We start from the raw sequence: 71590 nt of genomic DNA, 5'->3' as shown, positions 1-71590 counted from the left end.
GGCTGGGTCTTCCAACATGACAATGACGAAGCACACAGCCAGGATAACCAAGGAGTGGCTCTGTAAGAAGCATATCAAGGTTCTGGCGTGGCCTAGCCAGTCTCCAGACCTAAACCCAATAGAGAATCTTTGGAGGGAGCTCAAACTCTGTGTTTCTCAGCGACAGGCCAGAAACCTGACTGATCTAGAGAAGATCTGTGTGGAGGAGTGGGCCAAAATCCCTCCTGCAGTGTGTGTAAACCTGGTGAAAAACTACAGGAAACGTTTGACCTCTGTAATTGCAAACAAAGGCTCCTGTACCAAATATTAACATTGACTTTCTCAGGTGTTCAAATACTTATTTGCAGCTGTATCATACAAATAAATAGTTAAAAAATCATATATTGTGATTTCTGGATTTTAATTTTTTAGATTATGTCTCTCACAGTGGACATGCACCTACGATGACAATTTCAGACTCCTCCATGATTTCTAAGTGGGAGAACTTGCAAAATAGCAGCGTGTTCAAATACTTATTTTCCTCACTGTATGTATACGGTACTGTACTGTATTAACATTTTACTTAATTTTATAATTAGCAAATATATATTTATTAATAAATTTCTTAATTTCAACATAAAACTCCATAAAAACTATTCCCTATAAGTGTTTTGGTCTATGGTGCTCTCCACGAGAGACTGGGAAAATCAGCCAAACTAATTAGTTATGCGGCAAATGCGATTCCGTGATAAACCGTTTTATGTTGAAATAATGAATTTGAATAATAAAAATATAATTACTGTATTCAAATGTGTTCTGTGTGTGTATAAAGTGTGTGGGAGGATGATTTACGGCTTAAACAATTCTACAGTTTTTTTGCGATAAATTGAGGATTATTGTATATTTATATATATAAATCCTGCCGTTCATTGCGCCCCAACTGTCATGTCTTTATTCCCCACTAGAGGGCTGCACCCCACACTTTGAGAACCACTGTTCTAGCCAATCACAGGTCAGTATTTAGACTGACCCTGGTGTAGTTATTTTGGATCCATGCTATTTGTGTGATTTTATTCTGAACTATTCGAAGCTCCACTGCTTTTCTGTTCTACATGAATACATACCTCTGTGATGTTGTGATTGGTAAAGGCACTTGTTTCGAAAAAGTCCATTCCATAAGCTTTAGCAAGCTACAGTGAGGGAACAAACACATCTAGAGTTAGTACAGTTACCTCACTTTTGTACACACACACACACACACACACACACACACACACACACACACACACACACACACACACACACACACCTTGTTTCCCTGCTCTGTGGCCACTTGTCTTTTGTGTTCCTCATCAGATTTGTTCCCGATCAGCACCTTCTGCACTTTGTCAGGGGCGTACTTGAGAGATGGAGAAACGTGAGAAAGTTAGAGTCAGGATTCTGACGTGTTTCATCACTTCATCATCACCAGAAGATCTCTGAAGCTTGCACTCCTAACTGATCTACTGATGACATGTACGTCTGCAAAGTTTGGGGTGTGGACGAATAACTGTTTCTCCAGTAAAAGGAAAGTGGAATTAAGATAAAGTGGGGCACATAACATTATTTTAGAAACACTCAAATTTTGTTATAATTGTTTTGTGTCTTCACAAGCGGTCCTGTTAGTGTTCACTGTACCTTGGTAACCACTAGAGGGTGCTATTATCGCTGTTTTATATGTAGATTGTACATGTGTTTGTATGTGTGGAGGAATATAAAATATCGATTTTTCTATTATATATTCACGATTCATTTATCCACCTATTTATCTGTCTATTATCTATCCATCTATTAATCTATTCATCCAAACACATATTTTACAGTATTTATCCGTCTATTATCTATTCATCTATAGATCCATTCATCTGCTTTATTTGTTCATTCATGCATTCATCTATTTATCCATTAATAATTTTTTCTATTTATCCGTGATTTATTTTAGCAACCACCTATTTATCCATCTATTCATCTATCTCTCTATCTATCTATTCTCCATTAATCCATTCATCCATCAATCTATTCTATCTGTCTATCCATAAATTAATTGTTTTACATCCATCCATTTATGTCTCTATTTATCTATGCATCTTTTCATGTAACCACTGATTTACATAGACACCTATTTATCTGTCTATTATCTATCCATCTAATTTATCTGTCTATCTATCTATCTATCTATCTATCTATCTATCTATCTATCTATCTATCTATCTATCTATCTATCTATCTATCTATCTATCTATCTATCTATCTATCTATCTATCTATCTGTTCTTTATCATTTATTCATCTGTTCTTCCAACCACCGGTTTATCAATTCATTCATTCACTTATTTAATCGTCTATTTCTCAGTCTACCTATTAAATATCTATTGATCTGGTTCTTCATCTATTCATCTATACATCAATCATCTGCTCATCCAACCACCCATTTATTCACCTGTTCTTTCATCCACCTATTCAACTGTCTACCTATTTATCTATTCATACATGTAGCATTTCACCCAGTTATTTACTCATCTGTTCATCTATCCTCCTATTTCTCCATCTATACATCTATCCTCCTATTTCTCTATCTATACATCTATCCTCCTGTTTCTCCATCTATACATCTATCCTCCTATTTCTCTATCTATACATCTATCCTCCTGTTTCTCCATCTATACATCTATCCTCCTATTCCTCCATCTATACATCTATCCTCGTATTCCTCCATCTATACATCTATCCTCCTGTTTCTCCATCTATACATCTATCCTTCTATTTCTCCATCTATACATCTATCCTCCTGTTTCTCCATCTATACATCTATCCTCCTGTTTCTCCATCTATACATCTATCCTTCTATTTCTCTATCTATACATCTATCCTCCTATTCCTCCATCTATACATCTATCCTCCTGTTTCTCCATCTATACATCTATCCTCCTATTCCTCCATCTATACATCTATCCTCCTGTTTCTCCATCTATACATCTATCATCCTATTCCTCCATCTATACATCTATCCTCCTGTTTCTCCATCTATACATCTATCTTCCTATTCCTCCATCTATACATGTATCCTCCTATTCCTCCATTTATACATCTATCCTCCTGTTTCTCAATCTATACATCTATCCTCCTGTTCCTCCATCTATACATCTATCATCCTATTCCTCCATCTATACATCTATCCTCCTATTTCTCCATCTATACATCTATCCTCCTATTCCTCCATCTATACATCTATCCTCCTATTTCTCTATCTATACATCTATCCTCCTATTTCTCCATCTATACATCTATCCTCCTGTTTCTCCATCTATACATCTATCTTCCTATTCCTCTATCTATACATCTATCCTCCTATTTCTCCATCTATACATCTATCCTCCTATTCCTCCATCTATACATCTATCCTCCTGTTTCTCCATCTATACATCTATCCTCCTGTTTCTCCATCTATACATCTATCATCCTATTCCTCCATCTATACATCTATCCTCCTGTTTCTCCATCTATACATCTATCTTCCTATTCCTCTATCTATACATCTATCCTCCTGTTTCTCCATCTATACATCTATCCTCCTATTCCTCCATCTATACATCTATCCTCCTATTTCTCCATCTATACATCTATCCTCCTATTTCTCCATCTATACATCTATCCTCCTATTCCTCCATCTATACATCTATCCTCCTATTCCTCCATCTATACATCTATCCTCCTATTCCTCCATCTATACATCTATCCTCCTATTCCTCCATCTATACATCTATCCTTTTATTCCTCCATCTATACATCTATCCTCCTATTCCTCCATCTATACATCTATCCTCCTATTCCTCCATCTATACATCTATCCTCCTGTTTCTCAATCTATACATCTATCCTCCTGTTCCTCCATCTATACATCTATCATCCTATTCCTCCATCTATACATCTATCCTCCTATTTCTCCATCTATACATCTATCCTCCTATTCCTCCATCTATACATCTATCCTCCTATTTCTCTATCTATACATCTATCCTCCTATTTCTCCATCTATACATCTATCCTCCTGTTTCTCCATCTATACATCTATCTTCCTATTCCTCTATCTATACATCTATCCTCCTATTTCTCCATCTATACATCTATCCTCCTATTCCTCCATCTATACATCTATCCTCCTGTTTCTCCATCTATACATCTATCCTCCTGTTTCTCCATCTATACATCTATCATCCTATTCCTCCATCTATACATCTATCCTCCTGTTTCTCCATCTATACATCTATCTTCCTATTCCTCTATCTATACATCTATCCTCCTGTTTCTCCATCTATACATCTATCCTCCTATTCCTCCATCTATACATCTATCCTCCTATTTCTCCATCTATACATCTATCCTCCTATTTCTCCATCTATACATCTATCCTCCTATTCCTCCATCTATACATCTATCCTCCTATTCCTCCATCTATACATCTATCCTCCTATTCCTCCATCTATACATCTATCCTTTTATTCCTCCATCTATACATCTATCCTCCTATTCCTCCATCTATACATCTATCCTCCTATTCCTCCATCTATACATCTATCCTCCTGTTTCTCCATCTATACATCTATCCTCCTGTTTCTCCATCTATACATCTATCATCCTATTCCTCCATCTATACATCTATCCTCCTGTTTCTCCATCTATACATCTATCTTCCTATTCCTCTATCTATACATCTATCCTCCTATTTCTCTATCTATACATCTATCCTCCTATTTCTCCATCTATACATCTATACATCTATCGTCCTATTTCTCCATCTATACATCTATCCTCCTATTCCTCCATCTATACATCTATCCTCCTATTCCTCCATCTATACATCTATCCTCCTATTCCTCCATCTATACATCTATCCTTCTATTCCTCCATCTATACATCTATCCTCCTATTCCTCCATCTATACATCTATCCTCCTGTTTCTCCATCTATACATCTATCATCCTATTCCTCCATCTATACATCTATCCTCCTGTTTCTCCATCTATACATCTATCTTCCTATTCCTCCATCTATACATGTATCCTCCTATTCCTCCATCTATACATCTATCCTCCTGTTTCTCAATCTATACATCTATCCTCCTGTTCCTCCATCTATACATCTATCATCCTATTCCTCCATCTATACATCTATCCTCCTATTTCTCCATCTATACATCTATCCTCCTATTCCTCCATCTATACATCTATCCTCCTGTTTCTCCATCTATACCTCTATCCTCCTGTTTCTCCATCTATACATCTATCATCCTATTCCTCCATCTATACATCTATCCTCCTATTCCTCCATCTATACATCTATCCTCCTATTCCTCCATCTATACATCTATCCTCCTATTTCTCCATCTATACATCTATCCTCCTATTCCTCCATCTATACATCTATCCTCCTGTTTCTCCATCTATACATCTATCCTCCTATTCCTCCATCTATACATCTATCCTCCTACTCCTCCATCTATACATCTATCATCCTATTTCTCCATCTATACATCTATCCTCCTATTCCTCCATCTATACATCTATCCTCCTATTCCTCCATCTATACATCTATCCTCCTTTTCCTCTATCTATACATCTATCCTCCTGTTTCTCCATCTATACATCTATCCTCCTGTTTCTCCATCTATACATCTATCCTCCTATTTCTCCATCTATACATCTATCCTCCTATTCCTCCATCTATACATCTATCCTCCTATTCCTCCATCTAAACATCTATCCTCCTATTCCTCCATCTATACATCTATCCTCCTATTCCTCCATCTATACATCTATCCTCCTGTTTCTCCATCTATACATCTATCCTCCTATTTCTTCATCTATACATCTATCCTCCTATTTCTCCATCTATACATCTATCCTCCTATTCCTCCATCTATACATCTATTCTCCTATTTCTCCATCTATACATCTATCCTCCTATTCCTCCATCTATACATCTATCCTCCTGTTTCTCTATCTATACATCTATCCTCCTATTCCTCCATCTATACATCTATACTCCTATTCCTCCATCTATACATCTATCCTGCTATTTCTCCATCTATACATCTATCATCCTATTCCTCCATCTATACATCTATCCTCCTGTTTCTCCATCTATACCTCTATCCTCCTATTCCTCCATCTATACATCTATCCTCCTGTTTCTCCATCTATACATCTATCCTTTTATTCCTCCAACTATACATCTATCCTCCTATTTCTCCATCTATACATCTATCCTCCTATTCCTCCATCTATACATCTATCCTCCTGTTTCTCCATCTATACATCTATCTCCCTGTTTCTCCATCTATACATCTATCCTCCTATTCCTCCATCTATACATCTATCCTCCTGTTTCTCCATCTATACATCTATCCTCCTGTTTCTCCATCTATACATCTATCATCCTATTCTTCCATCTATACATCTATCCTCCTATTCCTCCATCTATACATCTATCCTCCTGTTTCTCCATCTATACATCTATCTCCCTGTTTCTCCATCTATACATCTATCCTCCTATTCCTCCATCTATACATCTATCCTCCTATTCCTCCATCTATACATCTATCCTCCTGTTTCTCCATCTATACATCTATCCTCCTGTTTCTCCATCTATACATCTATCATCCTATTCCTCCATCTATACATCTATCCTCCTATTCCTCCATCTATACATCTATCCTCCTGTTTCTCCATCTATACATCTATCCTCCTGTTTCTCCATCTATACATCTATCCTCCTGTTTCTCCATCTATACATCTATCATCCTATTCCTCCATCTATACATCTATCCCCCTGTTTCTCCATCTATACATCTATCCTCCTATTCCTCCATCTATACATCTATCCTCCTGTTTCTCCATCTATACATCTATCATCCTATTCCTCCATCTATACATCTATCCTCCTGTTTCTCCATCTATACATCTATCCTTCTATTTCTCCATCTATACATCTATCCTCCTATTTCTCCATCTATACATCTATCCTCCTATTCCTCCATCTATACATCTATCCTCCTGTTTCTCCATCTATACATCTATCCTCCTATTCCTCCATCTATACATCTATCCTCCTGTTTCTCCATCTATACATCTATCCTCCTATTCCTCCATCTATACATCTATCCTCCTATTCCTCCATCTATACATCTATCATCCTATTCCTCCATCTATACATCTATCCTCCTATTCCTCCATCTATACATCTATCCTCCTATTTCTCCATCTATACATCTATCCTCCTATTCCTCCATCTATACATCTATCCTCCTGTTTCTCAATCTATACATCTATCCTCCTGTTTCTCCATCTATACATCTATCATCCTATTCCTCCATCTATACATCTATCCTCCTATTCCTCCATCTATACATCTATCCTCCTATTCCTCCATCTATACATCTATCCTCCTATTTCTCCATCTATACATCTATCCTCCTATTCCTCCATCTATACATCTATCCTCCTGTTTCTCCATCTATACATCTATCCTCCTATTCCTCCATCTATACATCTATCCTCCTATTCCTCCATCTATACATCTATCCTCCTATTCCTCCATCTATACATCTATCCTCCTATTCCTCCATCTATACATTTATCCTCCTATTCCTCTATCTATACATCTATCCTCCTGTTTCTCCATCTATACATCTATCCTCCTGTTTCTCCATCTATACATCTATCCTCCTATTTCTCCATCTATACATCTATCCTCCTATTTCTCCATCTATACATCTATCCTCCTATTCCTCCATCTATACATCTATCCTCCTATTCCTCCATCTATACATCTATCCTCCTATTCCTCCATCTATACATCTATCCTCCTATTCCTCCATCTATACATCTATCCTCCTGTTTCTCCATCTATACATCTATCCTCCTATTTCTTCATCTATACATCTATCCTCTTATTTCTCCATCTATACATCTATCCTCCTATTCCTCCATCTATACATCTATTCTCCTATTTCTCCATCTATACATCTATCCTCCTATTCCTCCATCTATACATCTATCCTCCTGTTTCTCTATCTATACATCTATCCTCCTATTCCTCCATCTATACATCTATCCTCCTATTCCTCCATCTATACATCTATACTCCTATTCCTCCATCTATACATCTATCCTGCTATTTCTCCATCTATACATCTATCATCCTATTCCTCCATCTATACATCTATCCTCCTGTTTCTCCATCTATACCTCTATCCTCCTATTCCTCCATCTATACATCTATCCTCCTGTTTCTCCATCTATACATCTATCCTTTTATTCCTCCATCTATACATCTATCCTCCTATTTCTCCATCTATACATCTATCCTCCTATTCCTCCATCTATACATCTATCCTCCTGTTTCTACATCTATACATCTATCTCCCTGTTTCTCCATCTATACATCTATCCTCCTATTCCTCCATCTATACATCTATCTCCCTGTTTCTCCATCTATACATCTATCCTCCTGTTTCTCCATCTATACATCTATCATCCTATTCCTCCATCTATACATCTATCCTCCTATTCCTCCATCTATACATCTATCCTCCTGTTTCTCCATCTATACATCTATCATCCTATTCCTCCATCTATACATCTATCCTCCTGTTTCTCCATCTATACATCTATCTTCCTATTTCTCCATCTATACATGTATCCTCCTATTCCTCCATCTATACATCTATCCTCCTGTTTCTCAATCTATACATCTATCCTCCTGTTCCTCCATCTATACATCTATCATCCTATTCCTCCATCTATACATCTATCCTCCTATTTCTCCATCTATACATCTATCCTCCTATTCCTCCATCTATACATCTATCCTCCTGTTTCTCAATCTATACATCTATCCTCCTGTTTCTCCATCTATACATCTATCATCCTATTCCTCCATCTATACATCTATCCTCCTATTCCTCCATCTATACATCTATCCTCCTATTCCTCCATCTATACATCTATCCTACTATTTCTTCATCTATAAATCAATCCTCCTATTCCTCCATCTATACATCTATCCTCCTGTTTCTCCATCTATACATCTATCCTCCTATTCCTCCATCTATACATCTATCCTCCTATTCCTCCATCTATACATCTATCCTCCTATTCCTCCATCTATACATCTATCCTCCTATTCCTCTATCTATACATCTATCCTCCTGTTTCTCCATCTATACATCTATCCTCCTGTTTCTCCATCTATACATCTATCCTCCTATTTCTCCATCTATACATCTATCCTCCTATTTCTCCATCTATACATCTATCCTCCTATTCCTCCATATATACATCTATCCTCCTATTCCTCCATCTATACATCTATCCTCCTATTCCTCCATCTATACATCTATCCTCCTGTTTCTCCATCTATACATCTATCCTCCTATTTCTTCATCTATACATCTATCCTCCTATTTCTCCATCTATACATCTATCCTCCTATTCCTCCATCTATACATCTATTCTCCTATTTCTCCATCTATACATCTATCCTCCTATTCCTCCATCTATACATCTATCCTCCTGTTTCTCTATCTATACATCTATCCTCCTATTCCTCCATCTATACATCTATACTCCTATTCCTCCATCTATACATCTATCCTGCTATTTCTCCATCTATACATCTATCATCCTATTCCTCCATCTATACATCTATCCTCCTGTTTCTCCATCTATACCTCTATCCTCCTATTCCTCCATCTATACATCTATCCTCCTGTTTCTCCATCTATACATCTATACTTTTATTCCTCCATCTATACATCTATCCTCCTGTTTCTCCATCTATACATCTATCATCCTATTCCTCCATCTATACATCTATCCTCCTGTTTCTCCATCTATACATCTATCCTCCTATTCCTCCATCTATACATCTATCCTCCTATTTCTCCATCTATACATCTATCCTTCTATTTCTCCATCTATACATCTATCCTCCTATTTCTCCATCTATACATCTATCCTCCTATTCCTCCATCTATACATCTATCCTCCTATTCCTCTATCTATACATCTATCCTCCTGTTTCTCCATCTATACATCTATCCTCCTGTTTCTCCATCTATACATCTATCCTCCTATTTCTCCATCTATACATCTATCCTCCTATTTCTCCATCTATACATCTATCCTCCTATTCCTCCATCTATACATCTATCCTCCTATTCCTCCATCTATACATCTATCCTCCTATTCCTCCATCTATACATCTATCCTCCTATTCCTCCATCTATACATCTATCCTCCTGTTTCTCCATCTATACATCTATCCTCCTATTTCTTCATCTATACATCTATCCTCCTATTTCTCCATCTATACATCTATCCTCCTATTCCTCCATCTATACATCTATTCTCCTATTTCTCCATCTATACATCTATCCTCCTATTCCTCCATCTATACATCTATCCTCCTGTTTCTCTATCTATACATCTATCCTCCTATTCCTCCATCTATACATCTATCCTCCTGTTTCTCCATCTATACATCTATCCTCCTATTCCTCCATCTATACATCTATCCTCCTGTTTCTCCATCTATACATCTATCCTTCTATTTCTCAATCTATACATCTATCCTCCTATTTCTCCATCTATACATCTATCCTCCTATTCCTCCATCTATACATCTATCCTCCTGTTTCTCCATCTATACATCTATCCTCCTATTCCTCCATCTATACATCTATCCTCCTATTCCTCCATCTATACATCTATCCTCCTATTCCTCCATCTATACATCTATCCTCCTATTCCTCTATCTATACATCTATCCTCCTGTTTCTCCATCTATACATCTATCCTCCTGTTTCTCCACCTATACATCTATCCTCCTATTTCTCCATCTATACATCTATCCTCCTATTTCTCCATCTATACATCTATCCTCCTATTCCTCCATCTATACATCTATCCTCCTATTCCTCCATCTATACATCTATCCTCCTATTCCTCCATCTATACATCTATCCTCCTATTCCTCCATCTATACATCTATCCTCCTGTTTCTCCATCTATACATCTATCCTCCTGTTTCTCCATCTATACATCTATCCTTTTATTCCTCCATCTATACATCTATCCTCCTGTTTCTCCATCTATACATCTATCATCCTATTCCTCCATCTATACATCTATCCTCCTGTTTCTCCATCTATACATTTATCCTCCTATTCCTCCATCTATACATCTATCCTCCTATTCCTCCATCTATACATCTATCCTCCTATTCCTCCATCTATACATCTATCCTCCTATTCCTCCATCTATACATCTATCCTCCTGTTTCTCCATCTATACATCTATCCTCCTATTTCTTCATCTATGCATCTATCCTCCTATTTCTCCATCTATACATCTATCCTCCTATTCCTCCATCTATACATCTATTCTCCTATTTCTCCATCTATACATCTATCCTCCTATTCCTCCATCTATACATCTATCCTCCTGTTTCTCTATCTATACATCTATCCTCCTATTCCTCCATCTATACATCTATACTCCTATTCCTCCATCTATACATCTATCCTGCTATTTCTCCATCTATACATCTATCATCCTATTCCTCCATCTATACATCTATCCTCCTATTCCTCCATCTATACATCTATCCTCCTATTCCTCCATCTATACATCTATCCTCCTGTTTCTCCATCTATACCTCTATCCTCCTATTCCTCCCTCTATACATCTATCCTCCTGTTTCTCCATCTATACATCTATCCTTTTATTCCTCCATCTATACATCTATCCTCCTGTTTCTCCATCTATACATCTATCATCCTATTCCTCCATCTATACATCTATCCTCCTGTTTCTCCATCTATACATCTATCCTCCTATTCCTCCATCTATACATCTATCCTCCTGTTTCTCCATCTATACATCTATCCTTCTATTTCTCCATCTATACATCTATCCTCCTATTTCTCCATCTATACATCTATCCTCCTATTCCTCCATCTATACATCTATCCTCCTGTTTCTCCATCTATACATCTATCCTCCTATTCCTCCATCTATACATCTATCCTCCTATTCCTCCATCTATACATCTATCCTCCTGTTTCTCCATCTATACATCTATCCTCCTATTCCTCCATCTATACATCTATCCTCCTGTTTCTCCATCTATACATCTATCCTCCTATTCCTCCATCTATACATCTATCCTCCTGTTTCTCCATCTATACATCTATCCTTCTATTTCTCCATCTATACATCTATCCTCCTATTTCTCCATCTATACATCTATCCTCCTATTCCTCCATCTATACATCTATCCTCCTGTTTCTCCATCTATACATCTATCCTCCTATTCCTCCATCTATACATCTATCCTCCTATTCCTCCATCTATACATCTATCCTCCTGTTTCTCCATCTATACATCTATCCTCCTATTCCTCCATCTATACATCTATCCTCCTGTTTCTCCATCTATACATCTATCCTCCTATTCCTCCATCTATACATCTATCCTCCTGTTTCTCCATCTATACATCTATCCTCCTATTCCTCCATCTATACATCTATCCTCCTGTTTCTCCATCTATACATCTATCCTTCTATTTCTCCATCTATACATCTATCCTCCTATTTCTCCATCTATACATCTATCCTCCTATTCCTCCATCTATACATCTATCCTCCTGTTTCTCCATCTGTTCATTCTTCCATGTTTTAATCCATTCTGTTTAATGCACTTTAGGTGAAAACCGGACTCCTTCTCTTCCTCTTATTATGATGATGATGATAATGATGATGATGATGATGATGATGATGATGATGATGTGAATTGCACCTCGTCTACGTCACTCGCCCACTTCATGATGTGCTGGAAGGAGCGCTCGCTCGTGATGTCATACACCAGAAAGATTCCCTGATGAAGAAAACACAGATTTAATTCACTGCTGCTCAGGTTATTTATTACCACAATTTATTCTCCTTAATATAATCACAGACCGGAACGAGAAACTTGTGTATTAAACATGAAGAAATTTACTTCTCGTCTTCTGACTGCACCAAAGTCCTGATTCAGCATTATTCTTATTCTTATTCTTATTCTTATTCTTCTTCTTCTTCTTCATTCTTATTATTATTATTATTATTATTATTATTATTATTATTATCACCACACTGTGCAATCAATCAGGATATGACTGAATTCTGTCTCATTTACAACATTCTGTTGATTTAAAAACACCGCCTCCCAGTCAGATCTCGTCCCAGTCAGATCTCGTCCCAGTCAGATCTCGTCCCAGTCAGATCTCGTCCCAGTCAGATCTCATCCCAGTCAGATCTCATCCCAGTCAGATCTCGTGCCAGTCAGATCTCATCCCAGTCAGATCTCATCCCAGTCAGATCTCGTGCCAGTCAGATCTCATCCCGCCGGCATTACACAGAAAACTGGTGGGGGTTTTCTTTATTTTATTTTATTTTTTTCCCACACAATGACATTTGATTGGTTGGAAATATTTCACAAATCCTATATAGTCCTTCATTAGATATAATATACACATAAAAGCATAATAAAGCACCTTCCTCTCACATAGAAATATAATCCTGTCATGCAAAAATAATAATAATAATAATAATAATAATAATAATAATAATAATAATAAAAAGAAAGAATGAAAGAAAGAAAGAAAGAAAGAAAGAAAGAAAGAAAGAAAGAAAGAAAGAAAGAAAGAAAGAAAGAAAGAAAGAAAGAAAGAAAGAAAGAAAGATGTGATGTATTGATCTAAAAGTGTGTATCAGATAAAAGTTGGTGTTTGTATCGGTATGTGTGGTTTTGAACATTTATGCTATTTATTTCTGTATAATTATCAGTAAATGTTCTTTACTTTTATTATTTATAAAGTGATCAATATTTGAGATTAATATTTAATATGTAGATGGATTTCTGGTCTCTAAACTGTTTCTCGATCGCGTTCTCTCAGCACCGCTGCTACTACGTGAACATGACACATCACATCACTACGGAGACGGAGGCGTGTCCTGAGAGTCACATAGAATACAGATTAACATGGCAGAGGTAGAGCTGTAACTTCCTGCACACACAACAGGAAAAGAACGTCTGGGTTTATTTGTTGTACTTCAGAGGCGTGTGTGTGATGTTTCTTATGGGAATGGTATCGTTTCGTATCGGTAGCTGCTTCAGATGTTTCTTTAATGTATCGAAATATGGTTTTTCCACACATGCAGGGTTGCCAGTTAGATGAAAAGCCTGTGTGTTACGACCCCAGTGATGATGTGATGTGATGTGATGTGATGTGATGGATGAACTCACCTGCGCTCGTCTGTAGTACTGTTTAGTGATGGTCTGATATCGCTCCTGTCCCGCCGTGTCCCTACAACAGAGGAACGTACTGAAGAGTCAGGACCAGCTCCAACTCCAACACAAACTCCAACAGTGTCCAACACCTCTCGCTTACTCACCAGATCTGTATTCTCACTTTGATTCCATCAATCTCCAAAGTCTTCATTTTGAAATCCACTCCTGATGAGCAAAAGGAGGAAAAGCGCATTGTTATAGACGATAAAAACATCTTATATTATTAATCTACAGCCTGGAAAAAATTTACATTTGTACAAGTGCAATACTTTTCAGCGTTCACATTCATCCCAAAGGTGTTTATTAAGTTGAATAGCAAAAGATTTTCTACTCCAAACCATGGAAAGCTGATCTTCATGAATCTGGCTTTGTGCACAGGAACATTGTCATGCTGGAACAGCGCATCCCTACTGGCTAGAAAGTGCATTGCAGTTAAGTGGATTTACTCTCGACACCTGGACACATGGTAACCTGAGAACCTGAGAAAAGAAAAAAAAAGAAAAGAAAAGAAAGAAAGAAAGAAAGAAAGAAAGAAAGAAAGAAAGAAAGAAAGAAAGAAAGAAAGAAAGAAAGATTCCCTCTGTATTCCCTCTGCCCTCAGTGTCATTATAGTGCATTTAATTATACTTTAAAAAGACTTCCTCCCCTCACCAGCAGGGGGCAGCGTCCAAAAAGTTCCAATCAGCTCCTTACTTCCTGGTATTTCACTACATACACAGTGTTTGTACCTGACCATAAGATTAGTGTATATTTTTTTAACATCCCCTTCTTCTTCAGTCTCCATTTGCTCTTATAATGAGCTCCACTCTTCTGGGAAGATGTTGATTTTGTGGAGATTCATTCAACCACCAGGGTCTCAGTAAAGTCAGATACTGATGTAGATGATGTGAGGAGGACTTGGGTGCAGTCAGCATTCACATTCATCCCAAAGAGCTCTAAAGCAGGAGATCTTTCACTCCAAACCATGGAAAGCTGATCTTCATGGAGCTGGGTTTTTTGTGCATAGGGGTCTTGTCATGCTGGAACAGGTTTGTGTTTCCAGTTTGGGTAAGAACCACATTCAGCTGTGAAGGTCAGGTGTCCCAGTAATTAAAACGCCTTTCACTGACTCACACTTTCTTTGCAAGTCCTTAACACATCAGAACACAGATTGCAGATGTGTGTATAAACAATGTCCCAAATGTCCACCAAACCATTCCATACTTCTGATCTAACGTTTACATTCATGTCCACATGTCAGATACAGCGTACGTCTGATCTAGAACTCCAGACTAATATATCTATATAGTCCTTCATTAGATATAATATACACATAAAAGCATAATAAAGCACCTTTCTCTCACATAGAAATATAATCCTGTCATGCAAAAATAATAATAATAATAATAATAATAATAATAATAATAATAATAATAATAATAATAATAATAATAAAAAAATTAAATAATAATCATAATAATAATATAATAATAATAATAATAATAATAATAATAATAATAAAACTAAAATAATAATAATAATAATAATAATAAAAATTAAATAATAATCATAATAATACTTTTCTTTTCGGCTTCTCCCGTTAGGGGGCGCCACAGCGGATCCTCCGCACGTTTGATTTGGCACATGTTTTACGCTGGATGCCCTTCCTAACGCAACCCTCCCCAATTTATCCGGGCTTGGGACCGGCACTAAGAGTGGCTGGGGATGGTTCCCTGACCGGGAATCGAACCCGGGTCGTAATCATAATAATAATATAATAATAATAATAATAACAATAAATAATAATAATAATAATAATAATAATAATAATAATAATAATGAGGATGACAACAATAATGTAAAATAATAATGACAATAATAATCATCATCATGTAATAAATACATAAATAAATAATTTAAAATAGTAATCATTATAATATGTAAAAAAATAATAATAATGCAAAAATAATAGTAATTACCACTGATAATAATTACAATAATGTCATTAATGTTAATAATTATTATAAAAATTATTTTAAAAAATTGATAATACTAATAATCTTTTTGCATGTGTGTATTTATATATATTTATACAATTTCCATATCTCTTGACATTGTCCAACAGCAACAGAAAATAACAATCAAAACAAAAACAAATCTACAACTATTAACTCTTTATTTCTATTTTATAATTTGCCTATACATTTTGATTAATTAATTTTATTTTTTTAATAAATGTCTGAATATTGTCCACGCTTGACAACAACAAAATAATACGAATATCACAATTAATAATAATAATAGTCACTGATACTTCGCACTTATTATTTTACGCATATTAAAATTTATGCTTATTAAAACATGCATATTATTTCATAGTATTCTTTTTATCAAATATTATTTTATTATTATTTACTATAATTTATTATTCATTTTTTATTTACATATTTATTATTATAATATTATATATTACATTATAATTGATCATAGTGTTATTTTTAAAAATTGTTGTTCATTTTTGGATACATAGATATCCCTGATGCCTGATAAACACGGTTCGTGCCTGACAACAACAATTAACAAACAAACAAACAAACAAACAATAAACAAATAATAATAATAATAATAATAATAATAATAATAATAATTATAATAATAATAATAATAGATATTATTTTATTCTTAGAAATAAAAACCCCACATTAATATACATACAGATCCCCACCATCTCCTCCAGCACAGTGTGTGTGTGTGTGTGTGTGTGTGTGTGTGTGTGTGTGTGTGTGTGTGTGTGTGAGACTCACCGATGGTGGAGATGTGTGAGGGATGAAACGCGTTGTCGGTGAATCTACATAACAGGCAGGTCTTCCCGACTCCAGAGTCTCCGAGCAGCAGCAGCCTGAACAGCACATCATACTGTTTGGCCATGATGTCGGAGAAGAGGAAGAGGAGGGAGATGATGAAGAAGGAGGAGAAGATGAAATGAGGTTAGCTCAGAGACGGATATCCAGCACAGACACACGCCCCGCATCCTGCGCTTCCCGTCCGCCTGCGTCCATCCACAGCGCGGTTCCGCTCGGACCTGGAGAGGAAGAGGAGGAGGAGGAGGAGGAGGAGGAGAAGGACAATGAGGAGAACAAGAAGGAGGAGGAAGTGCGGTGCGAGAGCAGAGATGGAAGGAGAGGATGGGTGCGGTGAGAGATGCGTTCACTTCTAGAAAGGGGCGGGGCCTAACACACACACACACACACACACACACACACACACACACACACACACACACACACACACACACCCTCCCTTACTGTAGTATGTCAGAGATACCATGGTTACCACGTTCCCAATGATTCTCATACATTAGAGTGAGCCTCAAGAGGTCTTCACCTGGAACGGCTTTCCAACAATCTTAAGGAGTTCCCAGAGGTGCTGAGTGCTTGTTGGCTGCTTTTCCTTTTCAATCTCCATTCCAACTCATCCCAAACCATCTCAACTGGTCAGGTGATTGTAGAGGCCGAGGTGATCTGATGCAGCATGTCATTACTGTCCTTCTTGACCACATAATTCTTACAGAACCTAGAGGTGTGTTTTGGGTCATTGTCCTGTTGGAAAACAAATGATGCTCCCACTAAGTACAAACCAGACGAGATGGGATGGGATGTCGCTGTAAAATGCTGTGGTAGCCATGCTGGTTAAATTTGGCCTCGGTTTTAACTAAATTACCAACAACTCACGAGCAAAGCACCATCACACCATCATACCTCCTCCTCCATGCTTCACAGTAGGAACCACACTTTCAGGAACCATTCATTCACCATCTTTACGTCTAAAAAGACACAGAGATTAGAACCAAATCATCAGACCAAAGGACAGTTTTCCACTGATCTAATGTGTCTTGTGTTTTTTGGCCCAAGCAGGTCTCTTCGTCTTGTTGTTCTTTCGAAGTGATGATTTCTTTGCCGCGATTCGACCATAAAGGCCTGACTCACACGGTGTCCTCTCAACAGTAGATGTTAAAATATTTCTTGTAAATCTGAAGTTTCTGAGACTGGTCATTCTAATGCAGCAGAGGTAGCTCTTGAATCTGTCCTTTCTGTCAGAGCCTGTTTTGATGGTTTTGGAGACTGCACTTGGAGATACATTGAATGTTCTTGAGATTTTTCGGATTGACTGACCTTCTTTTATACTGTATGTTAACCAGGTCTTCATATTGCACTTGAATGTGTTCATGAGGAGAAGTGCCTGAAGGAAGAAGCAGTTCTTGTGTCTTGTAGTTCTGGAGCTCGATGATCAGTAGCACCAGTCAGACGGCAGAGAGGTGTTCAGCGAGGTGAGATGTGAGATCCTTGGTAATATTGGATGCTCATTTCCACACTCTGGTGGTGTGCAGTTTGTAAAGAAAGGACATAGGAGCACCAGTAATCTTCTCAGCAGTCTGGACTGTTCTAGGTAGCCTTCTAATGTCTGGTCTGGTGGTGAAACCAGAACTTCATCAGCTGGTGAAGGAAGAATCTGTTGGTGAATGCAGCTGAAAAATCACCAGGAGGAATTGTTTCTGAAGAACTGAAGTTCACGTAATGGCTGTTGTGTAAATGCTGTATGATCATAAGGAATAGCATGAGGCTGAGATTTGACCTACAGCTCATAGGATATGCTTTAGTTATAGTTTTCTACATCACTGAGTCCCACAAAGGGATTTGTGAAGTGTAGATCTGGGATCAGGATCAGAATCTGATTTATTCGCCAAGTATGTCTGAAAATGAACAGAATTAACATACACACAGGCACTGTACAGGAATGCAGGATTTAGAGAAGACATAGACTAAAACAACTTGAACTCGTCTCACCGAGAAGAACCGTGTCTCACACTTCTCACAGACGACCGAGCACAGGTTCTTTAGGAAACGCAGCAATTTAGTTTATTACTTCGTCTTCTTCTTTTTCTTTCAGCTGCTCCCGTTTGGGGTCTTCACAGCGGACCATCCATCTCTGTAGCACTCTGTCCTCTACATCTGCCTCTTTCAAAACAACCATCTGCACATCTTCACTTACCACATCCATAAACCTCCTCCTTGATCGTCGTCTTTTCCTCCTTCCTCTTCACATGATCTTAATCACACCTCTGTGAACATGTCAATCTATTTTATTACTTAATTTCCTTTCATTATCTTTGTGTGTGTGTGTGTGTGCGAGTGTATATGTGTGTGTGTTTGTGAGTGAATGTGTGTGTGTGTGTGAGTATATGTGTGTGTGTGTGTGTGTGTGTGTGTGTGTGTGTTTGTGAGTGTATGTGTGAGTGTATATGTGTGTGTTTGTGAGTGAGTTTGTGTGTGTTTGTGAGTGAGTGTGTGTGTGTTTGTGAGTGAATGTGTGTGTGTGTGTGTGTGTGTTTGTGAGTGTATGTGTGTGTGAGTGTATATATGTGTGTGTGTGTGTGTGTGTTGTGAGTGTATATATGTGTGTGTGAGTGTATATGTGTGTGTGTGTGTGTGTGTTTGTGAGTGAATGTGTGTGTGTGTGTGTGTGTTTGTGAGTACAGTATATGTATGTGTGTGAGTGTGTGTGTGTGAGTGTGTGTGTGTGTGTGTGTGTGTGTGTGTTTGTGAGTGAATGTGTGTGTGTGTGTGTGTGTTTGTGAGTACAGTATATGTATGTGTGTGAGTGTGTGTGTGTGTGTGTGTTTGTGAGTGAATGTGTGTGTGTGTGTGTTTGTGAGTACAGTATATGTATATGTGTGTGTGTGTGTGTGCGCGCGCTCCTGTTTTTTTTATTTTAGTTTGGTCTTAATATATGTATTAAATTAAATTCATAATTTTTTAGTGTATTAATACAATACATTTTAAAATCATATTTAATATATAGACTTATCAATGCGCTTTTTAACTTATATTTTATGTAATAAAATTTTAATATATTACTTTAATACAGCCTTTCAAAAAATCGTCCTTATACCCGAAATGTGTTTTTCTTTTTGTCCTTTCCGACTTGCCGTAGTTCCGTTAGGTTCCACTCCTTCAGTTGTATTATCCTACATCTTTCCCCACGTGCATTACGATAACGCGTTCCGATTGGCTAATAACGTCTAACATCCTGCAAGCCTATTTGTTGTCAGCGGTTAGGATTATCCAATAAGAGAGCGGAATGACGCGCGTGGGCGCTTCGCAGTGACGCGTGGTCTCAGATGCGCGGATCTTCACCGCATCAAATCCCGGAAGTGAGGCGTAGTTTATGAGGTTGAGATCGGAGCTCAAAGACAAGGGAAAGGAAGAAAGCGAGAAAGAGAGGAAAGCCTGACGACCGGAAACGAAAAAAGAGCTAAAGGAGCTACTTCCGGTCGGTAATTGTATCGCTATTAGAAATGGAGCCGTTGCGCTGTTTCGGCGGTTCCCATCACCTGGAGGAGTTTCAGGATGACGGCCTGCAGACCGTGACTTCCGCAGAGCAGGTGAGACACCTGTCTTCAAGTGGTTGCCATTAGCAACAGGGGATAGAAACCAGTACCCTCACCATTACAGCTGCAGATATGTGTGTGTGTGTGTGTGTGTGTGTGTCTCACTTCCGGTGGTCTGGTGAATAAATGATCCATGTTTATAGGGTTTAATAAGTAACCAAGCTCAAAGTGCTGGAGATACACACATGTAGAGTAAAAGTCAGGTGCCAATCCTCCTCCTCCTCCTGTGTTTTCATCTCTTTTTATCTCTTTGTCCAGAGAAAAGTGGAACGCAGCATCAAGGAGGTGCTCAACGTTTACCAGCAAATCCACCCTTCACCCCAGTGAGTAATCAAATCCACCTCTTCTCTAAAGCTTCACACCTGGACACACCTTCTTCTCCTTCAACATTGTGCATTAACACTGAAAGAGCACATCTGGAATGACGTCGTAAACCAAACATTTTGCAGACTTATGGCATTCTCTCATCAGATTCACCTGGAATGGTTTTCAAGAGTTCTTTTCTTGCTGTCTTGATGTGCTTGTGCAGAAGAAAGGCTGATATTAGCTCTATTAGTGCAACCACCGTACACATCCATTTAAAGGAAAGAAAGTTCATCACTACTTTAAGAAATTAAGTGTAATTTAAAGAATTATGTATCTCCAAGTGCAAACGCTAAAAGCAAAAGCTCTCATGAGGACCATCCAAGGAAAGGAAGACCAAGAGCTACCTCTGCTGCAGAAGATAAGTTCATTAGAAGTACATAAATGTTTCTTAGAGTTCAACTGGCAGACATATTTCAACATTTACTGCTCAACTGTGGCATAGAACATTGTTTCAGAAGAACACTGAGCTGAAGAGACCTGTTTAGACCAGGAAACACAGGGAATGGATATTAGATCAGTGGAAAACTGTCCTTTGGTCTTCTGAGTCCCAGTTTGAGTCTCCACTTTGTCTTTGTTGGATGTAGAGAGGGTGAACGGATGGTTCCTATTATGAAGCATAGGGAGGAGGCTGCTTTGTTGGTGACACTGTTGGTCATTTAGTCAAAACCGAGGCCACCACATAACCATCTGATTTGCACTTAGTAGGACCATCATTAGTATTCCAACCTGACAACGTCCCCAAATACACCTCCAGGTTCTGTAAGAACTATTTGTCCAAGAAGGAGAGTGATGACATGCTGCATCACCTGGACTCCATAATCACCTGATCTAAATCCAGGTGAGATGGTTTGGGATTAGTTAGACTGGAGAGTGAAGATAAAGCAGCCAACAAGCACTCAGCACCTCTGGGAAGTCCTTGGAAATAGTTTCCAGGTGACGACCTCATGGGGCTGACTGAGAGAATGCCAAGTGTGTGTGAAGTGTTTATTAAAGTAACTTTGAAGAATGAAAAACATTAACCCTATTGTTTATTTTAACACGTTTTTATTTACTACATAATTCCAGATGTGTTCTTTTATAGTCTGTGTGTCTTAATGCACAATGTTGGGAAATAATAACAACAAAGAAAAAACACTGAAGGAGAAGGTGCATCCAGACTTTTGACTGGTACTGTAGGTCACACACACACACACACACACACACACACACACACACACACACACACACACACACACACACAGTATTTTCAGGTGTCTGGTTTGAAATGAGAAATGTTTGTTCCTCCTGGTTTGTATTGTGTAGATCAGAGGGTTTAGAGGTGAGCGGGTGTGGATATCAGGGCAGTTCCTGCCCCTGCGTGGCGTAAAGCTGCTTGATCCTCATTCGTAATTACAGTGTTTGCCAGGGCTCAGTGGGAAGCGACGGATTTGAACACGTGACTTAATAATAGGTGGCGCTCTCGTAGTGCAGCTCCGCTTCGTTTCCCCTACAATTACACAAGCAGCAGAAGCAGCTCTCTGACCAGCACTGATACACATGTACACCGGCTTACTCAGGTCTCCATAAGAAGTCCAAGTAAAGGTGGCAGTTGGTGAAGAACGTGTAAAGATCAGGCTTCAGAATTTGGGAAAGAACAAAAATCAGACCAGGCTTCAGACCATGCAATGTTGCAGCTCAGATTTCAGACTGTACACCAAATGCCATATTTCAAATCTGTTATTGATACGTTGGATATTTAGACGAGTCCATCATCAGAGCTTTGAACAGGTAAGCTTTTTTAGGCAGGTTTTATTTATTTATTTATAAAGTTTTACATGAACCTTGAAATCAGACCAAGCTTCAGATAAGACCTCAGATTATAGATCAGATCGTAATCCGTACTTGACTTTAAAGTAGCCCAAATTTCAGATGTCAGATCAGATGTTGGTCTTGAAACCAGACCTAGTTCAAAACTCTTTCCCATATTCTTCAGACCTTTACCAGACCTCAGACTTTTTAGGAACTTAGTCTTTACAATTAAAACTAGACTAGAATTCAGTTTTAGGGTTCGGGTAATCCTAACCTATTCTTTGGGGCAGACTGCACATCAGTCTCTGAAACAGACTTCAAACAGTCTTTGGACCAGTCTTTACAACAAACAGACCAGTCTCTGGGCTAGACCGCACACCAGACTCTGAACCAGAGATCACACTAATCTCTGGACCAGACCTCATACGAGTCTCTAGGCCAGATTTCATACAGTTTCTGGACAATTTCTGGACCTGGTCTGGGCCAGACAGACCAGTCTCTAGACCAGTCTCTGGACCAGACTTCCAGTCTCTAGACCAGATTTCACACAGTCTCAGGACCAGTCTTTAGAACAGGAAGACCAGTCTCAGCCAGATTTCACACTATTCTCTGGGACCAGACTCAACACAAGTCTCAATACCAGACTTCCAGTCTCTGGACCAGTTTCTAGATCAGACTTCACATAGTATCAGGACTAATCTCTAGAACAGGCAGACACACTAGTCTTTGGACCTTCAGGTGTTGCCTCTTGGCTCATTTTAGTAGCTAAACTTTTTATCTGAAGTGAGAACAAACTAGCGTTGGCCTTAGAATGAATCATGTTAAACTGAAGTTTGAGCAGTTTTTTTTTTTTTTTTAATAAGCTTTAAAAGAGGAAAGAAAGTAAATGAGTGTGATTTGCTCTGCTCTGTTTTTCAGGCCAACGTTACTACGAGAGCAGCATTACCAATATCTGAAGAAAGGTTTACGCCACCTCTCAGACGCCTATGAGGTAAGCGGTAAATAAAACAAGTCCTGACCTGGATAATGACGAGTTACATGGATCTAAAAGGCTTTGTTTTTCAGTGTTTCACCAGAGGCAAACTGAATAATTAATGAAATCCGCCAGGCTTTATTGTTTGTGTGCATGAATATCACCAGCTTGGCTTAGCACATGCTGGAGGAACCCTGACGATGATGGATTTGATGAATATTTCAGCTGCGTCTTTTTATTTAGCGTTTTCTCCGTATTCTAATCATTTCTTTGATCTATGTTTACCTGAACGTTCAATTTGAGATGAACGATAACCGTTCCAGGTGAGATCACGAAAACATGACTTTCATATGGAAGGAGTCTCCAGTGTCGGCTCCTGATGCCCCATGCCAGAGCAAATATTGGGTTATTTTCACTACACATGAGTTCGAGCAGTTAATTGTCTTAATTTATTCGTTCATTTGAATAATAGGAGATTAGTTTTGGGAGTAACTGCGTGTTAAAGACTGTCTGGTGTAGTAAAGCCTCCTGGCCTCACCCTATTGCCTGCTCCTCTCAGTGTCTGGATGCTAGTCGACCCTGGCTGTGTTACTGGATCCTGCACAGTCTGGAACTTCTGGAGGAAACCGTGCCTGCTTCTGTAGCATCAGAGTGAGTACATCATCACCACAACCCACACACACCATCGTTGTATGGGGATACGGAAGGGATCAGGTCCTGCGTCAAACCCTGACCTTTTCTGTCGCTCAGAGAAGCAGCACACAAACATTTTGGTGTTGGTGGAGAAGCTGAAGGTGACCGTGTGAGCTCTTGCATGTGTTCCTCTGTGTCTACAGAGCCTCCTTTGCTTGTTTTAGTAATTTTTTTGTGCTAATATAGGATTTGCACCTGCTGGACAGGGAGGTTCTGGCTGTGTTTTTAGACCATCGGGATAATAAACCGTTAAGGTATTACATTAGAACATTAAATGGGGGGAAGTGAAGAACACTGATGATTTCTACATCATCACCTGTTAGTGGCTGGATTTATTTATTAGGCAGCAGGTGAACATTTTGTCCTCAAAGTTGATGATCGAAGCAGGAAAAATGGGCGAGCGTAAGGATTTGAGCGACAAATTGTGACGTCTAGACGACTGAGGCAGAGCATCAGATGTACTGCCATCTGTTGGTGTGTTACCAAAATAGTTTTGACACTTTGTGACACTACCATGTATGTAGTTTCTCCATCATTGAACATTTCAGGGCTCAGGCATGGAGAAGTTGGTGTTGAATCTATAATGAGCTCATTTATATGTCGCTCAGGAGCTCCTGGTTCCACAACTTCCAACTATACTGTATTAGACTGTAGAGATGATTGATGTTTGCATTGTGTTGCATTTATAATCACACTCTTGGTGTCACCCAGATGAGGATGAGGTTTGGGTTTTGAGTCCGGTTCCTCTTAAGGTTTCTTCCTCATCCCATCTAAGGGAGTTTTGACACAGTCGCCCCAGGTTCCAGGTTTGCTCATCAGGAGATAAATACACAAATATCAAAATTTTGTCCATTGTGGGAAAAAAAGCACAATAAAAATAAAGTGAAATGAATCGAAAGCTACATCAGATTTCTCACTAGACTTATTAAACTCCTAAGCAATGAATCCTTCTTTGTGTTTCGGGTCACTCAGGTAACAGATACTGTGGATATTAAAAGTAATAAAATGTGGAATAAAAGAAAAAGTGCTTGGAAATGCCAACAGTTGAACATAAGGGAAAGCAGTATGTACACTCGGTACTCTGCATGTATATGATGTGTAATTTGTCTCGCAGCGTGTGCCAGTTCCTGGCCCGGTGCCAGAGCCCGACGGGGGGTTTTGCGGGAGGTCCGGGGCAACACGCTCATCTGGCACCCACGTACGCCGCCGTAAACGCCCTGTGCATCCTGGGAACGGAGGAGGCCTACAACGTGATAAACAGGTCCGTTTCTGACACACCGGCGCTGTACAAACCCGATCACACGAGTATAACCCTGCTCCCCTTCCCCCACCAGAGAGAAGCTCCTGGACTTCCTGTTCTCAGTCAAACAGCCAGATGGCTCCTTTGTGATGCACGTAGGTGGGGAGGTGGACGTCAGGTGAGCTTCCCAAATGGCCTGATTCAAACACTGTTTGCAGGTCATCGCTGTGATGTTTGATCACGTCTGTATTGTACACTGTATTTTCAATCGCGAAATAAATCCCACAACTGACTTATCCGAGCGTGAATGTTGTTCTACAGAAGTGCATACTGCGCAGCGTCAGTGGCCTCTCTGACTAACATCATGACCCCCAAGCTGTTCGAAGGAACTCACAACTGGATCCTCAGGTATCTCTTTAGCTGTCTTTCAGAAGCTACACACTGGACAAAGTGGCGATGGGGGGGTGTAGCTGTTACTGAGTAGATATGAGGTGATGAAATGTTGAAATATTCATTATAACAATGATGCAAGCAATACATTTCTAAAATGTAAAACAGACAAAACAAAGCACTCGGACAAAATTAGCTCAGAATGCATCAGACTCCACTAAACAAAACAATAATATATCTGACAAAACCTTCCACTGAAACATTGTGTTGAAGACTCATCTTATTCAGACAGTAAAGCATGTGATGATCAGATGGAATGCTATTAAAACATAAAGCATCCGATGCAAACACCATTAAAACAATGTTTTGGAGTCGGACAAAACACAATTAAAGCATATTAAAGTACCGGTCAGACGAAACACCATCAAAACAGTGTGTGTGTGTGTGTGTGTGTGTGTGTGTGTGTGTGTGTGTGTGTGTGTGTGTGTGTGTGTGTGTGTGTGTGTGTGTGTGTGTGTGTGTGTGTGTGTGTGTGTGTGTGTGTGTGTGTGTGTGTGTGTGTGTGTGTGTGGTTCCTTCAAGCTGTCAGAATTGGGAAGGTGGTTTAGGAGGAATACCCGGTCTGGAGGCTCACGGCGGCTACACCTTTTGCGGCATGGCAGCTCTGGTCATTCTAGGAAAGGAGCACATGCTGGACCTCAAGTCTTTATTAGTGAGTATTACCCATGATGCCTTGTTGTCTCTCCATTACTAATTCACCATACAAACATATCAGTAACCAGGGAGCGAGAGAGAGAAAGGGAAGGCGAGTATGGAGACGAGCGCGAACGTCACTGGCAGGACTGATAAATCTAAAACCCGATAGCAGTAGAGAAGCAACCGTCTGCTCAGAATAACCAGAGCTGAGGAGTTCCTGGGCGAAAAGCCAGCGTGTGTGACGCTTAAGCCGTTTAAAGCACTTCAGGAAGCGTGGCGTGAGAGAGATGTCTGATATCAGCTGCTTGGTTTATTAGCCACAGGAAGTGTTCATCTCTCCATTACACACTTTTTACATGAATTAAAGAGCTTCTTAGTTTTTGATCTTCTAATGATACTGAGAAACAAGCGAGTGGTACTGGAGACTCCTTCCTTTGAAATCCCTTGACATCATGCATGTACAGATGTTAACAGGTGTTCTCTCCTGTGTGATCTCTTCAGCGCTGGGTGACCAGCAGACAGATGCGATACGAGGGTGGATTTCAGGGCCGCTGTAATAAACTGGTGGACGGATGTTACTCGTTCTGGCAGGCCGGCCTGCTCCCACTGCTGCACAGAGCGCTCTATAAAGACGGTACGTCTATCCTCTACGATCTCCACCTTCTACACAGGAGATGCTCCTACTGTACTACTCGAATTACACGGGTCCTCCCCAAAAAAAGTCAGAGGTACAGTGTATAGAAATTCCGTGGATGTTCGAGAGACTGGAAACGTTCCATGGGAAAATATGGGAATGAACGGGATTTAATGGGGAAAACATTTTGAATAAAGTCTCTAATGATCATCAAGCCTGCAAAGAAATATTTGTGTATATATAGTTGTTCTGTGTACAATGTAACCAGATTTAAAAGTGTCTAAAAATATATTATATGTATAGTATACTTCCTAGTTTCCAACACGGAATATATTCTCAGATGAAGTTCCCATGGAAATGTTCCTGCCCTTTCCGACTCTAATTCTATGAGTATTCAGATATGAATTGGAAATACGACTGAATGAAAAAATCCTCTCTAAAGCTTTATATTAGTGTTTTGTAGTAAATGTTCCTTGCAGATGTTCTCAGTAATGCACAGCGTGATGTATAATGATAGTAGAATCATGTATAAATGGGTGGAAGATCTGTGTAAGGGTGTGTGGTGATGGTGAACAGGTACCTGTGTGATGTGTGTAGGAGATGAGACACTGAGCGTGAGCAGTTGGATGTTTGAGCAGCAAGCGTTACAAGAGTACATCCTGCTCTGCTGCCAAAATCCTGCAGGGGGCCTGCTGGACAAACCGGGCAAGTGAGTAGAGCTCACTCTCTCTCTCACACACACACACACACACACACCCACACCCCAACCATCATCCATCTATTTATCATTATAAATTATCCACCAATTATCAATAATTAATTATCCATACATCTAGTCATGTTCCACTAATTATTCATCCATCCATCAACCAATTATCCATCATCTACTAATCATCCATCAACCAATTATTCATCAATCCATCTATTTATCCATCATTATCCACCCATCCATCATTTTCCACCAATTATCTATCCATGCATGTTCCATCAGTTATCCATCCAACCATTCATTCATCTTTTCATTTTTTAGATCCATCCATCAATCCTTTAATCAATCTGTCTATCTATAATTAGCCACCAATTATCCATCCATCATCAACCGATTTTTTTTCATCCAGTCACCCACTATTAGCCACCAATCATCACAGCACTTTGATTCTCTATCCTGATTGGTCAGCTAAAACGGGTTTATATTAACACGCTCCTTTTAAAACGTTATTGTATCCATAGCGACAGCTTAAACTCTTGCCTTGTATTTTCTGTAAGGAGACGTTAATCACGCATTAAGGAAGTTTATAACTCTTATGTAAGGTCAGGGTTTTATTCTCCTGGAGGAAATAGAGAGAGGCTGGTGAGAGGACTAGTATTTTATGTTGCGTTACGTAAATAGGAGGAGACGCGTTTGCAGCATGTAAATGGATAAAAAGTACAACGTGACATGAACATCATTTGATGGATTAAAAAAAAAAAAAGAGATATATAACCAGGTAAGAAGAACGAAACAGTTCAGGACGTGTCTTACACTAACTACATGTAATCAGTGCATAACATCACGCAAAGTTTTTTATTTCTTACCGAGTGAAATCATTATATAGTGTTTACTGGTACAGAGTTATAGTGTGATTCATAAGTCAACAGGATTAAAGCCTTGTGGTTGCATTTCTTTTCAGCATGCTCAGCTATTATCATGATTGTTTTGTTTTGAGGTCCCGGGATTTTTACCACACGTGCTACTGTTTGAGTGGCCTTTCCATAGCACAGCACTTCGGCAACAAAGATCTCCATCACGAGCTGGTCCTCGGCAGTGACGAGAACAGACTGGTAAAGGGCCTCTGAAATCATCATTACTCACCTGCTTAGTCAAAACTGCACTGATAGATCTGACCCTGGACATTAGTCATAATGTCATGTAGTATAGAGTCATACAGAACATCTTACAGTCAATAATATGAATAATAAATCTCTCCGATCAGCCAAGACTTTTACAGTGTCGAGTTAAAGAAAGTATCATCAGAAGCTTTATTTCTATAGTATTGTCCCTTGAGAAGATAATAAAATGGTTGCTAAAATGTGATGGGGGCACTTTCTCTCTCTCTCTATATATATATATATATATATATATATATATATATATCTCTTCCCTCCATTATTTGTAAATAATCCCCCCCCCCCCAATCCATAGGCTAGTTTGAATACTACACTGCAGTCTTGGCTGATCGTTTACATTAGACACACACTCACACTCCTGTATTCATCCTTTCTGGTCCTTCTCCATCCTTTCTCACGTGTCTCCAGGCCCCGACTCACCCCGTGTACAACATCTGCCCTGAGAACGTTGCCCGAGCCATCCAGTATTTCCACAAGCTGCCTGCACCGGCGCAGAGAGGAGCGTCTCCGAGCACACATGATCACCTGTAGGCTGCTTTGTTTTGTTAAGAGGTTGATGATATTATTGGTGATACCTAAGGCTGTACCTAACTAGAACCTGGTGTATATTAAAAACAAACAAAAAAACCCCCCCCACTGCTACCAGTTTTATTAAAAACCTGAAGCAAAGACGTTTCTTCTCCATCGGTGCTGGCAGGAGGTCCTGAAAGCTTGTTTCTGTCCTCAATCATTTATTTTTATTGGAGGAGAGGTGACTCCTGATTGGTGCTTTGGAAATGAAAGCGGAATCGCTTAAGTTTATATTTACCATGGTTATCTCAACTGGTTTTATCCAGTCAGCTACGACTGCAGTAGGAAAAAAGCGAAATAGATCTCAGAAAGAAGATTTCACACCATGTGCTTTGTGAAGATGGGAAGAAATTGAGGGAAGATGTACTCATTCAGCTACGAGAGGTGTTAAAGTCAGGTACTGATGAAGGTGAGGAGGCCTGAGGTGCAGTCAGTGTTCACGTTCACAGCCATGGAAACCATATCTTCATGAACCAGTCTTTGTTCCTGTGTGCATTTTCATGCTAGAACATATTTGGGTCTCATAGTGAAAGCGTTAAAAGAAGTCTGGTACATGTGTGTGCCTCCAACTTTGCTGTAACAGTTTGGGAAAGAAGCACATATGTGTGGAAAAGCCAAGTGTCCCAATATTTTTGACCACAGTGTATAAACGTTTTAATAAATAAAAATAAAAGCGCCAATCCCTCAACCAAACAGTAGGGGTCACTACCAGGGCTTGGCGAGGTGACGTGATCGATATCGCAATAACATTAAAATAACAAGCAGTTGATTTGATTCGCAAGGTTTTAATTTGTTCAAAATAATAAATAATAGCAATAAACAATAAGGCTACACATCCTGAGACACATCACTCATCATAGAAACGTCGAGAATTTTAGTTTTTTTTAGTTGCATCGTCCAAGAGAGACGCGTGAGTGTAGGGAGAGATGTCTACTACCCCACACGTTGAAATCTCACAATTATAGAAAATAAATCGTGGGGGGAAATCAAAAGTTATATAAAAAATAAAATAGTTTATTTATTTATTTATAGTTTCGTATTTAAAGGTAGGGCTCGGGTTGTGAGACGGGTTCGTCAGCGGCGTGTACGAAATACCGGACGTTTCATGTGGAAGGGGATCTGAGATTTGTTTACGTACGAGCTGTAAGGGGGGGAGGGGTGGGGGGGCAAACACACACACACACACACACACCTGACGTACTAAAAATTGTAAAAGGGGTGGATGGGAGCTACAAAAAAAATCCCTCAGCATTGACATTAGTTTTCCCTGAAAAATCTCTCGATCCTTTCGATTTTTTTCTCAACCTGATAAAAAAAAAAAAAAAAAAACGACAAAAAAAAATGCCCCAATTTTTTCCCCCCCATGAAACGTACAAAACCCAGCACATATATAATATATATTTATTTATATATAGGGCAGAATATAAATTAAAGGTATTCCTTTATATAAAAAACATCCAGCTATCTAAACACACTCACTAATTCAAGCTAAAACACAACGTTCATGTTTGTTTGTTTGTTTTTTTAACCAAATTTGATCAGGTCTGTGTTCTCGCATTCGTGGAAAAGTAATAAAGGAAGATGGACCGTTTGTTGGAACGGTTACGTAAAAAGGGTAAGTACTCATTATTTTTGAACATGTATAACAAAAAATATATATATTGAGCAGTGCCTGGAACTGTGTGCTTCCTACGTCATACAGACGGACGTACGGGAGAAGCGCCAAGTCCGTAAATCATGAAGCTGCCTCGTTATGGGTTTGAGATGCTGCTTGTTACTTCTGAGCCAGCCCCGAGATAGAGAGATAAGAGAGAGAAAGAGAGATAGAGAGAGAGATGTGCTACGAGTCGTTCTCTCCAAGCTCCCTGGACCTGGCTATGGGCCGGCATCTGGGAAGCCTGTAGAGACATGAAACGAGAAGTTGTGGAGTCTCTGATTGAAGAGGGAGCAGAGGAAAGAGAAGCTGGGAGAGCTGGACGGAGTGCCGCTCTTAGCTGTTCTCCTGGTGGAGCTTCTTCCTGGTGGGCGGCTCCTCGGGTTCGGACTCTGAGCTCGAGTCGGAGCCGCCGTCGAAGGCCGACACGGCGCTGCCTTTAGGGTTAGTGTACAGGCTGCTGTCTGAGGAGGAGTAGCCGCCCTGCAGCTGTGTGGTCCCCTTTACCTTCTCCAGCGCTCGAACTGCCACGACACACACACACATCACAGATGTTCACTCAGACACGCCGAACGATTAGACGTACGTGCACTCGTTTAGGAACGTGATGGTTAGAGAGTGTGCATATGGGAGAAACGACCCACATGAACCACGAGTTCAAGAGTGTGTCATTCTGCTTACATCACAACAACCTGGCAACCAACCATTGTCTGTCTGTCTGTCTGTCATTCTCCCACTTTCTTCCCCTCCCCTCCATATCACTCTTTTAATCTCAATCTCTCTCTCTCTCTCTCTCTCTCTCTCTCTCCTTACTCTCCTTTTTGATCATGAATGATATTTTTATCGTATCTCTACACTACTGTAACTGCTGAAAAGATCATAAAGGAACCCCAGGAGTGACTGTTGCTCTTGATATGCACATTGAGACTAAATAATCCAATATTTTATTTGATTGATTGATGTATTATTTAATGCAGTCAGGAAAAGAGCAGGAATGAAAGGTGAGGCTCTGAATTTCTCTAGAAATTCACATTAGAACGTTTCTCATCTGCGCTGAACGCAACACCCCTGACTCTTCCATCTGTCTCAAACATTTAAACAAGTCGAAAGGATAAAAGGATACTTAGTTTATGTGTTTCATTTCTGCTCGTTTCCTGATCAATGATTCGCTGTTATGACCATTAATATCTTATTATGGGCAGACAGAGAGAGGGAGAGGGGAAAGAGAGAATGAGAGAAGGTGAAGAGAATAAAAAAAAAGTGAAAGGAGGCAGAAAGAAAGCGTTTCGGGCAGAGAAGAAGAGAAAATTGGCAAAGAGAAAACGAGAAGAAGCAGAGAAGAGAGAGAGGCAAACAGAATTTAAGAAGGGCAGAGAGAGAGAGAGAGAGAGAGAGAGAGAGAGAGAGAGAGAGAGAGAGAGAGAGAGAGAGAGAGAGAGAGGGGCAAACAGAATTAAAGAAGGGAGAAAGAGAGAGAGAGAGAGAGAGAGAGAGAGAGAGGGCAAACAGAATTAAAGAAGGACAGAGAGAGAGAGAGAGAGAGAGAGAGACATAATTAAAGAAGGGCAGAAAGAAAAAGAGAGAGAGGTCAAACATAATTAAAGAAGGGCAGAGAGAAAGAGAGAGGGGGCAAACAGAATTAAAGAAGAGCAGAGAGAAAGAGAGAGGGGGCAAACAGAATTAAAGAAGAGCAGAGAGAAAGAGAGAGGGGGCAAACAGAATTAAAGAAGAGCAGAGAGAAAGAGAGAGGGGGCAAACAGAATTAAAGAAGGGCAGAAAGGAAAAAAAACAAGAGTGGGCAGAAAAAAAAGACAGTGGGGACAGAAAGAAAGAGACAGAGGCAAGGACAGATATAGAGGCAGATTGGGCAGAAGGAAAGAACAAAAGTGAATCCTCGAAGGGGAAGACAAAGAGAAAGAGAGGTAGCAGAGAGAAGAGGAGGCAGAGAGAAAGTAAGAGGATTCAGAGAGAACGGGAGAGGGGGCAGAGAGAACGAGGGAGAGAGAGAGAGAGAGAGAGAGAGAGAGAGAGAGAGAGAGGAGGCAGAGAGAAAGGAAGAGGGGGCAGAGGAAAAGGGAGAGAGGGGGCAGAGGGAAAGGGAGAGAGGGGGCAGAGGGAAAGGGAGAGAGGGGGCAGAGGGAAAGGAAGAGGGGGCAGAGGGAAAGGGAGAGAGGGGGCAGAGGGAAAGGGAGAGGAGGCAGAGAGAACAAGAGAGAGAGGAGGCAGAGAGAAAGGAAGAGGGGGCAGAGAGAAAGGGAGAGGGGGCAGAGAGAAAGGGAGAGGGGGCAGAGAGAAAGGGAGAGGGGGCAGAGAGAAAGGGAGAGGGGAGGCAGAGAGAACGAGAGAGGGGGGGCAGAGAGAACGAGAGGGGGGGGCAGAGAGAACGAGAGGGGGGGGGGCAGAGAGAACGAGAGGGGGGGGGCAGAGAGAACGAGAGGGGGGGGCAGAGAGAACGAGAGGGGGGGGGCAGAGAGAACGAGAGGGGGGGCAGAGAGAACGAGAGAGGGGGGCAGAGAGAACGAGAGGGGGGGCAGAGAGAACGAGAGAGGGGGGCAGAGAGAACGAGAGAGGGGGGCAGAGAGAACGAGAAGTCACAGAGAGGAGAGGGGGCATTGAGAAAGAGAGGGAGAGAGAGAGAGAGAGAGAAGGGGAGGGGGGGGGGGGCAGAGAGAGAGAGAGAGAGAGAAGGGGAAGGGGGGGGCAGAGAGAGAGAGAAGGGGAAGGGGGGGGCAGAGAGAGAGAAGGGGAAGGGGGGGGCAGAGAGAGAGAGAGAGAGAGAGAGAGAGAGAGAAGGGGAAGGGGGGGGCAGAGAGAGAGAGAGAGAGAGAGAGAGAGAGAGAAGGGGAAGGGGGGGGCAGAGAGAGAGAGAGAGAGAGAGAGAGAAGGGGGGGGGGGGGGGGGCAGAGAGAGAGAGAGAGAAGGGGAAGGGGGGGGAGAGAGAGAGAAGGGGAAGGGGGGGGCAGAGAGAGAGAAGGGGAAGGGGGGGGCAGAGAGAGAGAGAGAGAAGGGGAAGGGGGGGGCAGAGAGAGAGAGAGAGAGAAGGGGAAGGGGGGGGCAGAGAGAGAGAGAGAGAGAGAGAGAGAAGGGGAAGGGGAAGGGGGGGGGGGCAGAGAGAGAGAGAGAGAGAGAGAGAGAGAGAATTTCTGTTACAGCACAGATTCCAGGGTTCGAGCAGAGAGCTGAGTTTTGGCACCGTGTGCTCTGAGCAGATGACTGGTATCTGCGGGGTTGGACGTGGACATGGAGCTTCTCACCTTGCTGTTCCAGCAGAGCGTTCTGTCGCTTCAGGTCGTCAATGTCCTGCTGGTGCGTGTGGTTTTTCCTTCTCATGTACTGGATGTACTCTGTGGCTTTATCTAGGATTTGCGCTCGGGAGGCCTGGTTCATACACACGGTGTAAGAAACACACTTTATACACAAATACCAAGTCAAAAACCATTCACACGTCATTTATTACTGCACTGTTACTCCCATAATGCACTGCAAAACGTTTAAGAAGAGAGAGAGAGAAAGAGAGAGAGATAGAGAGATCGTGGTAATGGCGAGCTCATAACTCTCAGAGGAGGAGGCGTGAGGTACTGCAGTGCACGGTAACGCCAATGTAGAACACGTGGGACGTTTCAGAAAAGCTTGTGTGTGTGTGTGTGTGTGTGTGTGTGTGTGTGTGTGTGTGAGATAAACCGTGACGTGTACTGACCTTCTCCCCCTGTAATGCAGGCACAGAGTCTCGGAGGCTGTGAAAGCTGTCTTTGATGTGGTCCCTGCGTTTACGCTCCAGAGCATTATGATGAGCTCGTTTGTCTGCCTGCAATGACACGGACACGCCTCAATGTACACACTGTATACTGTGTGTGTGTGTGTGTGTGTGTGTGTGTGTGTGTAAATATGTGTAATCAGATGCATCAACACAACAATACCGAATTCGTGATTGCATATATATATTTCAATCTGGTTCTCGCTAACAAAGGGGCGGAGCCAGAAACCACTGACACCGTGACGTTCAGAATCTTGAAATGAACACAAAAAAGCTTCCTGTTAATGGTACGTGCTCATTCCGTACGGTGTAACATGATGGCGTGAGCATGGTACACAAAAGGAATTAAAAGTATTGGCACCCTTGACTTCTCCACCTGCTGCTGTGTCCAGTGTAGAAAAGTCCATTTCATTTCTTTACCTCGTTCACCCCATCTGTCTATCTATACTCCTCACCCTATCCATCCATCCATCCATCCATCCATCCACCCACCCACCACTAGGTTTTGTAGTGTGTTTGTGGATTTTTGTGTTCATCAGCCACATTGGTATAATGAAAGTCAGGTACTGATGTAGGTGAGGAGACCTGGGGTGCAGTCAGCATTCACATTCATCCCAAAAGTGTTCAATAGGGATGAGATCAGAGCTCTATAGCAGAACACTCAAGATCTTCCTCTCCAAAGCATGTAAACCAGATCATCATGGAGCTGGCTTTGTGCACAGGGGCATCGTCATGCTGGAACAGGTTATGGGTTTCCAAGTTCAAGCGGAAAAACAATATATTATAGCGCATCTAAAGAAGTCCGATACGATTGTGTTCCTCCAGAACCACATATAGCAGGAAAGAAATGTACATATACATTCAATATAATGGTGGGGTTTTTGTGTGCATTGTGATGGAAAACCACAAAGTCATCCATCTGCTCTGTGTGTAAAAAAAACCTGGACCAATCAGAAACCACCCTGTCAGATCCAGAGCAGATGGATGACTTTGTGGCTTTCAAACAAAGTCCACAAAATAACATACATCACCGACTACAACCGAGATCAAATGACATCTGAGATAATCTCATCGTGGTAATTACGTTCCAGTTCGGTTCTTCGGAGGCACGTGCGGACGTGATTAGTACGTGATTGCAACACTTTAAAAATACATCACTACCTGACTTTACTAACATTCTTGCGTCTGAATGAGCACAAACATCTAGTGGAACATCTTGCCATAAGGGCGGAGGTTACTATAACAGCAAATGAAGAATAAATGTGGATTGAGATGTTCAGAAAGTAGGCTATACCAATCTAATGCGCACGTGTCCACACCCTGTGTAGTGTACATTCTTTTGTGTGCATTTTTAACTTGTTCCTGGTCGGGTTGGTTTTTGTTGTGGACGCTTCACGGCTGTAAAATCATGCTTACACTTTCGTTCTGCGTATCAATCAGTGACTGGGACATTCAGGTATTTCAAGAGTATGAAGGAACCATAGTTTTAACCCCAACTAGCAGGTTGATAGCACATCAAACACCACAGTGTCTAAACGAAAGACAAATTATCCACTACATGAGAGAGGTGTGGAGAGGGTTTTTTCAGGTTACTGAGTCAGAGCTTGTCAAATACTCCGGCCGTCTGAGTCACAGGGACGAGAACGATCTCTGGTGTAACGACAAAAGAAGCCTATTTTTTTTTTTACTTTCTGCACAGTTTTTTTTATATGGGAAATTTTTTTTAATGAGCTCATGAAGAATAAAGTTATAAAACATGCAGTTCCTCTCTGCTTTGACGAGAAAACATAAATAGCAATAAATAAGTACCAACATGGTGCCCGGCAGGTCAGACGTCTCTGTGTACTCCTCCTGCAGCCGATGTGTACAGTCTACACACGCTAGGGGTTTAACGGTACACAAAGTTCACGGTTCGGTACGAACCCTGGTTTTTACATCACGGTGCAATTAAATTATGGTTAAATAAAATATAAAATAATTTCATATTTTGTGAAAAGAATAAAATAAATCATTGATGCAATATGCTTTTTATTATATTAATTAAATTGAGCAATCAATTAAATTGCCACAAATCTACTTGTGATCTATGTAACTGTTCTGCTTATTTCTGCAGACTTTAACGAATGTCTTCATTCCTTCCATCCTTCATTCATTCACTCCATCGATATGTGGAAGTGTCAGGATTTTACACCCATTTACATTGGGAAGAACATGGACCCAAACTACTTCTGCAGAACTTTGTGTATGCAGATCGACTCAGGCTGCCTGAAGGATTCACAGAGTAAGAATTTCACTGTATATTCTAGAATGTTTCCTGCATGTATAACCATAAAATCTTGAAACTTGAATGAGAACCCCCCCCAAAGTTCTTCTGAAACTGCTGTGGAGTAAGGGGCTGATCTGAAAATTGAGTTTGTGATCCGTTGCACCACTAGCGTTTAGGATGTTGGGCATATGATCAAAAGGTCATGAGTACAAATCCCAGCTCCATTAAGCTGCCAATGCTGGGCCCTTGAGCAAGGCCCTAAACCTTAAACTGTGCAGTTGTATAACTGATATACTTCAGTCTGTCAAAATACAAGAACTTTTTTGTCCTCGAGTAGAAACGTAAAAGGAGAGGGGTTAAGTACTTTTACAGAAATAATCTAGTTCGTCCACCATCACTGATAACCAGATGGATCAGACTAAACATGGGTTTTCTCTTTCGCTTCATTTCTTCCTCATAAACGAGCAGACCAGTCATACAGATCCTTCTGTTTAACACACACACACACACATGTATTATGTAGTATTTGGGTTAGGGTGTGGCTCTGTGCGCAGGCTATTGTACTGAGGATCACATGTGTTGTTCAGTACATCCTGCGTAATTCTCCAGCTATTCTGTGCGTTATCTTTAAATTAATAAGTCTCATTCGAGTGCACGGGCTGATGCGTCCCCAGACACACGGCGTACGGTTTTAACGTCTAATACTATATTTGTTTATATTAATAAGCAAAGTTCATCCTCTCAGCAGAAAAGATAAAAGGGAGTCTGGAGAGATCAAGGACATCTAGACTCCGATCTCGTACAGCGACGAGACAAAGTGAGACAGAGGCCCGCACAACTCCGTCTGACATGGAGTTTAAAACTTGGGGAGGGTCGAGAATGTAAGGAAGTAAACACACACACACACAGAAGGAAGTGTACACAGTGCCTGGGTGTCTCCTGACCAAACAGGTTAACACATCATGCGTGGCCAGTTTGCTGACGCCTGGTACAAGTCTGAAACTGGGAAGTCATTTGTATCACACACACACACACACACACACACACACACACACACACACACACTCATCTTGTTAACCACCCTGAGAACATGCATGCAGAATGTTGAGTGTGAACTGTTAAGTGATGTGCACACGAGACAACATGCCATCCGTGTGAGAAAGACGAGACTGTGTAAAAAACACAGAATACTCCTGACCTGTGAGCAAAATAAATACATTTATTATTAAATTATAAATAAATACGAATGAAACTGTTCTTCAAAGCTTCTTATATAAAAAAAACACATCATGAGTGATAGAAACGAGAGGCGATCTGGTTTAGTGCTTTGTGCAGTGTAGTGTTCATGATGATCAGTCTTATCCTGAGCCGACACACAGGGGTCACTGGAGGTCACTACAGAAAGGTTTGAAAAGGCATCTTACTCTTTAATATAAAGAAAGAAACATCTGGGAGTAAGAAACATGCTTGTGGGCTGGTGGTGAGGATCAAAGGAAATGTTTATGTAGTTTGAAGTGTGTCAGTGCATCCTTGTGCGTGTAAGGAAAACAAAAACAAACTGAAAAAAAATAAAAAAATAACCCATTAAAAATAATCTTCAAATATTTCTTTAGGACAGAGAGTGAAAAAAAGACAAAAAGCGAGAGGGGGGGCAGATAGAGACAGACAGAAAGCCAGACAGGTAGATAGAATGACATAAATAAATAGACAGACTACAGCTGCAACAACTAATCGAAAAAATCAATAATTATCGATAATTAAATTCATAGTAAACGAATTGCTGTTGATGATTAGTTTTTTTGCTCAAGTTACAGTTTAGCGTGACAGTAAGATACACAGCTGCTTGGGAAAATAGCGGACAGTACAAGGTCAACCAGGGTGCGTCCCGAGTCACCCAAGGCATGAGAGCATTTTATATTAAACGCAACAAAGAAAACTGTAACCTGGAAGTTAACGCAAACCTGAGGTTGTGTGGGATGGAAGTACCACAGTGATGCAAGAGCATGTGATGAAGGAGAAAACTTCGGCATAGTGAGCAGAAACTGTTTAAACCTCACCATGTGAAAATGGTGTAGTTTAATAAAGTGCTATTGTGTACACTGTTTATTTGGTAACTTCGGGAAAGTCGTACAGGTTGCGCAATCGGTTCGCTCACGACATCGTGATGATTCAAGTAAAACAATGTGACAAAACACTGAATCTAAAAGCAGCAAATAACAGCAGCAGTAAACGATCACATTTTTTGTCACTGTTGTGGTTTATGCACTTGTACCGTAATTTCTGGACTATTAAACACACCCATATATAAGCCGCACCCACTGAATTGTACAAAGATTTTTATTTTGAACATAAATAAGCCGCACCTGTCTATAAGTGTCTACACTGAAACTAATGAACTTTACACAGGCTTTAATGAAAGACAGTGTCTGTTACACGGCTTGTATCTAAACAGTAGCCGACCAAGAAAGTCATTGTTCACTGTCTTCCTCCTTCCTTTCACAACTATTTCTCTCGAGAGTTTTTCTTTTGGCATCGTCATGCGTTTAAAAATCACCATCGGTGAATCTTTTCTCCCGATGCCGTGCAGCTCAGAACACAGGTGAAGTGTGTTTTCATGCCCGGTTGTTTTCAGCGTGACGAATGATTCACATTTCCTGTAGACAGTCCGAGTGAGCGGCAGGTCAAACGTCAGAGGAACATCATCCATATTTATGATGTGGTGCGGCCCGATTCAGTGGGAGCGCATCTGATTTTATATAAAGAGTTTCATTGGTTCACCTGAACCCGTTTTGTAATTTCATTGGTCTAATGTTTTGGGGTTCAGTTTTTTGGCTTGAAGTTTGTGAAACCGGGAAAAACCCAGGAAAAATCCATAAATTAGCCGCTTCGTTGTTTAAGCCGCAGGGTTCAAAGCGTGGGAAAAAAGTAGCGACTTATAGTCCGGAATATACGGTACATCAATGCGTATTTTTTCTTTTTATTAAGTCTGTTAGCTTGCTGCGTTTCCATTCTCTTTTTATAGCATTTGTCTACTACAACAGTAACTTATTTGTTTTCAAACGTGATTTACCGCGTTCAAATGCTAGTTTTTGGCAATGTAGTCAATGTTTGTATATTTAATTTACGCACATATCTTTTAATTATTATACAAAATTAAATTAATTATCTAACCTAGATGCTTATATCCTCACAACTGAATAAAATATCTGTGTAAAAAAAACAATACTGTATTATATTTTATATAGATTTTTTAAGCCTGGTTGTCAACTTGCCGTCTGTAAAATACAAATACAATCGATGATTTACACAAATTGAAACGACCCAGCACGAGAGGACCTGTTCAAAGGAGAAATCCCCCATTTGCTCCACAATAAGCAGCTACTATTAACTTTAAAATTTCAATTAAAGATGGTTAAACTCAATATGTGGCTTTTGCATATTTAAGTACACTTTTATGCATAAATACCCTGAATTAGGGTTTTATAGATATAATAAGCAAAACATCTAATACTTTGAATAGCAGTGATGATAAACGTTGAAATGATCGTCAGAGGATAAACTGTAGCACTTTTAAACACCTTGATCTGCAGAATAAGGAATAAATCAAACAGGGAAAAAAAAAGAATGATGTGCTGAGCGTGTATTTTTTAATCATTTCAATTCAAACACAAAACAACTAACATCTGATCTGATAATATCTCAGATGTGACACACATCAGAGGTGAAATTAATCTATAAAGTCCCTTCTCCTGTTAAAGTCCTCACCTGGACCTGTTTCAGATAAACTGAAAGCAAAAGCAAGAGTCACCGGGTGAGAGTCCTGTGACGTGATCACATGACACCGGGTTGACTGTCTGTACTCAATAACGCGTACAGTTTCGATTACGTGTTCCGGCTTCCGGACGTGATGAATTCGGCACACTAGATCTTCCAGGTAGAAATACCTGTGCAGGTCATCTATTCGGGCACTGCTGTGTGTGTGTGTGTGTGTGTCCATGAATAAAGCAGTATTATTAAACCTAAGCCACTGCTCTGGAATCTGGAGGTTCAGTAAATTCTGTGTGATCATAACAGAAACTGCTTGTTTTAAAAACAAAACAAAACAAAAAAAGAAATTCTAGTGGAAACCATTACAATATCTGCTTAGGGTTTGATGGTTTTCCTGCATGGAGCGGTTGTGTACTGCATTTTACTACGTCCAATTGTGCCTTTTTGTTTTGTATATGAAACCGTAACAGCAGTGGATTTTTGTAATAGCAGAAAACGTAAATGGTAGAATGGGAGGAAAGATGGACTCATTGCCATGGAAACGTTGCGCTCTCCACTTCAACGTATACTACATCCATTTCTATTTGTACACCCAACCATAAAAACTGTAAATATAACGGAAAGAATATGAACGAGACTCTGATCAGGGCACTGAGATCCGTATATACGGTGGTTTCTTAAAAAAATCTCAAAAACAAATGATCACCTCCATCATCATCATTTGCGAGGAAAGCCCTGTTTAAAACCACCTGGCAGTGACCACCTTCACCACAGTCCATGTTTATGTAGAGCACACATCATCAGGGACTTCCTCACTTTCCAGTCACAAACTGTTTAACCTCCTTCCACCCTGGAAGAACATACAGGAACATTCACTCCACAACCGTTTACATTCCATTTATGGCATTTAGAAGATGCCCTCATCCAGAGCAACTTACAATGATCGAATTCATAAGCGGTGGCAGTTTAGTGGGGGTGGGATTTGAACTCACAACCTTCTGAGCAGAAGTCCAACAGCTTAACCAGTGAGCTGCCAGCTCCCATAATTTACACACACACGCACGCACGCACGCACGCACGTGTGAACACGGGCAGGGGGTGACGGCTGCCACTCATTTTGTATGTCGACAGCAATAAAATGTGTGAAATACGTTCCCAAGACTACAGAATTCGATGATATACAAATAAAAGGTCTACAAATAGTTTATTGGTGATATTCACACAAATATTCGTGGCTTATCCCCCACACACACACTCGTGTCCGTTACAACCAGGACGTGACAATTTTTGACAATAAAAAGAACGAGAATCTGGAGAAACTCAAATCATAATGCAGATAAGAGGAAAAGGTTTGTTTATAAAAATAATTATTAAAAAAAACTCCCTCCATCTATTTTTTTTTATAGAATATGACTAATGTAGAAAGGTTTATGCTATTTTGTATATAATAATAATATATATGAATAATGTTTTTTTCCCAAACACAAAAGTTTAACATCAATACAAGATTTCTTTTTTTAAAAGAGACACTTCCGGGAAAAATGGCCGCCGGTTCCCATGGAAACCTTGTACCTTCTGACCCTAAATCTGGTGTACAATCATAAGAAATGGAACAGACTGAAATATATGGAGGAGACTGAAAAAAAAAAAGAATAAAAATTCTGGAAAATATGTATTCACATTAAATATGATATATTTTATTACATTTTTTGAAGGGGGGGGGTCACGTGACCGTGCCTTAAAACACGTTATAATAATTTCGATTATTATTAAAGCCTGAATTTAATTGAAATAAACATTTTTTATGCACCCACGAATGATATCTTGTCGATTATTTCTGTAAAAAAATAATTAAAAATAAAAATAAGAAGAGATACACATGATGCTAGAGGATGGAGAGATGATGGCTAGGTTTGGGTTTAGCCACTCGGCTAGATTATGTAGCTCTCTTTTTTTTTTTTTTGGTCTCTATCAGGTTTATTTTACTAAATGTATTTATTTTTAATGGTGTTTGTGATAGTATTGATTTCTCCTGTTAGCTCGGGATGCTAAAGCTAGCCTCGGGTTACCGTATATGCGACCAAACAGCGCTCGCGCGCTCTACGACCGAACTGAGGGGAATCAAGAAAGCCGCTCGCGCTGCACTTATAAATCACTAAAGAAATAATAAGAAAATACAGTATAAACCTCACTCACGTCGCTGTCGACCTCGATGTCATCGTTATCGCTCATTCTTCGGTCGAGTTTTCTGTGTTTTTTGGGTTTATTCTTCGTTAACCGGCGACCATGAACACCAAGAGGAAGGCGCTCGCGCTCTCTCTCTCTCTTTTTCTCCCACACATACACACCAACAAGCAACAGCCAGGAGGTGTGCGCGCCGCGCCGCACGTGACTCGCCCGCATGCGGACGCAGCACGTCCGCGCCAAGCAGCATGGGATATGTCGTTTCCACACAGGCTTCCGGTACGTCTCTGAAGCCGCTCTAAAACTACAATACCCAACTCAACGTCTATTTAAACGGTTCATAACAATAAAACTCGTGATTGGTTTTTTTTTATTACTCTTTGAAATAAAGTTTATTTATACCAAAGAACATTTTTCTCTTTCCTTCTAAAGACATTTGATACGCTTAAAGGGTTCAGGAGTGACTTCCTAACCAAAATCCTTTGCGAATTTGTTTTGCGGGCCAATCAGAGCGGACGGACCTGAGAGGCGGAAGTAGTAGTAAACATAATATTTACATATATTTAGGTTGTTTATTTTACTTTTCTTTTTTATTATTATTCAAATTAATCCTGTGTTTTAAATAACTGAATGAATCCTTTATATTGTTTATACAGGAAAAAGAAAATTAAACTGTTTTGTGGTTAGTGTTTGTTTTTCTTTTTATATATATATATTTATATTTCAATAGAGTTGGGACGCTGAGCAAAATCTAAATAAAAACAGAATGCAATGATTTCCATTGATGATTTTGTTTTATTCTCTATACATTTATTTATACATTTATTCACATTTTATTATTCACAATAAAAAAAAAAAATCTAATGTTTGAATTGAGAATATATCCCATTTTAAGCGAAAAAATAAGGTAATTTTGAATTTGATGTCTGCAACACATCTGAAAAAAGTTGGGACAGGGCCGTGTTTTTCACTGTGTAGCACCACGTCTTCTATCTGTGTACATTTGGGAACTGAAGTTTTGGGAGAGGAATTGTTGTCAAATATGTGTCTGATACAGGATTTTAGCTTCTTAACACTTCTGGGTGTTCTTTGTTGTGTTAATGTTTTCCAATAGTAAAAGGTTTAGACTGCAGGCAGGCCAGTTCAGAACCCGAGTTCTTCTACAATGAAGTCATACTACTGGTAAAAGTTGCAGTGAGCAGTGTTTTGCACAAATATCCACAGCCTTCGCTGAAAAAAGACGATTCCTGGATAGAAGCATTTGTTGCCCTAAAACCAGTAAAAAAACGTTCAGCATTGATCGAGCCTTTCCAAATGTTGAATGGGCACCTTGCACATTTGGAAAGGCTCTATCAAGGCCAATCACAAGCCAGACGGTCCGTCTCCTCTTTAGTCCGGAGGACCTGGAGTCCATGGTATGGAAAAAAAGAAATAAGAAATTCAATTTGTAATAGGAAATTCAATTTTGTGAAATTCAATTTGACCGCAGAACAATTTTCCACTTCAGCTCAGTATATTTTAAATGAGCTTTGGCCCAGAGAGAATGGTGGCGTTTCTGGATCATGTTCACACGTGCCTATTTCTTTGCATGAAAGAGGTTCAAACTGCATTTGTGAATGACAAAGCAAACTGTGTTCACAGACAATGATGGAGGTGTTAATGAGCCCATGCAGTGATTTCCGTTACAGAATCATGACTGTTTTGAATGCAGTGCCGTCTGAGGGCCTGAAGATCACAGGCTTCCAGTTTTGTTTTTCGCCCTTCTTCCGTGTGCATAAAGATTTCTCCAGATTCTTTGAAATGTTCAATGATATCATGTTCTGTAAATGATAAAATATTTAACTGTATTGTGAATTGATATTGAGGAAAATTATTCCGAAATTGTTCCACAATTTCAAAAAAAGTGTCATGGATTGGTGAAACTCTGCCCATCTTTACTTCTGAGAGACTCCACCTCTCTAAGATACAGATATTTATACCCAGTCATCTCACTGACCTGTTGCCACTTAACCTCATTTCTTCTAAAATGTGTCTCCAACTGTTTAATTTTAATGACGCTCACTTTTCCCCAGACTTTTATTGCCCCTTCCCAAAAATTATTATCTATAAAATGGTACATTTCCTCAGTTTAAACACATGTTTTCTGTGTTCTATTGGGAATAAAATATGGATTTATGAGATTTGCAAATCCTGTTTTTATTTCCATTTCACACAATCTTTTTGGAACTGGGGTCCACTTCCAGAAAGTGCTCATTGTGTAGCAGGAACATTTGATCCACTTCTGAATATTACTGAAATGTTTAAACCTGTTGTGCTGAAATGATCAGCTGTTCACTGATGGAAAACTGGGGGGAAAATTATCATAGTGATTGCAATCCTCAAGCTCTCTGAAGAACATACAGACCACAGATTCTCTTCCTGGTTTCACCGTGGTTCCATCCACAGTAACCTCACAGATCTTTAGATAGTAGATAGGTGTACGTGAATAAATAAACCAAATAAAGTTCAATAAATACATTTACAGTGTTCACTTTAGCTATTTTTGGGAGACATTTGTTTTGTAAAAAGAAAAGAAAAGCCACAGGAAGGTCACAGACTTTTTCCCTTTACACGTCTCTAAACATGCAAATACTTTACCAGGCCACAACATGTATATCATTGTATTTGCATATTCTGTAAAGTGTGTTCTGGGAGAAAAGACTGCAGGAGACCATCAGTAAGCATGTGTTCTAGCAGGTATTATGTTCCTGTACGTTTGAGGTAGCAGCTGGCAGCTTGGTGTTTATTAACTATGAAACAGACTTCATATGTCACACATACATTGAAGCACAGTGAAATTATTATCTTTATATAATTCAGCTTGTTAGAAAGTTGAGGTCAGATAGGTTTGAGGACCAACAGGGGCACCTTAGACTTGGCTGGGGCTCAAACCTCTGACTTTCTGATCAGGAACCCAGAGCCTTAACCACTAAGCCACCACTGTCCAAAAAATAGGAGTTTTCTGGCACCTGATTTTACCTCAGAACAGCTCCACCAATAAGTCTGAAAGTCCAATGTGATATCCATTGCACCAAAGAGCCTGTTGAAGGTTATATTCCAACCTTGTGTTTTGTTCCTCCTAGATTTCTTCCTGATTTTGGACTTACCAGATCACAAAGAGACATTTAAAACCACATCTGCATACATACTGTAAGCTCACTCATAAGCCTATGTTAAAATAATCTGAATCGAATATGCCATCTCTCCCATCTTAACATTGGAAATCAAATCTTTAGCCAGCCAAGGATGAAGTGTTTGGTCACCATAAAGCTGAAGTTCTGGATAAACCAGTGAAAAACATTTGCAAAGCAAAGGAACCACTGCACCTCCTTCTCTGAAGCGGGAGATGGTAACTGCTTGGAACTTTCTGGAATCCATGTGGATACATCCAGCATTAATGATGAATCCCAGCCAGGGCCACAACTTAAATTTGGGTCAGCAGCTTGTCAGACAGACACTCGATTAGTTAACCACAGGAGACAAATGAACCCAAGTGAACCTAAATTAGGAATTTTAAAATTTATGTATCAGGGAAATTACAATTAAAAGAGCAGGGTAAATGGGAAAAACAAGATACAGAAACGACAATGACAGTTATAAGGTCAAAAGGAAGACAATGTTTCCCTCTAGTGGCCAAAATACAACACAGCATGTCCAGGTCCTGGCAATGTGTAAACAATTTCTCTGACTGAAATACACCAGTAGGTAAGGTTGGTTAAATATGAAAGTTTTTTGTAAATTATTGCAACATTCATTTGTTTTGGCACAAAATCCAGTTGTGGACTTTTTCTCAGCATGTGTAGTTTCATCAAACATTCAGCTTTTCACCTTCAGCTGTGCCTCTTAAAAAACTCACCAAAGATGTTCTTCACTATTTGGAGATTTTCTTGTTCATCTCAGAGCAGGTCAGTAGGATTTAGGTGCAGTAACTGGGCAGGTCGTTCCATGATATATGATACTCCAGACCACTGTTTGCTGTACAGTGATGTCCGTTCCAATGAGCCGCAGTCCAGATGGAACTGCATGGTGTTGAAGTATGGAATGGGAGACATGTTGGGTCCTTTCACTTTCCAGAATAAATCTCCAACCTGCTCTGCTCCAAAACATCCCCAACACCATTATGCTTCCACCTCCATGTGTGAGTGTGGGTGGGGGTGAGGGAGTCTGATCACATCTTCTCTCCTGATCTTACACAAGATCTTCTGTTAGAGACACAAATGTCCCATTTGGACTCCACACAAATTTCTTCCACTCATTCACTGTCCAATTCATGTGTGTTTGCTGCATCGAAACCTGCACATGTCTCAAACAGTTTATTCCAGACAGCATGATTGTATCTGAAAAAGGTTTTATTATGATCTAAACAGGTTCCTGATAAGCATTGATGAGAACTCGTCAGGAGCACCAGCGCTCTGTGACTGTTATTTAACCCCTTGGTTAATTATAAAGCTAGTTTGGGATGGATACAGTATTTGTGTAAACTCTCTGAATACATGTTGCTCCACTTCCAAAGAATTTGCAGTCAACAAAGAATAACTGATTTTCTTAGAAAATGAGGAGGCGTGAACGAACACAACCCTCTATCTTTCTCCTCCGATGACAAACACAGCACTTTTGCCCACTAACCTGTGCACGAGAGGTGAGGAGACTTCAAGAAGGTAAGCGCTGACTTCAGGTGGAAGTGGGAGCTCTGGGATTGAGATGTTGGAGGTCTGATGGGGAGGTTGTAAGTTCAGATATCAGCACCACCAAGCTGTCACTGCTGCCCCTTGAGAAAGGCCCTTACCCTTGACTATTATTACATCTCTATGGTAAAATCACAACATATATATGAATGAATGTTTGCATATGTTTTAATAAATATCTTTCCATTATTTCCAATAGTCTATTCTTCATTTCATAGCTTTTGTTTCGTTTCAGTGTGAACAGAACGTCTGTTTAAATGTCTGCTCAAATGCATTGGTGTGGATTTTATAGCTGTGTTTTTTTATTCCACAATGACAGAGGACAAGAAATCAATTTTGGTCACAGATACACACGGACATTACAAGGACATTTACAAGACGCACGTTTTCAAGAAAAGCTGGACATTGTGAGGTAAGAAAACCAGATGTGAAGTTTTTTCAGGGACGGTTTTATTTTTGCTTTTTCCCCCTGTAGAATTTGTACAAAAACACAAAATTTGCCTTCGTTTCAAATCCCCTGGAAAAACGTAATGCAAAGAAAAAAATGCACAAATTTGCACAGGGTCATTTTTTTAGCTTAATATCGATGCTCCTGTTAGAGATGATGTATGTGGAGGTGCTGCTGCGGCTCCAGTGAAAGGAGACGTGTTGAATTGTGTTCATTGGGTTTCTTGCTTTAGTGATGACATTCATTCTCTCTGTAGGAGATCCTGTGTGTGATGTAGCTCTGTTCTACTGCGTTTCTCTATAATACTGATGCTTTCTAGAGCCGTGGTGTCATAATGATGAGATTAAGAGGTTTGATTCAGGTAGAACATCACTGATTTATATCACATCTCTCCTTCTGTTCTAATTGTTCTGTAGTTGGGAGACATCCTGTTTTTTGTTTTTTTGTCCACCCCCCCAAAATCACTGTCGATTATCGCAAAAAAATGTGGGCCAGTATATTCCAATAATGGTTTTAACTGGATTAATGAAGGTTATTTATTTATTTATTTATTTATTTATTTATTTATTTATTTATTTATTTTTACAGTAAAAATCGCATACCCGTTTTATCGCGAAATCGTATTTGCTGCATAACTAATTAGTTTGGCTGATTTTCCCGGTCTCTCACGGAGAGCACCATAGACCAAAACACTTGTAGTAAACTGTTTTTATGGAGTTTTATGTTGAAATAATACCATTTATTAATAAAAAATATTATTATTCATAAAAAAAAATGATGTAAAATGTTAATACAGTACAGTACCGTAAAACCTAAAATAGCATTTTTACGGTGGCATCCGTTTATCGTGGTTTTACGTTTTTTTATATATAAAATCAGGATTACTGTATTTAATTATTTATTGTCAGGATTTTGGTCATTTTTCCTACTTTTTTCCTCCCTCTATCTGTACCGTTCCTCTCTTGTCCCACCACTAGGTTGCACACGATGCACTTTATGTGGCGAGGACACTTAATTTAGTCCTGAGCTCTGTGTTCTGTTATGTAGCTTTATATTGTTTAATGTAGCACCAGGGTTCTGGAGGTACGTTGTCTCATTTCACTGTGTACTGCGTCAGATATTTATGGTAGAAAAATGACAATAAAAGCTTTTGACTTGAGATTGCTACCTACTCATCGCTAATTGTTTCCACCTGAGTCCTGTTACCCCTGTGTGTATTTAAGCTCCCCATTTGTCACAGTTTCTTTGATTAATTGTTGAAGTTGTTTTTCCAGGTCTCCCAAGAGCCCTGATTAAGTCCTTATTTGTGTTCTTTTTTTTTTGTTCTTTTTTTTCATTGCATTTCTTTTTGAGTTGTGGACTTTGTTTTGCTTTGATTTTGTGCTGTAGTTTTTAGGAATTCAGTTGTGGATTCTCTATTTGCTCTTTCCTATTTTTATCCATTTTGGGCTTACTAATAAAATGATGGATTATAAAACGTTCCAGAGTCTGTCTCTGCATTTGGCTTTACATACCTTCTCTGTGGCAGCCAGCTAAAGCTCATGCTTTTCCTGTAGTAGACCTCGGTCTGAACTCTGGTCATCTCTATAGGCTCTCTTAGACCCTGTAGTGTACCAGGAACTACAAGGCATGACTTGCCAAGATGAACTTTCAGTCTGGTCTCTAAGAACTGTTCAGGCGTTTTGCCAGGTGCTGGTGTTAAGCCCCTTTTTCCTCTACCCTTCCTTCCAATCAAAGCTTTTCACCAGCTTCCCAATGGCCCCACTGCCTTTCATCCCTTGCTGAGGGCATCACCTCCCTGTGGCAGACTGCTAAAGCTTCCACCACTCAGAACTCTGGCTAGTGGTGCTTATTTTTAAATCATTTCAGATCATATTGCTAGAAATAGTATTTGGAGCCTGTCCCTGACATGCTGCATTCCTCCTTAGCTCCATCTTTTTAACACTTGCAGCATTGCAAACCCCATCAGTGCTTCAGATCTTTTGTCATTTAGGGATAAACACACAGTACAGTGTGTGCAGATGCTGAGATCTTTATGGTGTCAAATTTCCGTAGAACTTTTGTGAAAAATCAAGGTGAGCCACAGCGCCAGGGGTCTACAAGAACATCAGCTGAAACCGAAGAAAGATTTGAGTCGTGTCTGAAAGGCTGTGATAGCGTTCAATGAATAGACCACACCAGGGGTGTATGATCTTTTCCAAAAAGGGCCAGTGTGGGTGCAGGTTTCCATTCTTACCACTCAAGTCCACACCAAATTCTCCTTGGTTTTGTTGAATTTTTGGCTTTTAGGAGTGTTGTTTCAGTGTTCCCACTCTGGGGAATTTGAAAGTTCTCACATTGACAACTTTGTTGTCTGAAAAAGTCACATGGTGTGAAATGGTTGGAGTAGAAGAACTCGAGTTTCCTGCACAGAGCCCTGACCTCCTCAACCGCACTGAACATGTTTGGGATGAAGTTGAATTAGAACCTCCTTACCTATTCCACCATCAGTACCTGAGCTCACCTATGTTCTTCTAGCTGAAAAATCACAAATTCTATGAACACATGCAAAATCAGAGCACATCTGGATGTAGGGAACTTTAATTTGACTTAAATTGAGTAATTCGACTACACATTGGGTCAGATATACACAATAGGGACAAGTTTGTGGACACCTGAGCATAAGATTGGTGAAAACAGTACCATAGCAGTCCCTGGTGCTCCAGTGTAAAGTTGATAAGGAATGATTGAAGAGCTTTTAGATATAAACCAAGCCTCCTGAAGAAGTGACTTCCTGAAAATCATGGCTCAGACAAAACTGATTCCATTAAAGCTTAAGATGTTTGGCAGCCATTTTTGTCCAGAATGACTTACAATGATCTCTTTTATACATAGCGTTTGAGGGTAATGGGCCTTGTTCAAGGGCCCAACACTGGCAGCTTTGTGGTGCTGGGATTTAAACTCACAACCTTCTGATTAGAAGGCCAACATCTTAACTTCTGAGCTACTACCTCCTTTATAATGCTGTTCTGGCAAAGAATGCTTTAAAACTACCTGTAAACATGTGATCCCTGAAAAAAATAACATGCTGGTGTTTTGTTTGTTGCGTGTTGATCATAAAGGCACCATTAATGATGTGAAGACCTTTTCTCCTCCTTACAGAAATCTGCCCTGAACAAGCACTGAAGATGAATTTCACCACTAACCAAACTGGTCTTCATTCCTATGATCTGGGCCAAAATAACTTCACTAATGCCACGTTGTCGGACATCTCGTTTTCTCCCGTTATGGATCAGGTCATTAATGTGATCTGCATAATCATCCTGTTCGACACTATGGTTGCTCTTGGCTGCACGATGAAAATCCTCGGAGATAAAGAGCCATATCAAAAAGCCCAAAGCTGTAGTGATCTCTTTTGTGGTTCAGTTTGGAGTGATGCCTCTTACAGCCTTCTCTCTGGCTAAACTCTTCCAACTCGGTCCCAGTGCAGCCATGGCGGTGCTGGTTTGTGGCTGCTGTCCAGGAGGAATGCTTTCCAACGTCCTAGCCTTTGCTGTTAAAGGGGACATGAACCTCAGGTATGTTTCTGCCTTTAAATCAGCTTTCTATAATACGAGGCCAGTGTACAGGTAAATAGTATATTACACTAGATATACGAGGTCAGAAAAAAGGTGCCATGTAAAAATGTTTTGACCATGTGTGTTACCATGTCCACGATTTCATCGTTAGAACAAAAAGCAAACGTGAAATTCTGCGTAAAACTCGGCAAATCTGCCGCAGAGACATTTGACACGATGTATGTTTGACATACAGCGATGCTGCAACGAGTTGTTCGAGGTGTTTCAAGAGTGGAAGAACATTGGTGGAAGACAACGAGAGATCAGCAACCCTTGAAAATGTCAAACGTTTGGCAACTTGTGCTTGTTGATTGTCGAAGAACGATCCGCATGTTCTCACTTCGGCACCCACCCCACTCGCCAGATTCGGCTCAAAGGTTGCTGTTTTAACACCGTTACGGATCGCAGAAGGTGCTTGACACGCTTTAAAAACAAGACTTCCAGGACACATTCCAGAAGTGGCAGGAGATCATGTGTAAACGTAGATAAATAAAGTACTTACTTGTAAACAGAGCGAGTCTCCAAACTTTTTGATGCCACCTCGTAGAGTAAATATCAAGGATGGGGTCTGAAAGCCTCTGAAAAGGAAAAAAAGTAAATCTCCATTTTTAGCACTATGGAGGATCTTGTTTTGGTGGCAACACTACATAGTACTTCCACAATCTGTAAATATTCATACCTGAAAGTTTAGTAACTGTGCGCAGGTTGAAATTTCATTATTTGGACCTGAAGTAAGAGTTTAGAAGATGCATACCAGTGCAAAGAAATAAAAGGATGGACAATGGATTAAAAAGATCTGCTTTCAGTACTGTGAAGACAGAGGTTAGAGCCTCCAACGTTGGGGGATTTTGACCCTACCTCCGCCCACATACTGTAGTTTCCTTTATTCCGGTTGTTTGTTTGTTGTTGAACACGCAGAAAGTCACCAATCAGGGTCGAGCGAACTCTGTGTTGAACTTGTTTTGATTGGTGATTGGTGTATCTACTGATCACCAATATACAGTTCAGCATCAGTTCAACATCAAGCAGAACGTTTAGAGAGGAATAAATGATGAAGAAACTCCAGACTCAAACTCACCATAACACATTCTACACAGTGAATCTTCTACATGGTTTGGGTCTTTGGTCCTCCACCACCCCAAATATCATGTTATGGGTAGATGTAGCTTAATGGTTAAAGCATTCGACTTTGGATTCAAAGGTTGCAAGTTCACACCAAGTTGCCACTTCTGGGCCACTGAGCAAAGCCCTTAACCCCATGGCGGCCAGTTGTATAGATTAATTAAATTGATTAAGATTAATGTAAATCATTCTGGATCGGGGGGGGGGGGGAGGGTCATGTGCCAAATGTGTCCCCTGCCTTGTGCCTTAAACTTAATGGGATGGACTTCAACCTTAACCTTGGATGAAACCAGACCTCTAATGTAGCCTTCTCACCTCAATGCTTACATTTCAGACAAATCCATGCCAAGCAATCTGAAAGTTGCCCCATTGCACTAATACGATTTCACTCCTATATCTCTGCCTGCTTCTTTTTTCCTTTGAATACACAAGTCTAACAATGTTGTACCTGTAATATACAAACCTCCATTGTATCTACAAACAGTAATAGTGATTTATCTGTGGAAAGCTGCTTGGAGACAATGTTCATGGTTAAAAGCGCTATACAAATACAATTTGATAGAATTGTTTTCTCTGCCATTGGTTGTCTCTCCAACCTCAGCATTGTGATGACAACATGCTCCACACTGGGGGCGCTGGGTATGATACCCCTTCTGCTCTTCATTTACCTCCATGGCTTACCCAACCTGAGTGCCGTGCCTTACTTTCGCATCGCCCTGACCTTGATCTTCATCTTGCTGCCCTGCTTCATTGGCATCTACATCAGCTATCGCTTTCCACAGAAATCCAAACTTGTCCTCAAGGTAGGCAAACGTATTTTTGTCAATAACCAGTAAAGAAATCCAAATTGTAGGAAGATGAGTTATTCATCTCGATGTGCTTTTTTTTGATCACAGATTGGACTGGGAGTAATGATTGTCAGTTGTATTGTCTTAGGCGGTCTGCTCGGCGTTTACTTAGGACCGGTCATCTGGGTGGTGACAGAACCTCGAATTCTGGCTACAGGAGCACTAATGCCATTTATTGGATATGTGCTTGGCTATGTGTTGTCTTTTCTTTTCAGTTTCGATGAACCGTAAGTTAATAAAGTTTTACAAACTGTATGTGAAGGTATGTATGAATTGGTGTATAAGTGGGCGCAGTCGTAAAGAAAAACCTTGGGAGGAACCATATGCGGAACACCGAATAATACCGGAGCGAGTGTCACTGCGACTCGCTTCGTACCGGAAATACGATTTGTAGTGCGGCATTTTGCAAAATCGTAACCACTTCCTGGCCATCACTATGTAAACTCTTTAATTTAATTTTTAAATGTATTTAATCAATTTAATTCTTAATCTTCTTCTTCTTCTTCTTCTTCTTCTTTCGGCTGCTCCCATTAGGGGGCGCCACAGCGGATCATCCGTCTCCATACCACCCTGTCCTCTACATCTGCTTCTTTCACACCAATTACCTGCATGTCTTCCCTCACCACATCCATAAACCCTTAATTTGTGTTTAATTGATTACTCAATTTAATTAATATAAGTGTATTGCATTTACTAGATTTATTTAATTACATTTTTATTTTACATTTTTATAAAATAATATAAAAATATTATTTTATATATATTATTTAACCAAGGTCCCCTGGTGGTCTAGCGGTTAGGATGCGGCGCTCTTACCACTGGGACCCGGGTTTAATCCCCGGTCAGGGAACCAACCCCAGCCGGGGATTTCATGCTGAAGGGCATGAGAGTTTCGGCTTGACACTGCTCGGATTTAAAATCGTAAACTTAATGTAATTGGCTACTGAAAAGGTGATGGACACACAAAGTATTTTTTCTTTGTTATTGTACTTCAGTAATTCCATTTAAAAAACAAAAAACAAAACAAAACAAAAAAAAAAAAACACACTTTCACCTCACTAAAACATTCACCACATTATAATTTGTAATATCTCACTTATTTCCTCCACTGCATTTTAGAAAAACATGCTGAAAAGAAAACATTAATCCTCGAGACGTAAAATCTTTTAACTCATGTACAATATTGGTGTACTTTGTCTAGCAGCGTCATCAGAACGTTTAAGCGTTAACCAAAAACATTTATATCTTCAACTGTATAATCATGTAGCTTTGGGGAAAGGTGACCACTGAATACGTTGAGATGTAGCATCATATTAGGGCAAGAGAGCATTGATTTGGATCTCAATTTTGTAGTATTGTCCAATACTTTGTTAATGAAGGTAAAGACAGGGTATAAGTATAGCATAAAAAGGTGTCTTTAGTGTCTCCAAACGTCGTCCAAACGAATGCCGTAAATGTAACGATGTCACCAGAAGAAGATTTGAAGGTTCCTCTCAAGGTTTTTGGGATGTCTGCCGAATGTAAATGTAAATAAAACCTTATATTTGAGACTAACCTTTATATTGTCTTTTTCTTTAAACCCGAAGCTGTAGGAGGACTGTTGCCATAGAGACCGGTTGCCAAAACCTCCATCTCTGCACCACCATCCTCGAGGTAGCCTTCGAGCGAGAGGTCATCGGCCCATACACCCTCTTCCCATTTGTCTACTTTTTCTTTCAAATCGTTGAGGTTTTCGCTTTCATCGTGATCTTCAGATGCCACAAGAAACCTCAGTATAAACTTGCAACGAATCAAAGCTCCGGTGACCTTTAACAGAAAATAAATTATTAATTTTATTAATCTGCAATAAAATCTGCATTTAAAAGGGTTTTCAGACATCGTGTTCTCTAAGTGCAACAGAGCAGAATTAATAAACAGCCAATGCAAAGTCAAATCAAATACTAGAGCCCTGGACTAAGCTTTCAGACAAGTTCACAGTAAATACAAATGTAAACTAGGCACATTTACAAACCATATTGTTTTTGTTTTTGCAAAAAAGAGTTGAACACTGGTGTAATTAGTTTGCGGTTATAAACAGATCGCAGGAAAATGGGGATGGCTGGTGGGGAAAATGGGTGCGGCTGCTTGCGGGGAATTCTGGGAATAATTTGTCACAGGAGGACAGAGGGTTTGTGACAGGTCATAACTAGGGCTGTCAATTCAAATATTTAATCCTGATTAATCGCATGACTGTAATGAGTTTAACTCATGATTATTTGCACAATTTCTATCTGTAATTAATACTCTAATACTAGCATTAGAGAGCATAAAGACCAAATATTCTAATAAAACTTTTACATTTACATTGGGAAAATTTTGCAGTGCAAAGCGAATTTTTCTATAGGAAATATCGTAAATTCAGATAATTCGTTCCACACATCCAAAAATATTCATTAAGAAATCATTTTTAATGGTATTTTATGTACAAAGTATTGTCCCTTATGTCTCTGAAACAAATAATAATGATTCTTACACAATATAAAGTACAAATAAAATGAATTTACCTACACTTCACCTTTGAAAAGCATCATGGCTGGTGTGCGGGAGGAAGAGGAGATGAGGGTTATTACTTGGAAGGAGAATCTCCTTTTAAGAGAAAACTCAGGGTCACAATATTATAGTAAACAGTACGTTCACACGAATGCTGCCTGTACTGGAGATAAACATCAAATGAGTATGTGGGAAGCTGAGCTGAGCTCCCATTGTTTTACACAGTGAGAGTTATTGCTCGTAATGCAAGTTTCATTTTAATAAAAATCCAAGTTTCCACTGTACCCAAATCAACAGGATGTTTCCACACGGACTGTTTTAATTGTCGGACCTGTGCATCGTGGTGGATTTTGGTATTTGATTTGAGATTTGGCGCATCATTAAAACAAATGTTTAGTGATTGAAAGTCATTATTTATTTATTTATTTATTTATTTATTTATTTATTTATTTATTTATTTATTTAGTATCCGAGTAAAGAAATGACGTTGTGAACATGTGTTGCATTGAACATTTTTATTTATTCTCTTATCTTAAAAAAAAAATATTTTTCATTAAAATGAATTTGTATTAACAGGTTTATTTTGACAGCCTAATAATATATTTCAGAACAATTTCAAATTGGTTTGAAACCAATTATGCAAAAGTACCGTAGTTGTGAATTGTGTATACAGATTCTGTTCCGGTTTCTTGACTGGTATTATTGCTTTTTCATGGGAAATACAAAAAAACGGTTCATGCACTTTCTTTTAGTTTAATAAATAAAAGATCAGGGCCTACAGAACAAGGATGGGATTCTTACATTCTCTGGAGTCTTATTTTATGTGCTTAAAGACAGGATTTTCTTTAAACCTCTGAACTTTAAATGGTTTGTCCATGGACTGAATTTTATTACTTTTATAAACTCCGGCTTACCGTAGATTCTTTTTTTTGGAGATGGCCTTATAACCCCTTGCCAGGTTGATGAGCTGTTAAAACAGTTGCTTCTCTGAGTTAATTAACTAATTAGTTACTTTTTATAAGAAAAATTATAAAAGAGCCCAGTCATTAGGGTTGCACAAGTCAGTGTACTCTTAGTGCTGGTCCCAAGCCCAGATAAATGTGAGGGTTGCGTTAGGACGGGCCTCCAGCGTAAAAACGTGCAAAATCAAACATGTGGATCACGAATCAGAATTTCATACCGGATCGGTTGAGGCCCGGGTTACCAACGACCACCACAGTTATTATTAGCTAACAGGGTACTGGTGGGAATTGGGCTACTATTGGCCAAAGGAGGAGACGAAGAGGAGGAAGACGTCTACAGAGACAGCAGGAAAAGGAGAAGTGTAGGAGACTGGAGGTTCGGGCTGGTACTTTAAATTTTTGTACTATGACTGGTAAAGGGAGAGAGGTAGCTGATATGATGGCGAGAAGAAAGGTAGATATGTTGTGTGTTCAGGAGACCAAATGGAAAGTGAATAAGACCAGGAACATTGGAGGTGGAGGTTTAAACTGTTTTATCATGGTGTGGATGGAAAGAGAGATGGTGTAGGGGGGATTCTGAAGGAAGAGTACAGTAAGAGTGTAGTGGAGATGAAGAGAGTTTCTGATAGGGTGATGAACGTGAAGCTGGAAGTTGAAGGGATGATGATAAATGTCATCAGTGCCTATGCTCCACAAGTTGGCTGTGAGATGGAGGAGAAGGAAAAATTCTGGAGTGTGAGTTAGATGAAGTGGTAGAAGGTGAACCTAGAAATGAAAGATTGGTGATTGGGTCAGACCTTAATGGGCATGTAGGTGAAGGGAACAGAGGTGATGAGAAGGTGATAGTAGGTATGGTTTTTAAGAAGAGGAATGTGGAAGGGCAGATGGTGGTAGATTTTGCGAAAAGGATGGAAATGGCAGTGGTGAATGCGTATTTTAAGAAGAAGGAGGATCATAGGGTGACGTATAAGAGTGGAGGAAGGTGCACACAGGTGGATTATCTTCTGTGTAGGAGATGTAACCTGAAGGAGATTGGAGACTGTAAGGTGTTGGCAGGGAATAATGTAGCTAGACAGCATTGGATGGTGGTAGGGCAGGGACAACTATGGATGCTTTATGCAAATTAAGAAACTAGCGAAAGCAGCACTAGCATTAGAGAGCATAAAGACAAAATATTCTGCTAAAACTTCTACATTGGGAAAATTTTGCAGTGCAAAGCGAATTTTTCTATAGGAAATAATGTAAATTCAGATCATTCGATCCACACATCCAAAAATATCCATAAAAAAAACTTTTTTAATGGTATCTTATGTACAAAGTATTGTCCCTGATGTAGCTAAAACAAATAACAATGATTCTTACACAATATAAAGTACAAATAAAATGAATTAAACTGAAGGAGGAAGAGTGTAGTGTGAGGTTCAGGGAAGAGGTCAGACAGGGGCTCGGTGGTGCTGAAGAGGTGCTGGATGATTGGGCAACTACTGCAGAAGTGATGAGGGAGACAGCTAGAAAAGTACTTGGTGTAACATCTGGAAATAGAAAGCAAGACAAAGAGATGTGGTGGTGAAATGAGGAAGTATGGTAAGCATAAGGAGAAAGAGGTTGGAGTTACAGAAAAGTAGGCAGGAGTACAAGGAGATGTGGCAGCAGGTAAAGAGGGATGTGGCAAAAGCCAAGGAAAAGGCATATGAGGAGCTGTAGGAGAAGTTGAACACTAATAAAGGAGAAAAGGATTTGTAGCCTTCGAGCGAGAGGTCATCGGCCCATACACCCTCTTCCCATTTGTCTACTTTTTCTTTCAAATCGTTGAGGCTTTGGCTTTCATCGTGATCTTCAGATGCCACAAGAAACCTGTGTGTAAACTTGCATCGAATCAAAGCTCCGGTGACCTTTAACAGAAAATAAATAATACATTTTTTAACCTGCAAGCAAAATTTCAGAGGGACCGAGTGTTCATTTAAAAGGGTTTTCAGACATCGTGTTCTCTAAGTGCAACAGAGCAGAATTAATAAACAGCCAATGGAAATTAAAATCAAATACTAGAGCCCTGGACTAAGCTTTCAGACAAGTTCACAGTAAATACAAATGTAAACTAGGCACATTTACAAACCATATTGTTTTATTTCTTGCAAAAGAGAGTTAAACACTGGTGTAATTAGTTTGCGGTTATAAACAGAACGCAGGAAAATGAGGATGGCTGGTGGGGAAAATGGGTGCGGCTGCTTGCGGGGAATTCTGGGAATAATTTGTCACAGGAGGACAGAGGGTTTGTGACAGGTCATAACTGGGGCTGTCAATCAATTCAAATATTTAATCCTGATTAATCGCATGACTAATGATTTAACTCATGATTATTCGCACAATTTCTATCTCTAATTAATACTCTAATACTCTAATCAACAAGGACAGGGACAACTATAAATGCTTTATGCAAATTAAAAAACTAGCGAAAGCAGCACTAGCATTAGAGAGCATAAAGACAAAATAATCTGCTTAAACTTTTACATTGGGAAAATTTTGCAATGAACTTTAAATGGCTTCTTCGAGTAAATTAACTAATTAATTACTTTTTAAAAGAATAATTATAAAAGAACCCAGCCATTAGGGTTGCACAAGTCAGTGCAGTTTTAGTGGCAGTCTCAAGCCTGGATATATGTGGAGGGTTTTGTTATGAAGGACATCCAGCGTAAAACGTGCAAAATCAAACATGTGGATCACGAATCAGAATTTCATACCGGATCAGACGAGGCCCGGGTAACCAACGACAACCACAGGTATCGTTAGCCAACAGGGTACTGGTGGAAATTGGGCTACTATCGGCTGAAGGAGGAGAAGGAGAGGAGGAAGATGTCTACAGAGACAGCAGGAAAAGGAGAAGTGTAGGAGAGTGAAATTTGTAATTAGTACTTGTGGATGGAAAGAAAAATGGTGTAGGGGTGATTCTAAAGGAAGAGTACAGGAAGAGTGTAGTGGAGGTTGGCAGGGGACAGTGTAGCTAGACAGCATCGGATAGTGGTCTGTAGGATGGCTTTGGAGGCAAGAGGAGGAGAGGGTAAAGACAATGAAGAATTAGATGGTGGAAACTGAAGGAGGGAGAGTGTAGTTAGAGTTTCAGGGAAGAGGAATTCGGAATTCCAACAAAAAATTGGAATTCGGCAGAGTGATGAGAAAAGTGGGCAGGAGTACAAGAAGATGCGACAGCAGGTAAAGAGGGATGTGGTGAAAGCCAAGGAAAAGGCATATGAGGAGCTGTATGAGAGGTTGAACACTAAGGAAGGAGAAAATTATTTGTAGTGATTGGCCAGGCAGAGGGACCGAGCTGGGAAGGATGTGCAGCAAGTTAGAGCAGAAAAAGGATGGAGATGGAAATGTGTTGACTAGTAAGGAGAGTGTGTTGAGAAGATGTAGGGAGTATTTTGAGCAGCAGATGAACGAGGAAAATAAAAGTGAGAGAAGGTTGGATGGTGTGGAGTTGGTGAAGCAGGAAGTTAATAGGATTAGCAAGGAGAAAGTGAGAGCAGCTATTAAGAGGATTGAAGCATGGAGATGTTTAGGAGAGATGGCAGTGGAGTTTTTAACCAGGTTGTTCAACAAGATTTTGGAAGGTGAGAAGATGTCTGAGAAAAAAGTTACCATCTGTGAGCAACAGTATGGTTTCATGCACAGGAAAAGCACTACAGATGCATTTTTTGCTTTTGAGAATGTTGATGGAGAAGTATAGAGAAGGTCAGAAGGAGTTGCATTGTGTGTCAGAGGATTTAGAGAAAATGTACGACAGGGTGGAGAGAGGAGTTGTGGTATTGTATGAGGAAGTCAGATGTGTCAGAGAAGTATGTGAGGGTGGTGCAGGACATGTATGAGGACAGTGTGACAGCAGTGAAGTGTGCAGTAGGAACGACAGACTGGTTTAAGGTGGAGGTTGAGCTGCATCAAGGATCGGGTCTGAGCCCTTCACTGTTTGCAGTGGTGATGGACAGGTTGATGGACGAGGTCAGACAGGAGTCTCAATGGACTATGATGTTTGCGGATGATATTGTGATTTGTGGTGAGAGTAGGGAGCAGGTTGAGAAGAGCCTGGAGAGGTGGAGGTACACGCTGAAGAGAAGGGGAATGAAAGTCAGTAGGAGTAAAACAGAGTACATGTGTGTGAATGAGAGGGAGGGCAGTGGAGTGATGCAGGGAGAAGAGGTGGAGAAGGTGGAGGAGTTCAGGTACCTGAGGTTAACAGTGCAAAGTAATAGAGAGTGTGTTAGCGAAGTGAAGAAAAGAGTGCAGGCAGGGTGGAGTGGGTGGAGAAGAGTGACAGCAGGAGTGATTTGTGATAGAAGAGTATCTGTAAGAGTGAAAGAGAAAGTTTATAGGACTATGGTGAGACCTGAGATGTTGTATGGTTTAGAGACAGTGGCATTGTAAAAGACAGGAGGTGGAGCTGGAGGTAGCAGATCTGAAGATGTTTAGGTTTTCGTTGGAAGTGACAGGAGGGAAAGAGGAAGGCCAAGATGGAGGTTTATGGATGTGGTGAGGGAAGACATGCAGGTAGTTGGTGTGAAAGAGGCAGATGTAGAGGACAGGGGGGTATGGAGATGGTGTGTGTGTGTTGAAGGCGAGACGGATTTCATCATGAACTCCTGTACTGTAACCAGAGACAGAACTAAAACTGTAAACAATGTGCATGTACTTCCTTCCCATTGTATTTCCACCAAAGCCCTGGGCTGCTTCCAGGCTAAAAACACATTTACATTTATGGCATTTCTCAGACACCCCCATCCAGAGCGACTTACATTTATCTCAGTTATACAGCTGAGGGTTAACAGCCTTGCTAAGGGGCCCAACAGTGGTAGCTTGGTGGTGCTGGGATTTGAAACCCTGACCTTTCAATCAGAAGACCAACATCTTATCCACGTATCCAGAAGCTACCTTAGGCAGCAACACTTAATACTACTAAATAACACCCCACACTCCAGAACACCCATGTCCTCCTTGATGACTAGGTTGTCAAATCTAATTTGCTAAATCCAAATCAATGCCCTTTAGCTAAAACAGTGTAAAAAACAAAAAACAGAGGGTGTAAACCAAAATCCTTCCAGCTGCGTCTTAAAACCATATGACACACGGATCCAAGCGGCTCAGCCGAGTGCGAATCATCGAGGTAAGTCCTGAGAAAACATGACAGAAAAACAACACATAGTCCGAAAAAACTTCAATTTCTTTCTGATTTATGCACTAAACTCCTGTGAGATCTTTCACATCAGCAAAGAAATGCTGATGCTAATGTATTGCCTCACATTTTGTTTTTAACGCAACTACATTTTAATATAGTGTCTTGTTCTCGATTTTTCTTACTTTGCCTAGAAATTCTCACTGAACATGGAGCTCGCCTTTGCCTTCTTCAACCGAACTGCGAACGTTTCCTATGATTACTGGAGCCAGAAAAACGTTTCCTATGACGTCTCAAACAACTCCACGTTTACTGAGAATCTGAATACGGCTGCTAACTGGGTCAGCATCATCATCCTGTGTGACACCATGGTCGCTCTCGGGTGCACCATGAACGTGTCCAAGATAAAAGCCCACATCGTGAAGCCCAAAGGGGTGGCGATCGCCATCCTGGCTCAGTTCGGGGTGATGCCCCTCACCGCCTTCACTCTGGTTAAACTGTTCCGGCTCGGCACCAGCGAGGCCATGGCGGTCCTGGTTTGCGGCTGCTCTCCAGGAGGAGTGCTGTCCAATGTCCTGGCCTATGCCTTCAGGGGAGATATGAATCTCAGGTACAGTTATTATTCCTCAAATTATATCATTAGCATGTGCATTATTAATATGTGGACAAAGTTTGTAGGCACCTGCTCGTAAGATTGGTATGATGTTCTTTTTGATTCACGTCTAGTCCCCGTTTGCTTTTATTATCTCCTCCACTCTTCTGGGAAGATGTTCCACTAGAGTTTGTGGAGATTCATTCAGCTAGAAGAGTGTTAAAGTCAGGTAGTGATGTAGGTGAGGAGGCCTGTAAACGTTCACCCCCGAAGGTGTTCAAAAGGGTTAAATAGCAGGATATCTTCCACATCTTCCAACCCACGTAAAGAATAAGTTCATGGAGTTCGCTTTGTGCACACGTAGTTTAAGTCAATAGACAGTTTCATGCAGCACCTTCCCAGAAAAGTGGAAACAGCAAATGGAGACTAAATGTGGAATGGGATGTTCAGAAAGCACAAAGCAATTTTATTCTCAGGTCTCCCCAGAATTCTGTTCATGTAGTGTATATCTGGATTCTGGTTAATAAAGACACTAAGAAGGAAATATATACTGACAGCGAAACCTGCGACTACACCAAATGATTAAATGCTGAGAATGTTTTGGGAAATTTTTTAATAAAACCTATGACACAAACATCCAAAAAAAAGTGCATCAGATACAAGTTGCCGTTTGTAGCGCAATAAATCGCAATGAAAAAAATTGTGTTACACCAATTTATTTCTCTATAATTCTCAGTAAATTATCAGTTACTTTTATTATTTAGAAAGCGATCGAAAATTTGTGACGCATCGCAACACTACGGAGACGGAGGCGTGTCCTGAGAGTCACATAGAATACAGATTAACATGGCAGAGGTAGAGCTGTGACTTCCTGCACACACAACAGGAACTCAGGTAAACTGATGATTTGCTGTCTGTCTGAACCAAAGAAATAAAAATGAACTATTTGTACCATATTGAATTGCATCTCATTGCGTCCAGTTGAAAAAGGGTGAAACACATCACGTCGCATCGGTATCTGCTTCGCATCTTTAAAGCATCGTATCGTTGGCTTTCCATAATATCCACATCCATAATGCACATACTTACAAATGGCACATTTTGCTCAACTGCACTGGTATTTTACTGCAACCATATTCAATTCCTTTACCAGCGATCTTCTTTTCCCTCAGCATTGTGATGACCACCTGCTCCACACTGGCAGCGCTCGGAATGATGCCCCTTCTTCTCTTCATTTACTGCCACGGGTTCTCCGACCCCACTGCTGTCCCCTACGGGAATCTTACCCTGGCCTTGGTCTTGACTTTGCTGCCCTGCGCCCTCGGCATTTACATTAACCACCGAGTACCGCAGTACTCCAAACTCGTCACCAGGGTAGGACGAGGGGTAGCTGATGGTAGAAACAGCAAGCGTAGATGTCTTCAGCGTCTTTTTTTTTTACCTTTTCATAGATCGGACTGGTCGTAATGCTGGTCTGTTTGATCGTGTTTGCTGTTCTGGTTGGGATTTTACTAGGCCAGGAAATGATGACAGTCACAGAACCTCGGCTCCTGGCCACTGGAGCACTGATGCCACTGATCGGATACGGACTCGGCTATGCGCTATCTCTCCTCTTCTTCAGGTTCGACGGACCGTAAGTAAAGAAATCCGCCTCTAATGCACTGTATGGGCAAACGTATGAGGACACCTGGCCATAAGATTGGTATGTTGTTCTTTTTGAACATCTCATTCCACATTTAGTCTCCAGATGATGTTCCGCTAAATTTTTTTGTGGAGATTTATTCAGTGTTAGTAAAGTCAGGTGCTGATGTAGGTGATCTGAGGAGGCTTCTTAGGGTGCAGTCAGGGTTCACATTCATCCTGAGTTTAAGCGCTCTACAGGAGATCTTCCACTCCAACACATGGAAAGGAGCTCTTCAGGCTTTGTGCACCGGCGCATTGTCAAGCTGGATCACGTTCCAGTCTCCTCGTTCAAGTAAAAGGAAAATTTAATGTCTCCACGTCCAAAGACTTTCGATACAATTGTGTGCCTCCAACCAACTTGGTGCTTAAGAGTTTGGAGAAGAACCACACTGGACGGGTGTCCCAATACTTTTGTCAATATAAGTTTTAATCCTAAATAATTTTTTTTATATATTTTTATAACACTTCACCTGTGTTCTCTTTACCTGAAGGTGTAGGAGGACTGTTGCTATAGAAACAGGTTGCCAGAACATCCCCCTCTGCTACACGATCCTGAAAGTAGCTTTCAAGCCGGAATTCATCGGGCCGTATTTCCTTTTTCCATTTCTCTACTTTTTCTTCCAAGTTTCTGAGGCGCTGATTTTCATCGTCCTCTTCCGATGGCACACCAGGCAGAAACCCCCTGATGCAGCGCCGGCGAATCATCATCAGGACCTCTGAATTTAAACTCCGAATTGAGCAGGAACGAGGAAATACACAACAGTTACATACACCAATTGAGGTTCTTCCTCAAACTGTTGGAATTCTATCGGATGTCTTTGGATGCTGTAGTATGACATTTTTCAGTTTCTTTGAGAAGACCTAAAGCTGTTCCAGCATGACAGTGTAAACCCTGTGCACAAAGCCAGCTCCATAAAGATCTCCTGCTATAGATCTCCAATTCTAGTGAACACCTTTGGGATGAATTGATTGTGCTCCCTGCACCAGAGGCCTCCTCATCCTCTAACCTACATCAGTAGAACATCTTCCCAGAAGAGTAGAGGTTATTATAGGAGCACATGGAGACTAAATGCGTAATGGGTTGTTAAAAAAATACCGATCTTATGATCAGGTGTCCACGTTTCAGGATTATTGTTTCATTCATCACTGAAGTAGCTTTGCAACAGCCACCTGGAATGTTGGAGGTTGGAGTGGAAGATCTTCTGCTATAGAGCTATTGAACACCTTTATAGATTTCATATTTTGGTCTTAAACCCAAAACCGTGCTGAACATTGATTGATTACTATAATAGCTTCATATCATCTGATGGAATCTTTCTCCTATTATTTTCTCCTCTGGTTTGTTCATCTGTCTTTCTTTCAATTTAGTTTTTATTTGTACAGAAATAAAGAGGATTATAAAGTTATGTAAAAAGATTCACATCGATTCATGTGAAAAGTTGCACTTTAAAAGGAAGCTTTAATTAGAAATAGTTATATACACACAAACTGTAGAATTAAATTAAACTTTATACAAATATTAAAATACTATCTTCACACCCACTGCAATGTACAGAAGAAAAAAAAAAAAAAAAGGGTAGGATGAGATGGAAAAACTATACGATGTCCAGGATTTCAACAACTGATAGAACTGATGAACTTCAAACATCAAAAGTCCATGATGAAGAGAAAAAAAAAAAGAGTCTGAGAGGGAAAAAAAAAAGAAAAAGAACCCGACACCTTCTGAAAAAGCCGTAAGACTGTTAATGCATAGGAAATAAAAAGGTAAAGTCTCGAAGGACGACTGAAGACGGAAGGAACGGGATTACAAAAATAATGAAATGTACAAGTCTATTAAGGCGAAAGCTCGGCTTTGTCTTCCGTGAGACTTTTTGCAGAAAAAAACAAAAACATCTGTTCACACATACACAACCTTTGCTTACCTGATGCAAATCAGGCAAACCCAAATAATTAGGATGTGTGTGTGTGTGTGTGTGTGTGTGTGTGTGTGTGTGTGTGTGTTTCAGTTTGTAATGACTAATTTCATCACTACGTAAACTGATGATCACTAATTAGTCACACACACAACCGAGAGCTTTTATAGTTAAGGGGTGGACAAATCATACAATTAAACTTTAAACTTAATTAATTAGGATGAAAAGATTTTTGATCGAAATAAACAGCAAGTTGGCATAATTACGTTCCAAAAGACATACAGGAAAAAAAATGCAGGCTTTTACGTAGCATTAGTATTTATACGAGCGTGTCTGTCGCGAAGATTTATGCCATCATCTACTTCTTGTCTCTGTTTATATATATATATATATATATATATATATATATATATATATATATATATATATATATATAATTAATTAAATTAATTTAGGGCTGCCAAAATGAATGCGTTCACGCAAATTAATTTTAACGGCACAGATTTTATTAACGCATTTCTGACCATTTTTATAAAAAATCTAAATAAATATAAAACAAGCGAAATTAAAACCTTACGCAACATTTGTTTGTGACGGCTTTCTTTCTGATATGAAAAAAAAACTAACACCAAAAAAAAAAGAAACAAATCGCGCACCAAAATCAGCCACGTCGCCTACGTGCGGCAATTAAAACCGTCCGTGTGGAAACATAGCAAAGGTTTCGTTCGTTGTCCTGATGATTTACGTCATTTAAATCATCACATATTCAGTGATGAATAATGAATAATTTACAAGAATATTTAGTCGTCATGCTCGGTGGTGAGTTCAGTTTCAGTAGTAATAAACATACATTTGCATAAAGCCTCTATAGTTGTCCATGCGCATGTTAATGAGATTAAAAACTTGAAAAAGTATTAATTTATGGTATATTTCGGACAGATAAAAGATGTGTGAGATTAAGTTGCAATTAATCATGACAATTGCAATTAGATATTTTAATTGATTGACAGCCTTAAAATATATATAATATTTTTTCTTTTTTTGCAGTGTTTGTGTATTCTGGAGGAAAAAAACCACAATCCTGATTAATAATTTTTGAGTACACTATATTATATATGTTTCCCTCCAGAGATTCCTTCGCTGATTGTGGGAAAATTTTGGAAACGCCAAATGCAAATAAACTCTACAAAATGCTCATAAAACAGAATATATATTTTATATATAAATAATATAAATATTACATAAATTATTCGGTAAGAATTCATTCTGTAGGACACTTAGATTAACATAAAAAAATTATCATGTGATTATTGCCTCAACAAATCATGTGATTGGTTAATTGGCAAAAAAATTTTTTTATTTAATTAAAAAATGTAAAGTGGCAAAGAGAGAAAAGGGGAGACATGTTTGGAAAGACAGTGTCCCACAAAGTTGCTATTGTGTTCTTTAGAACACATCGGATGAAAACGGTGCTTCATTTGATGAAAAAAAAAGGATCCGATATTCCTATTATATTGCACAAAGTAAATTCTTGGATGATTTACAGTTCAGAAAGACACATCACAAGAACCCTGCAAAGCGTTAACCCTCCTCGTTGTGTGCCGGGTTCAGGAAGTGTCTATTTTTTCTACCTTTTTTGGGGTAACTAAACAAAAAAAAACAAAAACAAACAAAACAAAAATACCCATGAAGGACTGGCGTCTAAGCTAGTGATCTGTCCACCCCTGGACATTTCAAATGTAATCATTTAGGACATCTGAAAATCAGGCAAAATCTGATGATTATGATATGATCTGATTATCTGGGAGGATTAAAAAAAAAATAATAATTATAAATAAAAAATTCCTAATGCTCTTAAAAGAAAAGAATCTACACATTTCAGCCCTCTTCATTCCGTCAAACCACACACACACACACACACACACACACACACACACACACACACACACACACACAGTTTGCAGCGAAAAGAAAGGCAAGCATGTCTTTGTATACAGTACTATGTAAACCAGTTCATCCCTGTATGTCGACTCGTCCCGTCCTGTGCAGCATGCGTGTTCTGGTGCGTGTGCGCTACTTTGGGGTTAAAACAAAAAACAAAACAAAAAACCTCTAAATGCACAGATATCATGCAGCATTTAAAAAAGAAAAGAAAAAAAAAAAGAACCTGATTCGGTAAACCTCGGTCACCGATCGACCGACGGTTCGACGTTTACATAGAAACCGCATTGTGGGTTAGACAGCTATCAGAAGATGAAGGCTTTCACGAGTGCAACTGCTTTTAGGAACACCGCTTGGGACGATCTGTTTGGTGGTGGTGGTGGTGGTTTGTTTGGTTGGGAAGGGGTGTGTATGGATGTGTTAGACTCAGGAAGCATTTATTCCTAATCCTGTATATTGTACAGCAGTCGTCGGAGGGAGACGGTGGGAGTGTGATGGCGGTGTTTAACAGTGACACGATAGAGAGAAAGACAGTTTGTCGAGAGGTGAAAGGGCGGTCAATCGAGAGGCATTTGGTTACTCCTGCATTCTGTACGGCAGCAATGGGGGGGAAGGGTTTGGTAAAAAGCTTAAGGAGTTTAAGAAGCCACAGTCCTGGTCATCATCCGCAGACAGGAGGATGCTGCGTGCTGCTCTCAGGCCTCCTTTAGCAGAGGAATATCTGTGAAAATAGGAAACAGATTCAGCGTCACAACGCCGAAGTGGGAGATTCTTATGTGCATACATGAGGTCAACCAATTTATCTGCAAAAATTAAAGATGTATTGCAAAAATCCATACGTATAGTTTTTCCGGGTCACTTGATACAGTACGACAGCGGCCTCTAGAGGCGAATCACTGACACCACCGTACTGTTTATATTTATTTAGTGTGTTACTTTGGTTTCAGTTCAAATGCATGTCTTATTTTTCTTAATATTACTTAATATAATTAATACAATCATATTTCTTTCATTTAACCCATTTTCATGATTCAGTTATTATTTATTATTTTTATAATAAAGCTTAGTAATATTTTACATGGAGTGCTATTTTTTTTATACAGTTTCCATTTTAAAAACTATTGTTTGATTCAATGTTTATCAGCAAGTACAACCCAACGTAGTTATCGGTATCGATAAAATCTCTTAGTCGACCTCCAGTGCTGTGCAGTTATAGTACAAAATCCAACAAACGACTGGATAATAATTATGAAGCTTTTTGTTCCTTTTATACCAAAGAATGAACAAAAAAACTTGACATTGATTTTATTTGTTTGCATTTATGTTGAATGCTGTGAGTCATGTGGTTACTTCCTGTTTCCGCTTACATTATAGCAGCTATCTGTGCTTCTGTAATACACTATATGGACATAGTCCTCCTCAACTTACCCATATCAGTACCTCACTTTACTAACACCCTTGTGGCTGAATGACTCCCTACCGATCTTTAAAAAAAATATAGTGAAACATCTTCCCAGAAGAGTGGAGATTCCTATAAGAGCAAACAGGGACTAAATGTGGAATAGGATGTTCAAAATGTACACATCAATCTAAAGCTCAGGCGTCCAAAAACTTTTGTCCGTATATTGAATATGATGAAACTGAAGCACTGGAGATTCCTTCTGTAACCGTAACACACACAACAGCACATGTATATCATTTTTAAACCGTGCCCTCAATTCTAAAGTGATTTAGTGTGTACACGGATATATCCCGGTCAATTGTGTGTACCAAAATTCAGTCTGAAAAATAATATTGTGCAAAAAATCCAGCACAAGGGGGCGCTGCTCAGTGTTTATTTCTGGTTAAAACCAGGAACGAGTGTTAAAGGTTGATCGAGTGTTTTGCGGCGTACCGTCTCCATATTCCTCTACGGAGGTGAGGGAGAGCAGGCTGCGCTGGTCACTGCTCGTGCTGCTCGGCCTACGCGCCGCCGCAGCCCCGCGCTGCTCCGACACCCAGGTGGTGGAGGAAGAGGAGGGGGACGGAGAGGAGGAAGAGGGGTCCTGGTGAACGAGCACAGTCTCGGCGTGACAGGAGCGTGAGGAGGCAGAGGCGGAGGTGGAGGGGAGACTGTGTTCGGGTCCGGATTGGCCGAGCTCTGAAGCTGGAGGTTCACACTGTGGCCCCTCGGAGAGCACAATGTTTACTCGAGACTCCGGGGGAGGAGCTGCTGCTCCACCGCTGCCGTACACCGCCTCCTCGTAGGACGGAAGGGAGACCTGAACTCCTTCAACGACCATAGAGCCGGCCTGACCACATACACCCTGCTCACGCCTACAGCAGGACAAGACAATGCAAACATATATATGAATAGATAGATAGATAGATA

The 71590-nt window shown here is 40.0% G+C and overlaps 6 protein-coding genes across 10 annotated transcripts in view; 3 read left to right on the top strand and 3 right to left on the bottom strand.

Annotated features, from left to right (window-relative positions):
• Nucleotides 1-18593, bottom strand: part of rab15 (RAB15, member RAS oncogene family) — a 24239-nt gene extending 5646 nt beyond the window's left edge. The window contains exons 1-6 of the mRNA XM_083562784.1: nt 17194-18593; nt 14515-14575; nt 14366-14426; nt 12878-12955; nt 1289-1378; nt 1104-1169 (exon numbers count right to left, since the gene is read on the bottom strand). Coding sequence (XP_083418910.1) covers nt 1104-1169; nt 1289-1378; nt 12878-12955; nt 14366-14426; nt 14515-14575; nt 17194-17317 — 480 coding nt within the window. The 5' untranslated portion in view covers nt 17318-18593. The remainder of the gene's footprint in view (nt 1-1103; nt 1170-1288; nt 1379-12877; nt 12956-14365; nt 14427-14514; nt 14576-17193) is intronic.
• Nucleotides 18594-20531: 1938 nt separating this feature from the next.
• On the top strand, nt 20532-30300 carry fntb (farnesyltransferase, CAAX box, subunit beta). Its single transcript, XM_083562719.1, has 12 exons — nt 20532-20831; nt 21096-21160; nt 23910-23982; nt 24524-24615; nt 25772-25918; nt 25992-26075; nt 26219-26305; nt 26870-26999; nt 27485-27617; nt 28215-28326; nt 29324-29438; nt 29913-30300. The coding sequence occupies exons 1-12, from the start codon at nt 20745-20747 to the stop codon at nt 30033-30035; spliced, it is 1248 nt and encodes a 415-aa protein (XP_083418845.1). The 5' UTR covers nt 20532-20744; the 3' UTR covers nt 30036-30300.
• A 543-nt stretch (nt 30301-30843) lies between these two features.
• On the bottom strand, nt 30844-43936 carry max (myc associated factor X). 2 transcript variants are annotated; one of them, XM_083562786.1, is made up of 4 exons: nt 43713-43936; nt 35426-35533; nt 34983-35106; nt 30844-32252 (listed from the first exon to the last, which is right to left on the bottom strand). In XM_083562786.1, exons 1-4 carry the CDS (start codon nt 43917-43919, stop codon nt 32065-32067), a joined length of 627 nt encoding a protein of 208 aa, XP_083418912.1. In that variant the 5' UTR covers nt 43920-43936; the 3' UTR covers nt 30844-32064. The 2 variants fall into 2 exon arrangements, with proteins under 2 accessions (XP_083418912.1, XP_083418911.1); XM_083562785.1 differs by having other exon boundaries at nt 43704-43921.
• Nucleotides 43937-48254: 4318 nt separating this feature from the next.
• LOC310737960 (hepatic sodium/bile acid cotransporter-like) lies at nt 48255-56289 on the top strand. 3 transcript variants are annotated; one of them, XM_083562766.1, is made up of 6 exons: nt 48255-48397; nt 48744-48836; nt 52014-52429; nt 54192-54393; nt 54487-54665; nt 56025-56289. In XM_083562766.1, exons 3-6 carry the CDS (start codon nt 52287-52289, stop codon nt 56248-56250), a joined length of 750 nt encoding a protein of 249 aa, XP_083418892.1. In that variant the 5' UTR covers nt 48255-48397; nt 48744-48836; nt 52014-52286; the 3' UTR covers nt 56251-56289. The 3 variants fall into 3 exon arrangements, with proteins under 3 accessions (XP_083418892.1, XP_083418894.1, XP_083418893.1); XM_083562767.1 differs by lacking the exon at nt 48255-48397 and adding an exon at nt 48409-48550; XM_083562768.1 differs by lacking the exon at nt 48744-48836 and having other exon boundaries at nt 48261-48397.
• A 6341-nt stretch (nt 56290-62630) lies between these two features.
• On the top strand, nt 62631-69107 carry LOC310737986 (hepatic sodium/bile acid cotransporter-like). Its single transcript, XM_083562810.1, has 5 exons — nt 62631-63081; nt 63285-63700; nt 64855-65056; nt 65134-65315; nt 65857-69107. Exons 1-5 carry the CDS (start codon nt 63037-63039, stop codon nt 66083-66085), a joined length of 1074 nt encoding a protein of 357 aa, XP_083418936.1. The 5' UTR covers nt 62631-63036; the 3' UTR covers nt 66086-69107.
• The window catches only part of susd6 (sushi domain containing 6), a 28202-nt gene continuing 23416 nt past the window's right edge, over nt 66805-71590 (bottom strand). The window contains exons 6-8 of one of the 2 annotated variants that reach the window (XR_014536924.1): nt 71114-71535; nt 69345-69940; nt 66805-67381 (exon numbers count right to left, since the gene is read on the bottom strand). Coding sequence is in view for 1 of the 2 variants with exons in the window: in XM_083562752.1 (XP_083418878.1) it covers nt 69915-69940; nt 71114-71535 (448 nt within the window). In the remaining variant the exon portion in view is untranslated. Of the gene's footprint in view, nt 69941-71113; nt 71536-71590 lie in introns of both variants that reach the window. The other variant, XM_083562752.1, reaches the window with a different exon arrangement.

This window comes from Silurus aristotelis (assembly GCF_946808225.1).
Source record: "Silurus aristotelis genome assembly, chromosome: 15".
NCBI lineage: Eukaryota > Metazoa > Chordata > Actinopteri > Siluriformes > Siluridae > Silurus > Silurus aristotelis.
Note: the sequence above shows the minus strand (reverse complement) of the source record. Positions and strands in the feature narration are given on the sequence as shown.

Bases quoted from the DNA above. Each gene is read 5' to 3' on its own strand.
- max (XM_083562785.1), bottom strand. From the start codon at position 43,919: ATGCGGGCGAGTCACGTGCGGCGCGGCGCGCACACCTCCTGGCTGTTG. The intron at 35,534-43,703 runs GTTTATACTGTA...GTGTCATTGCAG, and splicing joins TCGACAGCGACGTGAGTGAG to GCAGACAAACGAGCTCATCA. The intron at 35,107-35,425 runs GTCAGTACACGT...TGTATGAACCAG, and splicing joins CTGCATTACAGGGGGAGAAG to GCCTCCCGAGCGCAAATCCT.
- LOC310737960 (XM_083562766.1), top strand. From the start codon at position 52,287: ATGCCTCTTACAGCCTTCTCTCTGGCTAAACTCTTCCAACTCGGTCCC. The intron at 52,430-54,191 runs GTATGTTTCTGC...CTCCAACCTCAG, and splicing joins AAAGGGGACATGAACCTCAG to CATTGTGATGACAACATGCT. The intron at 54,666-56,024 runs GTAAGTTAATAA...TTAAACCCGAAG, and splicing joins CTTTTCAGTTTCGATGAACC to CTGTAGGAGGACTGTTGCCA.
- LOC310737986 (XM_083562810.1), top strand. From the start codon at position 63,037: ATGACACACGGATCCAAGCGGCTCAGCCGAGTGCGAATCATCGAG. The intron at 63,082-63,284 runs GTAAGTCCTGAG...TACTTTGCCTAG, and splicing joins GCCGAGTGCGAATCATCGAG to AAATTCTCACTGAACATGGA. The intron at 65,057-65,133 runs GTAGGACGAGGG...ACCTTTTCATAG, and splicing joins ACTCCAAACTCGTCACCAGG to ATCGGACTGGTCGTAATGCT.
- fntb (XM_083562719.1), top strand. From the start codon at position 20,745: ATGGAGCCGTTGCGCTGTTTCGGCGGTTCCCATCACCTGGAGGAGTTT. The intron at 20,832-21,095 runs GTGAGACACCTG...CTCTTTGTCCAG, and splicing joins CCGTGACTTCCGCAGAGCAG to AGAAAAGTGGAACGCAGCAT. The intron at 23,983-24,523 runs GTAAGCGGTAAA...TGCTCCTCTCAG, and splicing joins ACCTCTCAGACGCCTATGAG to TGTCTGGATGCTAGTCGACC.